Source organism: Aulonocara stuartgranti (genome assembly GCF_965226115.1).
Source record: "Aulonocara stuartgranti genome assembly, chromosome: 3".
In the NCBI taxonomy this organism is placed as follows: Eukaryota; Metazoa; Chordata; class Actinopteri; order Cichliformes; family Cichlidae; genus Aulonocara; species Aulonocara stuartgranti.
This window is the reverse complement of record NC_138941.1, coordinates 72,652,454-72,722,263: the sequence shown is the minus strand read 5'-3', so window position 1 is coordinate 72,722,263 and position 69,810 is coordinate 72,652,454. Positions and strand designations below refer to the sequence as shown.

At 43.6% G+C, this 69,810-nt stretch overlaps 1 protein-coding gene across 1 annotated transcript; it reads left to right on the top strand.

Moving 5' to 3' along the window:
- Nucleotides 1–28,835: 28,835 nt before the first annotated feature.
- LOC309703467 (NACHT, LRR and PYD domains-containing protein 3-like) lies at nucleotides 28,836–53,936 on the top strand. The gene is made up of 14 exons (XM_082528301.1): nucleotides 28,836–28,898; nucleotides 32,819–32,950; nucleotides 33,035–33,136; nucleotides 33,262–33,402; nucleotides 33,518–33,661; nucleotides 35,386–35,464; nucleotides 44,604–44,814; nucleotides 44,990–46,757; nucleotides 47,762–47,929; nucleotides 48,901–49,074; nucleotides 49,257–49,430; nucleotides 51,396–51,569; nucleotides 52,452–52,498; nucleotides 52,674–53,936. Exons 2-14 carry the CDS (start codon nucleotides 32,862–32,864, stop codon nucleotides 53,204–53,206), a joined length of 3,804 nt encoding a protein of 1,267 aa, XP_082384427.1. The 5' UTR covers nucleotides 28,836–28,898; nucleotides 32,819–32,861; the 3' UTR covers nucleotides 53,207–53,936.
- The last annotated feature ends 15,874 nt before the right edge of the window (nucleotides 53,937–69,810 follow it).

Sequence of the window (69,810 nt, the reverse complement as noted above, 5' to 3'; positions counted from 1 at the left end):
GTTGTTGTTTATTCTATTGCTCTCTTTTTCTTCTGCTTGTTTTCTTTTTTCTTTCTCAACAGGTGATCCAGGTGATTTATATATGTATTTTTTGTTTGCTTATTTTGTTGCTTTTTGTTTTTTTGCCCTTTATTACCATTACTGTTCCATAAGTGTATGTCTCCCAACTTTTTTCCAAAGTGGCTTTTTATCAATTCAAGTTGTATCCGCTTTTAATCAATATTTTATTTGAGTTTCCCAAGTTTAGATTAGAACTTATTTTAGCACTGTAATTTAATAATTGTTTGTTCTTTAGATTCTTCTTCTAATCCTGCTCTACTGCAACTGCCCTTCTTAACATGGAGCGAGAGAAACTTTTATTAAGGAGAAACTGGAGTGGCAAAAGATAAGAACTGAAGAACTGGAAGGAGAGAGAGATGTCCTCCGAAGTCAGCTATCATTCCTTACAAGTATGAAACTAGACTTGTTCCATACGCATTATTTTTTATTTTACAGTCTTCAAATAAACATTACATAATTTATAAATCCCAGTGGAATTCTCTTACTGCCATTGTGTTGATTAAAAGATTTTAGTCAGTTAACTTTAAGTGTTGTGACAGTTCATTCCTAAAGACATCTGGTTCCAAATTCAGTTCAGCCAGGTCTAACTTGATTGATTCATTTTCATAGTTCATAAGATTAAAGCTCCAACTAGAACTAGTTATCATTCATTTATCATAATCTTTCCAAAACAAAGTTAACAACATTTAGATTATGATGTCATTCACTAATTAGCATTAAGGTTATGCCATTACTTTGTGTCAATTTATATTCTTCTCTGTTGTCATTTCTCCCATAAACAATTTTATTATGGCTGAATTTTGTCATTCACATATTTTAGCCTCCTAAGACCCGAACTCTTTCATGGCATGCATTCCTTTGTTTTATGCCAGTGGTGAATTTAGGGATATGATTTGTTTCCTTTATATAGTTTTAGCTATCTTTAAAAGGCTTGTATGTAAGTTTAGCAATAATAAATAACTGTAGGTGCTTTCTACTTTTTATAGTAAGGCCCAGTTATACTTTTACAAATGTTTTTTTGGTCATAAATAAATGGTGACATGTTTCACACTTTACAACAAAGCTCCGATTGATATTGTGGACATTTATAATGCATTTATAAAGTACAATATCATATGTTAAAAATATAAAGCGGTAAAGTTACATATTAAACACAATTCTACTATAAAGCATAAGTGCAACATACGTATAACATAGTTTCCAAGACCGGTTTAACTATATGTTTCTCTGGAGTTTTCAGTCAGGTTTTTTTTCTTAGCCTTCCCGTTTCCACTACAGCTGTTCTTTCCTAGACTGAAGAAATCACATTCAGATTTTTACATTTTACATTTACAGTTGAATACCTCTGATTTTAACATGGACCTCAAACGTTCAAACAGAAGAAACAAAAAACTTCAGCGTCAAAGGTATTTGTGTTCATGGATCTGTAACAATGTTACCTGATTTATTACTCTGTGTAAAAACCCACAGAGGACTCAGTCATTAAGTATTACTTCGTGTATATCTGCCTACATGATCCATTGTTTTCTTTACCATTTGTGTAAGTCAGCAGAGGATGCTGTCAGAATGAAACGGAACTATGGATCCTAATAAACTGCACACAGACAAAGCCTGTACAGTGACTTATACAGAAGGACAGAGTCTAAAGTGTTGAAAGAGATGCTGCAAAAGAAAACAAGAGACTAGAGCCTATCAGGAAAACTAGTGAGTGGACCTCTGATTAAAGACTTTCTACCAAACTACAACTGCAGCTGAACAAATGAGCTGTTGGTGGAACTTTACACTCTGAAACATTGAAAGATTCAAAGGATGAGACAGCTCAGCACAGCATGTTATTAACTTCACACATGAAGTGGTTCAGTCCAGTCAGTCTTCAGTTTTGCAGCCACCGTCCACATCCTGCTTCTTTGACTGGTCATCACGGTAACTCTGGACTTTCCTCCAACGAATCCTGAAGTCTGTCAGTCCTTCTGACAGCATGAGGCCTGACAGCTGGACAAAATGTGCAGATGATGAAAAACATGAAGCATAGTTTGAACTTGTGTCAAGTTTGTGTTGGTGACTGAACTGCTGACCTGCTGTGAAACCTGCTGCTGGATCTCTGTGCTGTGCATGTCTGCCTCTGACTGAAGCTTCATTTTCACCACTGTTTGCTTTGTCACTGCTAAAAATGAACCACATATAACAACACAAACATTAGTGTTTTACATGATGACAGGATCTTACAGTGTTTGCATTCTGGACCTCACCTCTGAAACAGAAAAAAGAGAGTCTCAACCCATAGAAGCCATCACCCCATTCCCCTGACATTAAATTAAATGCTCCACAGTACTCAATTGAATTGAAGTTATCAGGTTGAGAGGACCACCAGTTAGTGAATGTGGAGGTTGTGTTGTCAGACCAGAAGGCCCAGGGATCCCTGTAGAGACCAATCCACACATACTGAACCCCTGATCCATTCAAAGCGAGCGTGATGTTGGATTTCTCCTCTTTGCTTCTTATACTGGTCAGGTCTGTGTGGTATGTCCTGCAGTACGACTGAGCCGCTGACCAGGAGCGGCTCTCCTTCACTAAGATATAACTTGTGTTTTTTGCTGTGAAAGATTAAAAAGGATGAATTTTCAAACACACATTATGAATCTCCTAAAATTGTAGGATAACTATGGCAACAAGTCATTTTTCCTACCATTGTAACACAGGAAAGGGTAAGAAGCTCCACAGGGTCTATCATCCATCTGTGTTTGTCCCTGAAGAGCCACACAGTATTCATTTGTATTTTCATTGTTTGGTTGGCCGTTAGCCCAGATCAAAAACTCATGTGTGCTGCCAACATAAAAAAGTTTTCCCTCCATGGACCACTTCCAGCTGTAAGGATCATCATAGAACCCTATCCAAGCAAAAGCACTGATCCTTGGCGACATTGAAGCAGTTGGTTGATGTTGCTGTTGTAGATGGTGACAAAGTCAGTGAAGTGTTCTCTGCAGTAACTCTGAGCTTCAGTCCAGGTCATCAGCTGGTTCACAAAGTGGTATTCTCTGGAGTGGGGAGGAAGAGTGGAAAGTCCTCCTGAGAGAAATGAAAAGGTTTTATTGTGGAAACTGAATCACTGAAAAAGACTGAAAACTTACAACCATTGAAATAGTCACATAGTGTTTTGTTTAGTATTCAACCTTATTGTCATTACACAGTGAAATACAGTTTGCAGCTAATCAGAAGTGCAAGTGCAATAAGAGAAGATCATATGCAGATAAGAAGAGAGCAAATATACAGATGTACTAAGGGCAAATGTATAGATATACTGATATATACAGATAAGGTTAGAATAATGGTATAGTTATGAACAGATTATGGGGCAGGGATAGCTCATTAGGTAGAGTGGTGGCCCCATGATCGGAAGGTCGGGGGTTCAACACCACTGAACAGCTACCCTGAGGTACCCTGAGCAAGGTACTGTCCCTACACGCTGCTCCCCGGGCGCTGCATTGGTGGCTGCCCACTGCTTCACTGGGTGAATGGGTTAAATGCAGAGGAACTATTTCCCTATGGGGACTAACACGCAAACTTTACACTTTACAGAGAGACGAATTATACAGATGAACTACAGAGTAATTAATGTACGGATGTGCAGCTGTATACAAATGTACAGATATACAGATATCTGTATAGCATAGAGATGTTCTATATTGCTATACAGATGGGCACATATACGGATGTTCTATGAACAAATATACACATGTGCTGCATATATACAGATGTACCATGTGTGTGTTAAACAGATCTACAAAGTCCTATGAATAAATCTTTTTTTTTTCTTTTTTTTTTTGTCCCGTTTGGATCTTGGAGTCCGCCACCGGCAGGGGAAGTGGTGGTGGGTGGAGATAGGCCCTCCAAGGTTTGGAGGCCTGAGATGTCCCCAGAGAGGTGGCATCTGATACCCAACCTGACATATAAACACAGACATACAGGCACACACAGACACAAACATCCATTCCCACCCTCATGCTCTCATATGCACTTACTCCACACTCAACCGACGTGGAGACAGACATAAAGAGACGCTGTATACACGATCACACTCCCCAAGCGTACTCTACCAACCGGGTCTAGGTACCCTTGCCCCTGGAGGGGGGAACTGCACCCAGACCCAGGTGGTGTTACCCTTTTCCCTGCGGTGGGGAGAGGCAGACCGCCCCGACTCCGCAGCAGCAGGGAAGCCCCACACCCCAGACTGCAGTCGGACGGCCAACTCCTCCTAGCCCCCCCGCTCCAGCAGGCCGCAGAGAATGGGGGTGAGAGAAGACTCCAAACCTCCCTCCACCCGCTCATTGTAGTGTTGATGCATGTGTGTTCTAAGGTGCAATTGAATATGAATAAAACTGCAGTAGTTGAAGTGAAACGCTCTGAACAGTGTACGCACTATAACAGACACTATGCTATGTCGGTATCCTAAAACCATAGAAATAACCAATGTGAGCATGAATGTTGAGAATGAATGGCAGTCATGATCACAGGCATTGGGAGGGATAAGGGGGAAGAGGAGTGTAGAAGTGCTAATGATCGTGGAAGGAAAGGCGGGAGACACAGGGGATACAGTTGGGTGACAGCTGTGGGGAAGACGCTGTTCCTAAATCTGCTGGCTTTAGTCAGTGGGGTCCTGCAGCGTCTTCCGGAGGAAAGGAGCTGGAAGAGTTTATTGTCAGGATGGGAGAAGTTCCTTAGAATGATGCATGCTCAGCGTAGATGTCTCTTCTTGTGGACATCCTCAATAGCAGGAAGTGGAGTCCCTGTGATGTGTTGGGTGGTTTTCACCACCCACTGCAGTGTCTTTCAATCAGCAACAGAGAAATTCCCATACTTGTAACACAGTTGGTCAGGATGCTCTCTGCACACAGCGGTAGAAGTTAGCAGAATGTCAGTATATAGGTGGCTCTTCTTCAGTGTCCTCAAGAAAAAGAGGCGCTGATGAGGCGCTGATGAGCCTTGACCAGGATAGGCTCTCAGATATGTGGATCTCCAAGAAGTTGAAGGTGGAGACCCATTCAACAGCTGTGCCCTTTACGTAGATGGAGACATGGGTGTCTCTCTTCTTTCTCCTGAAGTCCACAATGAGCTCTTTGGTTTTTCTGGTATTCAGGAGCAGGTCATTGTCAGCGCACCACATAGCTAATTGCTTTACCTTTTCCCTGTAGCCAGACTCATCATTGTCACTGATGAAACCAATCACTGTCATGTGATCTGCACAACTGATGAATGAGTTAGATCCATCCCTAGGTCTGCAGTCATGGGTCAAAAGGTGATAGAGGAATGAGCTCAGCACACAGCTCTGTGGAGTGCCAGTGTGATGGTGGTAGAGCAGTTATGGGCTGACCTAAGATGCACATAACTTAACACGACATTACAATTCAAAGTGTCCTGTTGTCAGTGATCCACAGTTGTAACTCATCCATTTTATTCACCAGGGGCTGCATGTTAGCAAGCAAAATGCTGGGTAGAGAAATGCGGCATGGTGTTAGCCTTAGCTTAGCTGTTAGCTGTCCGCATTTCCCCTGCCTTTGTTTATGATCCCTGTGCTGTCTTCGAGCACTTCCAGTCGACAGAGCAGCCTGCGAAGCATCTGGTGTTCTTCATATTTCAGGGATAAGCCAAAGGTTACTGATAAAACAGTTCAAGTTTTGTAGTCCTAATGCCACGGCTGGGCGGGGTGAGCCGTGTGGTGTAGGAGGAAAAGGACCCAAAATGCAGCCAAGCGACTGGTGATGAGAGAGCCTCTATCTATTGCCAGTAACTTAAACACTTTCTTTATTTCATCTGTTAAGGAGATCAGTCAGAGCTTTGACTCAGTCGTATGCTCTGATAATGTGAATGATGTTGTCAAAATTTGTTCACCATAACTTATATTTCAGACACTGAAGTTGCTAAACTAATTACAGGTTTAAAACAATCAAAAGCACTTGATGTATATGGTATTAACACAAACTTCCTAAAGGAACATATGGATTTGCTTGTACGTCCAACAACTCATGTTTTGAATATGTCTTTCAAACACTCCATTGTTCCAACAGATTGGAAAATTGCTGCAGTTACACCAATTTTCAAAGCAGGTGTGAAGACTGACATGGCTAATTATCGCCCCATAAGCATACTTCCCGGTCGTATCTAAAATAGCTGAGAAGTGGGTGGTTAAACTCCTCACTGCTCACCTAGAAAACACCCAACCCTCATTACATCCATTGCAGTTTGGCTTTCGGGCACATCACTCCACAGATACTGCCCTGTGTATGTTAGTGGAGAACTTGAAGAGCTTGCTGGACAAGAGTCCCTGTGTTGGAGCTATATTTTTAGATCTGAGGAAGGCTTTCGACTCTGTAAACCATAAGATATTGCTGTCCAGATTGACTCGGTTTAATATCTCCAGTTAGGCTCTTCAGTGGTTTGCCTCATATCTCTCACACAGGAAACAGTGTGTGGTGTTGGATGGGGTTAAATCTCCATATTTAGACTGTGATACAGGGGTTCCTCAAGGATCTGTTCTTGGGCCCTTATTATGCCATATTCAGAAGTTTGCAGATGACACGGCCATCATGGGGTGTATCTGGGATGATCAGGAAGAGGAGTACAGAAGTCTGGTGAGGAACTTTGTCGCATGGAGTCACACAAACCACCTGCAACTCAACACCTCAAAGACTAAGGAACTGGTTGTGGACTTCGGGAGGTCCAGAGAAGGTCCACTGCCGGTTCAGATAGAGGGGGAGGAGGTGGAGGTGGTCAACAAGTACAAGTACCTCGGGCTGTGGGTGGACAATAAACTGGACTGGTCATGCAACACAGAGCACCTGTATAAAAAAGCCCAAAGCCGACTGTACTTCCTCAGGAGGCTGAGGCCTTTTTACATCTGCAGGAAGCTCCTGAGGATGTTTTACCAGTCAGTGGTTGCTGAAGTACTTTTCTATGTTGTGGTGTGCTGGGGGAGCAGCACAGCAAAGAAGGACTCATCCAGGCTGGAGAAACTGATCAGGAAGGCTGGCTCTGTGGTCGGCATGAAGCTGGACACTCTGGTGACAGTGGCAGAGAAAAGGACCTTAAAGAAACTGCTGGACATTATGGACAATGCTGGGCATCCTCTGCACACGGCCATAAACAACCAGAAGAGTCTGTTCAGTGACAGGTTGCTTCTCCCCAAGACAAGAACTAACAGACTTAAAAACTCCTTTGTCCCACACGCCATCAGACTGTTTAACTCCTCTCTGGAGGGGAGAGGGAGGGGAAACAGGAAACAGGAGGACAAAGGAGGGGGGAACAACTAAGCTGTAGTGCCTCTTCACCTCACTGTACAATACCTTGTGCAATACTTTTTGTAAATAGTCAACAGTGCAATAGACTCAATACTTGAAATGTGCAATTCACTTGTATTTTTATTTTTTATTCCTATTTATTCTATTTATCCCCTTTGTATATTTTATTTATATTTGTCTCTGTATTTATATATATGTGTGTGTGTGTGTGTGTGTGTGTGTGTGTGTATATATATATATATATATATATATATAACAATTCTGTAACTGTAACTTCGGTCGTTGCTGTGCTTTTTTTTGGAAGTCGAATTTCCCAGAGGAACCCACCCAAGGGATTAATAAAGTTCTATCTTATCTTATCTTATCTTATCTTATTGTTCTCTCTTTTTATTAATAACTTACCTGAAGTCTGTCCAAATATATTTACTCAAATGTATGCAGATGATGCAGTTATATATACGCAAGCAAATAGTGTCCAGCAGGTGGCAAAAGATCTTACAGCTGCTTTAGCATTAATGCATAGCTGGCTGGAGGACTCATGCCTAATGTTGAACACCTCAAAAACTGTCTGTATGTATTTTTCAAAACGCCCCTTAAACTTGAAGCAGTCAAACATATTCCTGGATGGAGTAGAGCTTGAATTAGCTCCAGAATTTAAATATCTTGGGGTCATTCTAGACCCAACATTATCCTTCAAGAGTCAAATAAATAAAGTGTCCCAGGTACTTAAATTTAATAATCGAAATTTTAATCATATACGTAATAATTTAAATATGAATGTTGCAAAAACTTATTTTTACTCAATGATCATCTCTCATATGGACTATTGTTTGACGTCCTGGTCACTTGCTTGTCCAACAACACTTAAAACTATTGAAAACATTTATAAATGAAGTTTAAAACTACTTGACAAAAAACCGACTTCCCACCACCACTGTCATGTGTTAAAAAAACATAAATTACTGAACTTCAATAACTTAGTGAAACTTAAAAGAGTGAGTTTAATATATAAAGTCTTACACTCCCTTGCTCCACCACCACTAAAGCAGTTCATTAGGCATAAAGAAAGCTCAGACAGGACCACTCGAGCTTCAATCCGAGGAGACTTGTTTATACCCCACAGACGGAAAGCATTTGGGCAGAACGTCCTTTCTGTCCAGGGTGGCCATCTGTGGAACAGTCTTCCTCAACCCATAAGAGAATGCTCGACATTCAATTTGTTTAAGGCAAAGGTTAAAAACTGGTTATGGACAAATCAAGTGTGTGATCATGTATGAGTTGTATAGTTTTAATGTTTTATTTGGGAACACAATGGTGTGTATGTGTAAGTTTGGTGATGGAGTTTTTTTTTATGAATGAATGATGAATTTTTATGACTTATTATGTCTATTTTTATGCTTAAGGACAACAGATGGAAATTAGCCCTTGGCTATAATCTGGTATGTTTACATTCATGTAATTTCTTCTTTACATTTATGTTCATTAACATGCACTGTCCTAAATAAATAAATAAATATAAATATTTACAAAGTGACAGTGGCAGAAACAGGCAACGAAGCATGAGAAATTACTAATGGAAACCTAAACTGGGAAAAACTAAAGAGCAAACCTGAAATCATAACGGAGCAGAGAGACGCAGACTAAGGAACAGGATACCAATGAACGTAGACGAGCCAACAATGAACACAGACCGACATACACACACAAGGTAATCGGGTAATCACACACAGGAGGGAAGAACAGCTGAACCCAATACACATGAGGACTGGAGGAGACAAGCTGAACACAATGACAACAGATACAGACTTTCAGAACAAAACAGGAAATCTAGAACCCAAACCGGACACAAGGAGGGAGGACACAGAATAACTAGAACAGAGGAAAATAATCACAAAACACAAAACGCTGGGTCAATGACCCAGGACCATGACACCTAAATCCAAAAGCTCTTGTCAGGTGTAATATGTAAAAGTTCTGAATGAGCAGACACGAAATGAGCGGGAAAAACACAGCAAATTGGTACAATCTGAAGAGACGCTGGGCCTCACCTGATGTACATGTGGCCATCTTGGTGTAAGGCTAACCAGAGGCAGGAAGTAAAAGTAACTAAAAAAAGTAACAAAGTATAAGTAATTTGTTATTGTACTTAAGTAGAATTCAGGTATTTTGCTTTTACTCCTTACTGTTTTAGATAGATTTCTGCCCTTTTTGTTATAGCCTTTGATCTATCACATTTCTTTGTTCAACATATTTGGGGGAAGTTTGTATTTCACATCACGGCGCGCCTTCAGACATCAAGCTTCTTTGAGTCTAAATGGAGGGAAAATAACATAAAAAAGTCTCCTGGTGAGTGACCTATACTTTTAATTATATTTTAGTTCTATTTCTTTTTCTCTTCTCTGTAGTTAAACTGCAACAACTATGTGTAGTGCAACCATGTACAACTAATATAGTACAAATAATAATACAAGTATTACAGCATTTTTGGAACATAACTTAAAAGGATTGAGTCATTTTTTTGTTTAGCAAAACTCAATATTTCTTTTTCACTTTTGTATTTTTTTTTAATTACACAAAAATCAAAGATCTGGACATGAAAAAATTCAAGAAACATGTCAGAGAAAAGGTCAAAATTTTAAGGCAATCAATTGCTTCAGTACCCCACCAACCAATCTGTTCTGTTCAAAAATGTTTTGATTGAACAATCAGCTGAAAGGAGGAAAAATTGGGTCAAAATTCGTACTGGTAAGCTTATTTACAAGTACAAAATATTTATGACCACACTTTGAGCCCATAAGGTTGATCTGGCCAGCAACCCGACCTAAGGCTTCGCAGATGTCACGGCTGGATAGCCGGTGTGTTTAAGGTACGGACCCAAACAGCAGACACAGGACAACTGAACTGAAGTTAAACAAAAAGCGAGCCTTTATTGTGGCTGTTAAAATGAACATCAAAACTCAAACAAAAGTAAACAAGCGGAGAGCTTTTTTTTTTACAATGTTTATGTAATATTTCAAAAAAGAAAACCAATAAAAACAAAAACTAGAAGGTACTTGGGTGCAAAATAGTTGAAGTTGATCAAAAATAATAAGTTGAACTATCTCAAATGAAGGAAAATAGATGATCTTGAATATAATTACAACATTTTAATTAATTAAAACAATTTTATTCAGCAGCATTGTTTTTTAAATTAAGTTTACATCGTTAATTTATTTAATGCCAGTACCAATGTTTGTACCTTTATTGTCTGCAACACACCAGCCAGTTCTTTCCATTTACAGTCAAAGTCACTATATTCAAAATCCCTACTCTCACCATCATACTGCCTTTCCTTTACACACATTCACCTATCCTCCTCCTGTGCCAGCACCAAGCTCATCAACAGCACTGGTGTTGGCAAGTGTTAACTCGGGGTGCTAACAATCCAGTATGGAAATGTAATTATTCTATCTGGGCTTAGGACTGGCAAGAGGGATAAACTGGCTGTTGTTCATGACAGTAATTCACAGTAACTATTTGGTTCAATAGCTATCATAGAAATAGCTGTAAAAAAGTAAATAAATAAATAAAATACACCCAAATAAATAAATCAATAAATCCAATATTTATTTTTTTATATGTAACATAACTTAAAATGAATATAAGAATCATGGTATGGTGAGGCAAAGACTTTCTCTCTGTTCTTGTGGTTGATGTGTTAATGAATAGACGTTTTTTTTTTAACTCTACATGTAATCTGATTACCTAAATCACATCAGTGTTCTTTAGTGTGTTTAAAAGCTATATTTCAAATGTTGAAGATATTAATATTACTGACCTGAGAGCAGCAGGATGAACAGTGAACACCTTCCATCCATTCTTGGAATCTGTATAGCAGATATAGTCATAATTATTATTGTACCAACATTTTTATCACACATTTTTAACATTAAGGTTTCTTATCTCCAGTCTATTAAGTTTTTTAGTTAAGCTCACAGTAAAGCAGCTCATCTGATCATCTGCTGACTGGGGCTGACGTTTAACAAGGTGTTTATTTGATGTGCGGTGCTCTGAACGGATAATTGGAGGTGAGCTTCCCTCCCTCCAAGACATCTACAGGAAGCACTGCCTGAGGAAAGCGGGGAGGATCATCAAGGACTCCAGTCACCCCAGACTGCTTCCATCAGGAAGGAGGTTCTGCAGCATCCGGTCCCGTACCAGCAGACTGAGAGACAGCTTTTTCCATCAGGCCATCAGACTGCTGAACACGTCATAGACACCTCAGCTTCACTACTGGAACTTCAACATTATGCACTCCACACTGTATATAAATGCCACTTGTTTTGCACATATTCAACTCTGTATATTTTATATATTTTATTATTATTATTATTATTATTATTATTTTATTTTATTTTATTTTATTTTTTTACTATTTAATTTGTAAAAATGTGTATACACACACACACACACACACACACACACGTAGGAAAATATTTAGTATACACATCCAGAAATGCATACACTATTATATATTGTACATATATTTATTAGTTTCAGGTTGGCCATTCTTGTATTTTGCTCGTTTGTGTTGTTGTGTTTGCACATCTCTGTTGCTTGTGGGGCTCGCACACAAGAATTTCACTCGCATGTGCTGTGCCAGTGTGCCTGCACATGTGATGTGACAATAAAAGTGATTTGATTTGATTTGATTTGATCTCTTAATATATTTTACTGTCAAATGAGGACATCAGGAGGGAGTGAACTTTCTGTGGAAAGTGAAGACGTGTGGAGTTATGAAAATGGTATGGTAATAAAAATGTTTTAAGAAATGCTAATTAATAATATTATTGTATTTAGTGTAGATAAGCAAATGCTATAAACACTTTAATCTAAACTATTGCAGTATTATGTTTAGTGCATTTTCTGAACTTTGATCAAAGGCAAAACCAGTTTATTGATTATCACCTTACCTTTTCTAATTCTGGCCTATCTGTAATTTTTAAAAAGGTAATAAGTGGACTTGCAGATGTTCTATAAAGCCAACAGGTTTTTTATGTCATTAAATGTTTTCGCAGTGGCACCAAAGTAAACTTTAAGCTTTTATTTAATGCGTTTCTATGGTATATTGACCAATAAAGCATTCTATAATGCTCATGTTTCAAAGAGTTTTATTGACAATAAAACAACTACATGTAGTTGTGCTGCTCTGAAAACTAAATATAGTGGTATTATTGCCCATGTGTTCATACCTGTGCTTCTCCAAAAGAAAACATATCTGGAAATGACGCACCTCTGGGCTAAAAAGAAACACAAGCAAGGTTATCAAAGGTGAACCTACTTCACCAACATGCAAATCATTAGGGAAATCAAGCTGTTAAAGCAGGTAAAATCCTAAAAGCAAATAAGGTAGACGTGTTTCTAGGAACAGACAACATGGTGTGAGTAGCAAGAAGTGGGGAAGGATTATGGAGTCTGTGCTTGTCATTTGTCTTTATGATTCATGGCACTGTACAGTTTATTAGGGGGAATTCATTGTTTTCATCTTTATGTCTTGTTTTCAGCAGCAGCCAATGACTATGATTGTGCCAGAACACATTTGAATCAACACCTTGAGCATTTCAGATTTCACACAGGTGGTTAGTTGTTACACTCTGTAAATGGAATGAAGGTGAGTGTAATTGACCCTCTTTGTGCTGCATCTCCAAATCACATCACTGATTTGAGCTGACATAGCAACAAGCTGCAGCAGAGGACCCGAGTTTGAAGGATAAACCGCCCGCAGGGGCGTGCTGGGTGTTGTTTATATATATATAAAAACAACACCCAGCACGCCCCTGTGGGCGGTTTATCCTTCAAGCTCGGGTCCTCTACCAGAGGCCTGGGAGCTTGAGGGTCCTGCGCAGTATCTTAGCTGTTCCCAGGACTGCGCTCTTCTGGACAGAGATCTCCGATGTTGTTCCTGGGATCTGCTGAAGCCACTCGCCTAGCTTGGGAGTCACCGCACCTAGTGCTCCGATTACCACGGGGACCACCGTTACCTTCACCCTCCACATCCTCTCGAGCTCTTCTCTGAGCCCTTGGTATTTCTCCAGCTTCTCGTGTTCCTTCTTCCTGATATTGCTGTCATTCGGAACCGCTACATCGATCACTACGGCCGTCTTCTTCTGTTTGTCTACCACCACTATGTCCGGTTGGTTAGCCACCACCATTTTGTCCGTCTGTATCTGGAAGTCCCACAGGATCTTAGCTCGGTCATTCTCCACCACCCTTGGGGGCATCTCCCATTTTGACCTCGGGACTTCCAGGTTATACTCGGCACAGATGTTCCTGTACACTATGCCGGCCACTTGGTTATGGCGTTCCATGTATGCCTTGCCTGCTAGCATCTTGCACCCTGCTGTTATGTGCTGGATTGTCTCTGGGGCATCTTTACACAGCCTGCACCTGGGGTCTTGCCTGGTGTGATAGACCCCAGCCTCTAAGGATCTTGTGCTCAGAGCTTGTTCTTGTGCTGCCATGATTAGTGCGTCTGTGCTGTCTTTCAGTCCAGCTTTGTCCAGCCACTGGTAGGATTTCTGGATATCAGCCACCTCCTCTATCTGCTAGTGGTACATACCGTGCAGGGGCCTGTCCTTCCATGATGGTTCCTAGTCTCCCTCCTCTTTCTTGGGTTTCTGCTGCCTGAGGTATTCACTGAGCACTCGGTCAGTTGGGGCCATCTTCCCAATGTACAGGGAGTGCAGAATTATTAGGCAAATGAGTATTTTGTCCACATCATCCTCTTCATGCATGTTGTCTTACTCCAAGCTGTGTAGGCTCGAAAGCCTACTACCAATTAAGCATATTAGGTGATGTGCATCTCTGTAATGAGAAGGGGTGTGGTCTAATGACATCAACACCCTATATCAGGTGTGCATAATTATTAGGCAACTTCCTTTCCTTTGGCAAAATGGGTCAAAAGAAGGACTTGACAGGCTCAGAAAAGTCAAAAATAGTGAGATATCTTGCAGAGGGATGCAGCAGTCTCAAAATTGCAAAGCTTCTGAAGCGTGATCATCGAACAATCAAGCGTTTCATTCAAAATAGTCAACAGGGTCGCAAGAAGCGTGTGGAAAAACCAAGGCGCAAAATAACTGCCCATGAACTGAGAAAAGTCAAGCGTGCAGCTGCCAAGATGCCACTTGCCACCAGTTTGGCCATATTTCAGAGCTGCAACATCACTGGAGTGCCCAAAAGCACAAGGTGTGCAATACTCAGAGACATGGCCAAGGGAAGAAAGGCTGAAAGACGACCACCACTGAACAAGACACACAAGCTGAAACGTCAAGACTGGGCCAAGAAATATCTCAAGACTGATTTTTCTAAGGTTTTATGGACTGATGAAATGAAAGTGAGTCTTGATGGGCCAGATGGATGGGCCCGTGGCTGGATTGGTAAAGGGCAGAGAGCTCCAGTCCGACTCAGACGCCAGCAAGGTGGAGGTGGAGTACTGGTTTGGGCTGGTATCATCAAAGATGAGCTTGTGGGGCCTTTTCGGGTTGAGGATGGAGTCAAGTAGGACTCCCAGTCCTACTTCCAGTTTCTGGAAGACACCTTCTTCAAGCAGTGGTACAGGAAGAAGTCTGCATCCTTCAAGAAAAACATGATTTTCATGCAGGACAATGCTCCATCACACGCGTCCAAGTACTCCACAGCGTGGCTGGCAAGAAAGGGTATAAAAGAAGAAAAACTAATGACATGGCCTCCTTGTTCACCTGATCTGAACCCCACTGAGAACCTGTGGTCCATCATCAAATGTGAGATTTACAAGGAGGGAAAACAGTACACCTCTCTGAACAGTGTCTGGGAGGCTGTGGTTGCTGCTGCACGCAATGTTGATGGTGAACAGATCAAAACACTGACAGAATCCATGGATGGTAGGCTTTTGAGTGTCCTTGCAAAGAAAGGTGGCTATATTGGTCGCTGATTTGTTTTTGTTTTGTTTTTGAATGTCAGAAATGTATATTTGTGAATGTGGAGATGTTATATTGGTGTCACTGGTAAAAATAAATAATTGAAATGGGTATATATATATTTTTTGTTGAGTTGCCTAATAATTATGCACAGTAATAGTCACCTGCACACACAGATATCCCCCTAAAATAGCTAAAACTAAAAACAAACTAAGAACTACTTCCACAAACATTCAGCTTTGATATTAATGAGTTTTTTGGGTTCATTGAAAACATGGTTGTTGTTCAATAATAAAATTATTCCTCAAAAATACAACTTGCCTAAGAATTCTGCACTCCCTGTATTAGGGGTGCAACGATACACAAAATTCACATTTCGGATCGGTTCGACACTTTGGTGTCACGGTTAGATATTTTTAATAAATTTGTCATTTATTGAAATTATAAATATATATTTTAACTCAAAAGTACAGTTTTTAGATTTAATGTTGCTAAAACAACAAAGTAATAAAATAAATAAATCTATCTGATCGAGGAATCACTCATCTTTGGAAAAGAGGGTGAATGAATGAGGGTGGGGGAGGTTCAATTTGCCATGTTGCAATGAGAGCTTAACTTCATTCTCGCTAGCTTGCCCTGTGCTCAGTGAATCTGCGTTCGACTACTCCGCCTAGGCTGCACTGTCGAGCACAGATCCACTGAGCGCTCAACACAGACAGCACTGTATCGAACGGTTCAATATCGATACGAATATCGTTGCACCCCTAAAATATATATACAGTGGGGCAAAAAAGTATTTAGTCAGCCACCGATTGTGCAAGTTCCCCCACTTAAAATGATGACAGAGGTCAGTAATTTGCACCAGAGGTACACTTCAACTGTGAGAGACAGAATGTGAAAAAAAAATCCATGAATTCACATGGTAGGATTTGTAAAGAATTTATTCGTAAATCAGGGTGGAAGATAAGTATTTGGTCACCTCAAACATGGAAAATCTCTGGCTCTCACAGACCTGTGACGTCTTCTGTAAGACACTTTTCTGTCCCCCACTCGTTACCTGTATGAATGGCACCTGTTTGAACTCATCATCTGTATAAAAGACACCTGTCCACAGCCTCAAACAGTCAGACTCCAAACTCCGCCATGGCCAAGACCAAAGAGCTTTCGAAGGACACCAGGAAAAGTATTGTAGACCTGCACCAGACTGGGAAGAGTGAATCTACAATAGGCAAGCAGCTTGGTGTGAAAAAATCAACTGTGGGAGCAATCATCAGAAAATGGAAGACATACAAGACCACTGATAATCTCCCACGATCTGGGGCTCCACGCAAGATCTCATCCCGTGGGGTCAAAATGATCATGAGAACGGTTAGCAAAGATCCCAGAACCACACGGGGGGATCTGGTGAATGACCTGCAGAGAGCTGGGACCAAAGTAACAAAGGTCACCATCAGTAACACACTACAACAGCAGGGAATCAAATCCCGCAGTGCCAGACATGTTCAAAGTAGAACTTTTTGGTATAAACTCAACTCGTCGTGTTTGGAGGACGAAGAATACTGAGTTGCATCACAAGAACACCATACCTACTGTGAAGCATGGGGGTGGAAACATCATGCTATGGGGCTGTTTTTCTGCCAAGGGGACAGGACGACTGATCCGTGTTAAGGACAGAATGAATGGGGCCATGTATCGTGAGATTTTGAGCCAAAACCTCCTTCCATCATTGAGAACTTTGAAGATGAAACGAGGCTGGGTCTTCCAACATGACAATGATCCAAAACACACCGCCCGGGCAACAAAGGAGTGGCTCCGTAAGAAGCATTTGAAAGTCCTGGAGTGGCCTAGCCAGTCTCCAGACCTCAACCCCATAGACAATCTGTGGCGGGAGTTGAAAGTCCGTGTTGCTCGGCGACAGCCCCAAAACATCACTGCTCTCGAGAAGATCTGCATGGAGGAATGGGCCAAAATACCAGCTACTGTGTGTGCAAACCTGGTAAAGACCTATATTAAACGTTTGACCTCTGTTATTGCCAACAAAGGTTATGTTACAAAGTATTGAGTTGTATTTTTGTTATTGACCAAATACTTATTTGCCACCCTGATTTACGAATAAATTCTTTACAAATCCTACCATGTGAATTCATGGATTTTTTTTCACATTCTGTCTCTAACAGTTGAAGTGTACCTCTGGTGCAAATTACTGACCTCTGTCATCATTTTAGGTGGGGGAACTTGCACAATCGGTGGCTGACTAAATACTTTTTTTCCCCAAGTTGAACAGCCACAAGGGGCAGTACCCTCCATGGAGAAGGAGGCTAGAGGGCAAGATCAAAGTAGCATGGAGGGAGGTTAGCCAACTAACGGAGTTGCAGAAAGGTGCGACAAAGTAGGTGCATAAGAAATACAGCAAGCTGTCCATACCTGAGGCCTTGGAAACTGCCAAGCAAAGACTCACAGCCTTGGCCAGCCGCTTGAGGAGGTACACCAGAGAGATAGAAGGCAGGAGAATAAACCAGCTGTTCTTCACAGAATCAGCAAAGGTGTACTCTCAGTGGCAAGGGAACAATAATAAGAGAACAGCACCACCAAGGCTGGAGACGGAGCAATACTGGAAGAATATGGGAGAAGGACGCAACCCATAACGGCAATGCTCAGTGGCTAGTGGATCTGAGGGCAGACCACAGCGACCTCCCTGAACAGGGTCCAGTAACCATCACAGTGGCAGATGTCCAAGAAAGGGTCTCCAGTATGAAGAGTTGGACAGCACCAGGGCCCGACATGGTTCACGCCTACTGGCTAAAGAAGCTGACTGCACTCCACGAGCGTCTGGCAGCACAAATGAACCAGCTGCTAGTTAACGAGAGACACCCGGAATGGCTAACCGAAGGTCGGACGGTCCCGATCCCAAGAAGGGACCGGTCCCCTCCAACTACCGACCAATAACCTGCCTCAGTACCACATGGAAGCTCCTGTCAGGCATCATATCGGCTAAGATAAACAGGCACGTGGGTCAATACATGAGCGGGACACAGAAAGGAATTGGCAAAAATACCAGAGGCGCAAAACACCAGCTACTGGTAGACAGAACAGTCAGCCAAGACTGCAAGACCAGACTGACCAACCTGTGCACTGCCTGGATTGATTACAAGAAGGCCTATGACTCAATGCCCCACAGCTGGATACTGGAATGCCTAGAATTGTACAAGATCAATGGGACCCTAAGAGCCTTCATCAGGAACTCAATGGGGATGTGGCGTACAACACTAGAGGCCAACTCCAAGCCCATAACACAAGTCACCATCAAGTGCGGGATCTACCAAGGAGATGCTCTGTCCCCACTGCTGTTCTGCATAGGCCTGAACCCCCTCAGTGAGATCATTAACAAGACTGGCTACGGATACCGACTACGGAACGGAGCAGTTGTCAGCCACCTCCTGTACATGGATGACATCAAGCTGTATGCCAAGAGTGAACGAGACATCGATTCACTGATCCACACTACCAGGCTATACAGCAATGACATTGGAATGTCGTTCGGACTGGAGAAGTGTAGTCGGATGGTAACAAAGAGAGGGAAGGTAGTCAGAACTGAGGGGATTGAACTACCAGAAGGCAACATTGCAGACATAGAGGACAGTTACAAGTACCTGGGGATCCCGCAGGCAAATGGGAACCATGAAGAGGCCGCTAGAAAGGCTGCAACCACCAAGTACCTGCAGAGGGTCAGGCAAGTCCTGAGGAGTCAGCTGAATGGTAAGAACAAGATCCGGGCCATCAACACGTACGCCCTGCCCGTGATCAGGTACCCTGCTGGGGTAATAGGCTGGCCAAAGGAGGAGATAGAAGCCACTGACATAAAGACAAGAAAGCTCCTTACCATGCATGGAGGGTTTCACCCCAAGTCCAGCACCCTGAGGCTGTACGCTAAGCGGAAGGAAGGGGGCCGGGGACTGGTGAGTGTCAGCACCACAGTCCAGGATGAGACAACGAACATCCAAGAATACATTGGGAAGATGGCCCCAACTGACCGAGTGCTCAGTGAATACCTCAGGCAGCAGAAACCCAAGAAAGAGGAGGAAGACGAGGAACCATCATGGAAGGACAGGCCCCTGCACGGTATGTACCACCGGCAGATAGAGGAGGTGGCTGATATCCAGAAATCCTACCAGTGGCTGGACAAAGCTGGACTGAAAGACAGCACAGAGGCACTAATCATGGCAGCACAAGAACAAGCTCTGAATACAAGATCCATAAAGGCTGGGGTCTATCACACCAGGCAAGACCCCAGGTGCAGGCTGTGTAAAGATGCCCCAGAGACAATCCAGCACATAACAGCAGGGTGCAAGATGCTAGCAGGCAAGGCATACATGGAACGCCATAACCATAGTGTACAGGAACATCTGTGCCGAGTATAACCTGGAAGTCCCGAGGTCAAAGTGGGAGATGCCCCCAAGGGTGGTGGAGAATGACCGAGCTAAGATCCTGTGGGACTTCCAGATACAGACGGACAAAATGGTGGTGGCTAACCAACCGGACATAGTGGTGGTAGACAAACAGAAGAAGACGGCCGTAGTGATCGATGTAGCGGTTCCGAATGACAGCAATATCAGGAAGAAGGAACACGAGAAGCTGGAGAAATACCAAGGGCTCAGAGAAGAGCTCGAGAGGATGTGGAGGGTGAAGGTAATGGTGGTCCCCGTGGTAATCGGAGCACTAGGTGCGGTGACTCCCAAGCTAGGCGAGTGGCTCCAGCAGATCCCGGGAATAACATCGGAGATCTCTGTCCAGAAGAGCACAGTCCTGGGAACAGCTAAGATACTGCGCAGGACCCTCAAGCTCCCAGGCCTCTGGTAGAGGACCCGAGCTTGAAGGATAAACCGCCCGCAGGGGCGTGCTGGGTGTTTTTTTTTTTTTTTATATATATACATATGTATATATATGTATATATGGCAATACTTGGGTTGCTACCTTCTTATATATGTTCCCTTCTTGTAATGAAACATGCTGGTCGGTATTCTCTTCATCCACATGGTTACTTCTTGCTTTCTGTTTAATTTGCCTGAACTGAATTTGGTAAAAGACCTTTTGTTCATTTAGCACCCTTTGCTTGGAACAACCTGCATGAATGGAAAATGACTGAATTCATTTTATTAAGTGCTTTTAAATCTAAACTATGAATCCTTGAGCCAAGTCCATAACATGCAACCGTTTCAATTAGATTGATTGTCATTTTAACTGCTTTTTAATGTTTATTCGAATTTTACTGAGTTTTATTGAATTGTATTTTTATTTTATTTATTTATTTCATTTATTTTTTGCATGTGTGTTGTTGCAGCCTGTGTTTAATTGAGTAAGGTGTAAGGAGGTAGGAAGGAGGTGGCTCTCTATGAAAGCATGGCGAGGGCATTAAGACCAAGGTTATTATCGTTAACGAAAACTAGAAGTGAAAAAACATTTTCGTTAACGGAAATAAAAATAAAAACAAAAAAAGGAAAACTAACTAAAACTGTAATGAGTGTTCACAAAACTAACTAAAATTAACTGAATTTATAGCAAAAATGTGTTTAGTTTTCATTGATGTGTGCGTGTCATACAATAGTCAAGGGTGAAAATGAAGTTTAGTTTCCAGAGTTTTTTGTTGCTGTCTAATTATGCCAGCAGGTGGCAGTACGTTAGTCGAGTTGTCATGTCAGGAAAAGTCAGGAGAAAGTGCCATGGCCAATTTGGGATTACTTTGAATATGACTGTGTTTTGGATAAAGCAAGTGTCTTGTAGTGGAAAGAGACAAATTATGAGAGACATTTCTAAAGGGAAAAAAATCCCACAAACCTTAAAGTGCACTTTAAAAGCTCACACAAGAAGGCTAACCTAGCTTACCTTGAGAAGGTAAGGGAGCACACTTGTTAGAGGAAAAATGATTCTATGTTTCTTTACCTTCTTTTAAATGTACAAAGATGCCCTTTGTCTGTGTTTAGATTAGTTTAGAAGTGTCTTTTTAGAATTTCCCAGCAAGGACATATTGTTTCAGATTGTTTTATCTATCCCAGCTCTCTGCTGACGAGACTAGCACCATATATGGAGTTGTTTATTTTATCTGTTTATTATTTTCTTATCCTGTTCTCACTGTCTCTGTGATTTGTGCCTATAAAAATGCCAAGCCACTGTCCATGGGTGTGGGTTGTTTTCAGCAGCTCACCCGTGTACACGTTAAGCATAAAAAAGTAACTTTGTCTCATTGTGTCTTTATTCCTCCTGGGTTTATTTTGCAGGGTTTTCTCCCAACAACACTCAACCCTCATCCCCAGAAAACAGAAGCTAACCCCAGGCAAGGCAGCGTGATGCATCCCGAGACAACAGGACTGGGATATCGACATAACTGTGTGAGTCAATTGCCTTCAAAAAGTTTATCAATTCACTTGAACCAAAATTACGAACACCCGGTGCTGCGAGAGTTAATAGTCTCATTGGGGCCAAGATATACATTTTATAGTTGCCTGGTATCAATGGTTGTTCATCTGCCTTTATTTATTTATTTAAAGAACCCATAGGTGGGTGTTACGTCCCCTGGCTAGTCTAGGGGGTTGAAGGGATGAACATAAATGTGGATAGAGAAGGAGGAGCCAAGATGGTAATTTTAGAAGGTTTATTTAATACTGGTGATGGGATTTGGGTTCAGACCGAGGTATAACGTCAGGGAGAGCCAAGGCCAACATAACAAACAAAACATCCCTGACGTAGAAATAAAAGAAACTTACCTAACTCCAAAAGAAACAAAAATATACAACCTATAACCATAACCTACCTAACAACACATAAACAGGAGAAAACAGGGTGTCAAAACAAAAGGCAGCTCTCCCCTACAAGCAGTCTGAACATGAAGAAAACAACAATGCTCATACAAGATACAAAGGCCTACACAAGTATGGCAACCAAAATGGCCAGAGGGCCCAGAAACACAGCTCCACAGGCCTTAAATAGTGCTCTGCTGATTACCAATTAGCCGGACTCTGCGCAGCATCCAATCAGGACAGAGGAGGTGGAGCCTGGACAAAACAAAGGGTTAATAGGGAGGAGAGACATCCTCCTGGGGATGTAACAGTGGGAATGTGAGTTGTCTGTCTCTGCGTGTTAGCCCTGCGACAGACAGGCGACCTGTCCAGGGTGCAGGGTATGGTAGCTGGAATAGCAAAATATCCAAGGATAAGCAGAAGAGAATGACTGATATGATGAAACTGGGATTTTGTTACACTTAATTATTGCAAACACAGCAATTATTGCAAAAGCAGAAAGCTTTTGACGTGGTTCAGCACACACTTCTGGAGCTGAAATTGGTTCTCAATGCAGAAAAGACAAAGCTAATGCTGTTTTCAAACATGAAGAGATTTCCTCAAACTGTCCCTTTGGTGTCCACTCTTGAGGGAAACCTCATAGAAGTGGTGCATACGTATAAATATCTTGGCTTTTTAATTGATGAGTCTCTGACCTTTAAATCTCACATAGACAATCTTGTGAAAAAACTCTTTCGAAACAAATTTTGCTTTTTTTTTGAGACAAAAAAGCCTCTTGTAAATGCCACATTTTTATCTGTTTTAGATTATGGTGATCTGCTGTACATGAATGCTTCCGCCCAGTGTCTTCATAAGATCAGTATATCATGCCTCTTTATGGTTTATTACAAACTGCAGGGCCTTGACCCATTGTTGTGATCTGTACGCTCGAGTGGGATGGCCTTCGTTGTCCTCCAGGAGGTTTGTTCACTGGTGCATCTTTATTTATAAGGCCCTGCTTGGACAAATGCCCACCTACATTTGCGATCTGCTCACACGGAGAAGTACTGCTTCTTACAGCCTGCGTTCAAGCGATCTTTTTTTGCTCAATGTTCCATTTGTCAGAACTGAAATGGGAAAGAGGGCTTTTACTTATGCTGCCCCTTTCATATGGAACATGATGCAAAAAGACTGGAAGATAGCAGATCGTATTTCATTAAATACTTTTAAGTCCAGATTGAGAGAGCCAGAGAAAAATGTTTTTAAAATGTAATTGTTACTTATAATATGTATATAACTTTGTAATTTCAACATGTTGTCGCCTCTTGGCCAGGACTCCCTTGAAAAAGAGGTTTTTAATCTCAATGGGAGTTTTCCTGGTTAAATAAAGATTAATAATAAAAAAACACAACTAAAACTATAACTGAAACTAATCAAAACTAAACTGAAACAAAGGATTTTCAAAAAAATAAAAACTAAACTAAACTAGCAAACAATTGGTAAATACTAATTAAGACTGATATAAAATTGAAAATCTGAAGTCAAAACTAAATAAAAATAAAAACTAATGAAAATTGCAAAACTATTAAAATGAGCTTCAACAGGTGTCATTAGAGTGAAGATGAGGATGTTAAACAGTCCCTGTCTTAGAGGAAGTCTCCTGGAGGTGGTCCTTACTGAGGTCACATGACTTATTTTCGATGATGGGACTGGTTGGACTTGTTTCTTTGGAGAACACACAAAGACTTGTTTCATCTCCGACATCTTCTTAAAGTCACGGATCACTAACATCTCGTATGATTTCAGTTCCCCGCCTACCCTGTAGGTGGCCTCATTATGTTCCCACTGTTTCCAGTCACCTGATCCCTCCTCCATCAGCACACCTGTTCCCTGCTCCTCCTCCTGCATGTACAGGAAATCTAAACACTCTGTGGTAGTGATGGCCAAATGTAGCTTTCTGAAGCATTGAAACTTGTGTTAAAAACGGTTCATTACCCGAGGCTTTTTAATACAGTCCTCTCTGGTGACATCTGGTGACCAACACATGAATAACAGCTTGAATCTTCAAATAAAAGTGTACTGCTTCATTATGCCTGCCCACCCTACAGAGTAGAGTTCACAATTCTGTCTGATACTGGGTCACCTTGGTGTTGCTTTGAACATGTATTTTTTTGGGTGAAAAAATAATGTCTATTTGTTAAATAAATACATTTGATGAATAAACGTGCCATTGTGTGGTCTTTCTTTGCTTCTGACTTCTTGATATTGGTAAATACAATAGATGAAAATACATTATGGAGAATGCTTCTGAACAGAAAGCTGTCTGTTCTTGCAGAACAAAATCAACTCAAAATGCTCCCACATGTAAGAGCCTCCTCTCTTCCTCGCTGGCTCCATATCTCTCAATAAAGATCAAATACCATGAATAACCAACTTCCTTATAAACCATTCAACAGGTTACAGATGCAGTTATGTTCTACATGAAGCTTTGGATGTCACTGATCATGTAACTCTGGCCAAACAAATGAAGCCTCGGCACAGTGCTTCTGAAGCAGTGTGATGTTTTTTTGGACACGCACCGGAGCGTCCCTTCATCACTACTCCATAAAACTGAATGAAATGATCTCAATCGGATATTTAATGAAAACAGTTCAAAGTCAGGAGATCAAATTGTTCAAATTGTAAATTTCTCGTATTTTGAAAAAGTTCTTTTTTGAATTTTGATGTCAGTGATATGTTTAAAATATTTTGCTCAAGGCAAACAAAAGGCTGCATCCTCATTGGCCGACCTGCCCAGGAACCTTTAATGTAACCCGACACAACCAGATCCATATTTGGATATTTACATCATTTCATTCACACAACAACATCTTCAATAACAGAGTCTGAATGAAGGTCAGGTGTTGATGCTGCTTGCTGATTGAATGGTTGGTTTCAGCTCTCCTCTCAGTCTTTACTGCACAGGTGAAGGTAGAAAGTTTGACTGTCTCTGACTGGAAACAGAGAAACATGCTGAACATTTAAGCTTTGCAGTAGAAATGTTCATATTACAAATAAAGCAAACAGTTTGTCAGCAATGTGCTCACACTGGCAGCTAAAACGAGATTTCGTATCTTCACTGTGAATCACTGTGAATATTTGCAGTATAAAGATTTATGTTCCAAATAAAGTGAATAGTGTGGTTGTGTCAGAGCTGTGATCAGTGTGTTCAGCTACAACAGAGATTGATGTTTTCACACATCAGGGCCCTATTTCAAGAAGCCGGTTTAGAAAACTCAGAGTGAAAAACGATACGCAGGGTTGAGTAACCCCGAACTGTCCAACTCGGAATATTCGGTTTCAGAAAGGCTGATAACAATTAGTTCAATCAACGCGGAGTTGCTTTAACCCCAAGTTAAGTGCGCGCACGAGGATACATAAAGCCCTGATTAGTGGAGCACAGATTAAGCGAGTCACCATGGAGACGGAGGGAAAGAAGGCGCGGTCAATGTATTTTACAGCGCTTGAGGCCGAAATTCTGATGGCAGCATATGCCGATAACATGCAAATTTTGCAGAAAAAAGTAACACAGCCTCAGCTGCCAAAGAAAGGGAGCATGCATGGCAAAACATAGCCGACAGAGTCAATGCGTGAGTGTTAATTTAAACATTGATCTAGGGATTTCCACCCATTTAACACATTATTTTATTATATTTTATTTTTTATTTTATACATTTTATTTTGTGATGTGATGTGAGCGCAGGTGCAACCCAACAGGCCCCAAACGTTCCTGGCAGCAAGTAAAAATGAAATATAAAAATATAGTCCAAACAGGTAAGGTGTAATTGTATTATGAGCCATAGTGCTTGGTCTGTTTGTCCCATGTAAATCAATTGCAGTTAGAGGCTACATTAATTTTCTTTCTGTAAGCACTTATTGAAATTATCTGAGCACATTACAAGTACATATTTGCTTACTCTGTATGCTCAAATGTGGCCCGTTATAGCCAACAGAAAAAAAGCGGAGGCCCGAAAAACAGGTGGGGGTCCTCCACCACCACCACTCACAGAGGCTGAGCAGTTGGCCCTCAGCCAAAACAGTGGGCGTCCTGTGGCTGAAGGCATCTCTGCGGGGACATCCTCTGAGTCAATAACCCCGCAAGATACAAGTGCCTACATAAGAGGTAAATTCAAAATAATACATGATGTGCATACATCCTTTCTTCACAGTCACCTTTGCAGTGCTACTCATTCATTTGATAAACTCTTTACCATAATGAATTATTTTGTAGTGAAGTTATTTTCCTACTCTTTTGCCTTCCCTCAGTCTTGGTTGTCTTTGAGAGCATAATGACAATGAAGTGTAAGGTGATTGGTATGTTTGTTAATTGCCATTTGGTCCCTTGTAAGTTATAAGTGACCTGTATAAACCTCATATTCTATCAGTTGATGGTGATGGTGTACTGCATCTGGTGCAGCCTCCTGTTGAGCCAGACCAACATGCAGTTGTGAGTAATACTCCACAGATTATATGAGGTTACAGTAGAACAGCAATGTTGTTTATTTCTTTACTACAGGAAAATAATGAAGAAACATTGACAGCTGTTACAGAGGAGGAAGCAACAGAGACACTTTATGAGGTTTACATCTTACAACGGAAAATATAACAATTGAATAAAATGTGGTACTATAATAAAACCATGGACTTTCTATGTCTCTAACAGAGTGATGATGGAAATGAAGAGGAAGAGGGTCCAGCCACTTCTCCAACAAACCTTTCCTCAGTAAGATGTTCAGCACTGATTTACAACCAACCTAAGTAGGCATGTACTATGAATGCCAGTGCTATTTTCTGTGTTTCAATAACTCCCTGTAAAGCAGCTGTACAAGACCTATTTGATCAAGAAAATAAAAAAAAATGCGACTTGGATTTGGAACACTTCAAGCAGCAGATCCAAAAGACCAAGATTGAGATTTTACTGCTGGAACATCAGTTAAGGGTGGGTGAAGTGGTCAGAGATGGACGAATTATTTCAGTGTTTGAACAACATAATAATATACTTATTAATACTTTGTGTACAGGAAATACAGGCGACCAATAAAGCCAGTTGAACAAAAAATCTGTTTATTCTTCTTTCAACATGTTGAGGTGATGGGTCAAAGGAAATGATTGTGACACATGGTGTCTCTGACTGCTCTTCCATCTTGTATGTCCGTGGGAGGGTCAGGATGTTCATGGTTTGGATCACTGCTGATGTTTGGTTCAGAAGGACAGTGTTCTCCTCTAATTGTGGCAATGTTGTGAAGAATCACACATGCCACAATAATGTCACATGCCCTTTCTGGGGTGACCCTGAGTCTTTGAAGGCACTGGAACTGGGCCTTAAGCAATCCGATAGTCATTTCAACTCTGGCTCTTGTCCTGCAATGAGCCAGATTATATCGCTGCTGTGGGCCCGGTTCAGGGTCAGGGTAAGGGGTAAGCAAATAGGGTAAACATGGATACCCCCTATCACCAAGCAAGTAGCCAGTGAACTCTCCTAAGACAGAAGGATACACTTCAGTTCAAATGTCCCTGTAGCAATTGGTCTTTATATATTTTAAAGTATTTTCAACTCACCATGTCCAAATTTTGTGCTCAGTGTACATTCACGGAATATTTGTGAGTCATGGACAGAGCCTGGCCACTTGGCTTCCACATTTGTGATAATGTTGGCAGCATCACATATGATCTTCACAGTGCAGAGAACACAAATTAGCATCCATTACTATAATGAAATAATTTGTTAGTTTGAAATGCTACAGGGAACTATGTACCTGCACATTAATGCTGTGGAAAGACTTCCTGTTCACATAGTCTCCTTCATTTACTGAAGGAGCAATGATTGGAATGTGAGTGCCATCTGTACAGCCAATCACGCCTGGGAACCCTGAAAATAAATGTAAAATTTAAGTAATAGTTCAAGTATCACCACATGAATTAAGTTTTGTTCATCCTGCTACCTGCAATTTTGTGGAATCCCTCTTTGATGAATCTTGTGGGTCTATGACCGGGGAACACCACAGACGAGTACAGGAGACGTTTCAGTGCAACTGTAACATTCCTGACTGCCTGACAGACGGTAGCCTCGGAAACGTGCTCAGCGTCACCAATATTATACAGAAAGCTCCCGTTTGCAAAAAACTGAAGTGCAATACAAATAATATGTACAGAACTCAGAGGATGTCCGCGATGTGTCACATGAGCAATATTAGGCCTGAGGATGTTATTCAAATGAATTATAGATTGTGCTGAAAAACGGTAACGTTCACACAGGAAATCATCAGGAAATGATAAAATGTCCAAACACGCTCTAATCACTCTCTCCCGGCGGAGAGCTCTGCGGAGAATTTGGGCTTCAACATCTACTGGCTCTTCAAGGAAGGGGCACGCCATGTCTGACACTTCCTACAGTCAGGTTTCCGACAAAGCGGCGGAGAAAGTCAGGGTTAGTTGAAGTAAACCTGCTAGGGGGCAGGTTAGCTTCACGGAGTGTGTCGTCATAGTAACTCACTCAGAATTAATCTAAACTCGCTTTGTGAAACCGAAAACCCAGAGTTTTCGTTAACTCAGGGTATACTTACTCAGAGTTTGCACTAAACCGGCTTCCTGAAACAGGGCCCAGCTTGTGAACTTTACTCTGACTTAGACTCACTCTGAGCAGTCAGGCAACATATTTATAAATCAGCACATGGAGGTGTGGCCCTCTCACACTCTTCAGGTTTAGTTCCGCCTCCTTCCAGGAAGCAGCTCACCTGTGTGTCTGTGTTTATTGTCCAAGTGTGGATTGGAGCTTGTTGTTCGAGTATCTGTTTGAAGAAACTGTAAGTTTGCTTTGTGTCGTCCTTTAACAGTTTGTCTTTAGGAACTTTACTGTTTGTTTCTGCTCTGTAATATTAGGACCAGATGTTTAGCTCTTATTTCAGGACAAACTTTGGATCACTCTTGTACTTGAAGATAAATCCACATGATTATAGATTATTGATTGAGTGGAATCCATACTGGTTAACTCTGCACTGAAACATTTGTTACTGTGATAAAGAGTTTAAATGAATCTGTTTGACACTGATCATCACTCATGGGACGTTTTTCCTTCTTTAACTGGAAACAATCAGATATAATCATTCTGTTCTTAGAAGTCGACTTTCAGGTTTTACTGAAGTGACATTGAAAAACAGAAAGTGAATCATCTCCAGCTCAGGTCAGGTTTACTGCAAACAAAGTTAATGAAAATGAAATCTAGAAGTTTACAAACAACATGAACAATTACTGCATTTTTTTTAAATGAACTTTATAATATCTGCATGTGGAGGCTGGGATATTGTGCAGGAAAGTATTTGGATTTGTTTTTGCGTTGTGTCGCTGTCATGTTCACTTTGTACTTTGTGTTTTAATCAGTGGATTTGAGTTTTCGTCTTCTAGTGTTTGAAGTTTTTAGTCATTAATCGTTGGTCAGAGTGTGGTCTCTTGTGTTTTCCTGTTTGTTGCCCTCTTTTATAGTCGTTGGATTTTTTGATAAACATTTTGAATTTTGTTCCTCGTGAACAGTTTTAAGTCTGAATGAACGTGTGCTGTAAGTTATTTGAGCCAGTTGTCCTGGATTTGGCTTCAAAACTCTGCCGGCTAATGAAAATAGTATTTTGTTACATTTATAGAGTCACTCAGTGGTACGTTTTCATGAAATAAATAACTGAACAGATACATGTTAAAATTATGTCAGTTGTATTAAAATAAACACAAATAACTGTTGATAGATGATTTTTGGTGGTTTTGTGTCCCTTTGTGAATTTTATTTCTTAGATAAGACCAGAGGCCCACTGACTCTTTGCACCTCTAGTCTGGTCTCAGTAGTCAGTTCATTATTCTGTAAAAGACTGTTGTTGTTTAAGAGCAGGTAGTCATGTAAAGGTTAACATCGTCACACAGGATGCAATCAGAAGCTCAAGTAATGAAAAATAAGCATCACTCAGTACTGATTATCTGATATCAGAGTCATTATACATCAGACACTTGGTGAACTCGGTAACATCACACAAAACATTTTAATTCCTCATGTATATCATGGAAGCCAGTGAGGGAACTAATGCTGACTTAAATGAACAGCTCAGGATCCACTTCTACTCTTCTTTTCTATTGTAAACAATATTATGGGGATTGTATGTAAATATTGTAAGGATCTTTCTAATGTTTTATACCTTAAAGGTTTTTGAAACATCTCTTTATGCCTGTGTCTGTGAAAGAACTGATGTCTGCACATGGATTATTTTTCTATCAGTAAAGACTATTAATTCTGATGATATTATAGCTACTCTTCGTCAATCTTTCTGTCAGCTTTATATTTAGCTACCACCACCCTCAGCCAGTTAATGTTGCTAAAGGCAATATTTCCAATCAAGGATGGTGGAATAGAACACAGCCAAAACTCGGTCTCCTCCTCTCTGATGTGTTCAAAGGTGCTCGTCAATCATCTGTAATTCTTCTGTGCCTTTAAAAAAACAAAAAACAAAACAAAACAAAAAAACAACAACATAGATTTAACAATAGAGAAAAACTTTTGTTCATTTGACTGAATATCCACCAAAGTGGGTGGACGAGATGGCGTCTTCAAGCACCAGATTCTATTTTAAACCAACAATCAGAAGAACGTTGGATTAGAGACAAGGAGGGGAACTGAACTGGCATCCAGACAACTGGTGAACTGGATTAGAATAAAGACAGAAAATAAATTATTATTTTGAACTTATAATCACATAAATTTATTCTAATCACTAAATTCACAAAAAGTATACACTAAAATATAAACCCCAGTTACAAAAGAAAAATCAAACAATAACAGAAGTCCGTATTTTCACAAAAAAAGCAAAGCTTTTTTGCTCAGGTAGAGCAAGTGAGAACAGGAAAAAAGATATTGCAATATTATGCAGCTCTTACATAAAAGGCTGCATAATAACAGAAACATCTTTTCTTTTAAGCCCAAATATGTACTTACTCCAGTGAGTAACTAAGTAATGTTCTGCATTACTTTTAAGAAAAGAAACCAGTAATGTGTAATATTTTATTTAACTTTTTGAGTGACCACCCTAACAAAGCATGTGAACTTTACTCTGACTTAAGTCTGAGTAGTCAGACAGCATTTTTCTGGAGTGAACACACACACACACGCACACACACACACACACACACACGCACACACACACGCACACACGCACACACACACACACACACACACACACTTTATTCTGGGCTGATAGACTATGAGGTCTTTTATTTATTATTCATTGCTGTTGAACAGCAGTGTGGACAGAGCCTCTTCTTGGTGGGTCCCACACTTGATGGGGACTTGTGCCATTAGCTTGAAGTTGACCTCTACTGTTGTTCACCACATTCACATTGAGTTCCTGGTGAAGAGTCTTGGGTTCCTGTTGTACAGTTTTAGGCATTCCAAGCTCCAAGTGTGGGGCATCGAGTCAGGCCTTGTAATAAATCCAGGCAGTGCACAGGTTGGTCAGTCTGGCCTTGCAGTTTCGGGCAACGGCTCTGTCTACCAGGAGCTGGTGTTTTGTTCCTCTGGTAATCCTACAATTCTATTTTTGTGCCTCGCTCATGTATTAACTGTAAATGTTGAAAAAAGTATATTAGTTGAGCAGCTCTTGGAGCTTTTTTTTTTTCAACAGTTTTCTGAATTCTCATCCTGATCACCAGCTTCATGCAGTTCTGTCTGGTGTTCATGGGCTTACAACAACATAATAAATCGATTATTTTTCAGGGTTAGTAATTATCAGTTTATTGAAAGATACAAACTCATTATGTTATTTTAATAATAACCAAAACTGCTTGGTGAATAATTGAATTAAATGATACAAGTTGAATTCTACTTTAAATCTGACCACATAAAGGCATATTTTCAGTAACTCATCTGAAAATCTGCCTCCTCCAACCTGTCCTACTTCAGGTAGAGTCCCTCCTCCTTCCATGAAACAGCTCACCCGTGTGTCTGTGTGTGTCTGTCTACAGCTCTTTTAATAACCTTTTGTTGCTGTTAATGCTTCAAAAAGATTGTGCGTGCTGCAAACTGAAACTATGCTGCATGCAGTTTCTAGTTTTTCTAGTTTAAACATGTGAGGAATGTTTCCCTAGATGCAAACATCGATAATCAGCTTTAATGTCTGCATGTGATTCCTACTCTTTAAACTAGAGTTTGTGAACTCTGCAGATTGGGACAGTTTTGCTTTTCTCTGTTAAAATCCCAGAACCAGAAATGTGTGAGGCTCTGCTCTGAGATCCAGAACCAGATCACATCTGGGTAGATTTTGGCATAGAAAAAGTGTTCATGTGAATTTGTGAGTGCCCTGATGTACTCATTTCTAATTTACTCACTCGGCCTCTCTCAGTGAAAATCCTAGTACAGTGAGCTGTCACTAAATGTTTCCTTCAGTCTAAATTAAAGCTACACAGTCAGAAAACACCAGTCTGGCATGAACTGAATTCAAGACCAGTTCTCTTACTTTGAAGCTCTGGCTCCTCCTCTCTCTGACTGGCTGTTCACATTAACCCTGAACTGAAGATTCGTATTACCAGTGAATCAGTGTGTCTACAGCTCTCTGCAAACTCAGCAGGAATAGTTAGTCTGAAGCTTTTAGCTCTAATGACCCTAAAGGTTTTTTTCATGGATCGGCAGAAATGTTTGAAAATGTTTTTCAAAATGTTGTTATGTGCACATGAATGATTTGTGTTTCCTCTGCAGGTGAAGGTAGAAAGTGTGTGTGAGCTGATGTGAATTGAGCCGCATGGATCAGTGTGAAGACAGAGAGGAGGGAGCCCCTCCCTCTAAAACCACTCTGTGTGGGGAACATGAGAGCCAGACCAAAGCGCAGAGGTGAGATGACCATCTCTAACTGTCCATGACTCTTTTCCATGTCGCAGCTCAGCACTCGCATCACTGCTCCATCATTATTCACAGGAACCAACCTGGACCTCCACCCAGCTCTGTGTCCTTAATGAGTGACCACTCAAAACGAGACCCCATTGAATTTAAACACCAGCACGTGTCTGCTCCAGAGGGGTGAGCAGTTATTAACATGAACTATTTGAATGTCAGCCAGGTGTCTGATTTAAATGGTGATGCTCGTTGTATTTTGTTTTATTTTTTTATTAATCTTTCATGGTTTCATAAATGCATCTCTGTAGGAGACCACTGGCTAAAAGGACATACACAAAAAAACGAGGAACTAAATGTAAACATGAGCCTGAACTCAGCTGTATGTCCTTAAGGAGTAAACAGTCAAAACGTGACCCCATTGAATTTCAACAGCCGCCTGCTGCAGAGAGGTGAGCTGTTAGTAACACTCTTTCATGTTAGTACAGTGTCTGATTTAAATGATGATGCTTATTTTATTTTTTATTTTTATAAATCCTTCATGGTTTCAAAAATTTATCTCTGTAGGAGACCATTGACTCAAACAACATCCAGGAGAAAACGAGGAACTAAACGTATAAATGAACCTGGACCCAGCTGTATGTCCTTAAGGAGTAAACAGTCAAAACGTGACCCCATTGAATTTAAACATCATGGGTCTGCAGCATACAGGTGAGCTGTTAGTAACATGAAGTCTTTGAGAGGTATCCTGATGCATACTTAGTCATCCATTTAAGTTAATCCCAAAAAGATGATTCTGTTCATTTGGACGTTGTGTTTTCAGTGGTAGAAACATGTTGTCACTCATCCAAGTGACACTTTTTGGATTTACTTTCTTTACTTTCTTGGATTATTGACCATGAATCAAGACATTTTAACCCACTTTGTCAAGTACTGGCTTAAGCTAATATGACTATGAGCAAACAGCACATAAGATAGTTGATTGCCTGAACCACCTGTTGTTCAGCCTCAGATGCAGACAAAACAGGATTACTCCTAGAAGTCTGCAGATGAGCTCTTCAGTTAAGGGCCTTGGAGCAACAAGAAATCTTTAGGAAGACGCAGAACTAGCTCCTCAATGAATGTTTCAAAGAAACAAATTTTATCATTAATGTGCTAAAATCTGAAGAGGAGTGGATGCCACAGAGACTTACAATGCTTCTAGATGAGAATACTCCTCAAAGGGTGTTTGAATTCAGTAAGACAATCCAACTAGCACAGCATGAAAAGTCCAAGACTAACAAAGAAAGTTTTACTTAATTGTTGTTTACCAGAAACCACAACAAATTGAGTATTGAGAGACTTCCTGATCAATGGTTCTTGGTCAATGGTCATGACATTTTGCATATAAATGATCAAGTAACTGACCTCACAGCCCATTGTTCATTCTGTGGAGATTTCAGTCATTGTACAAAGGTATTGTTTATAAGGCTTAGGAAACCTGCAGTCAGCTGAGAATGAAGTATGAGTGACGAAATGTTTCTTCCATTGAAAATGCTACATCCAGATGAACAAAATCAACTTTTTGGGATCTTTGAGAGGTAAATAACTACCTGATGTTGTTGAAAAGAAGACTGTAACTGGGTGTAAATTTACACAAATGTGAGAGTTCTAAAAAAAAAACAGTAATACATTTAACTATGTCTCTTAAGCTGGATGTAAACAAAAAATAAATGTTCAAAGTTTTAGAACATGTTTAGTGCCATCTTTGAACATTTGAGCCTGCAGCCAATAGACTTACATTACATTATTTCCTGACTAGTTACAGAATCAACAACAATAAAACTAAATATCAAGTTCAATGCCGAGTTGCTGAAACAATGAATTTATGTTCATAACAAGGATATACTCTCCACTTTCACTTGTTTTTCACTGCGATATCAGTTTTGTCAGTAGTTAGCTAACATTATGTTTTGTAAATCTATTGGCAGCAACCTACATGGTGACATCTTCTGTAACAGCAAAAGATGGCGCTAAATACTTCTAAATCTAGTGTTTCAAACTATTTAAATCTAGGACAGTATTTAGAGCAGGGCTCTGACAAAAAAAAGTAGAGACGAAAAGCCCTGAGGAACTAAACATGAAAGAAATTAACTCCACAGAAAAATAAGCTTAATCATGGGCAAAACAAACTCAACAGGCACACAGGAATCACACAGGAGCTTATATTCAAAATATCAGCTGGATACACTACAAGCTCTAATTTGCTTTGCTCTTGGAATATAAGCCAGCAGATTGGCTACTTTTTTCCTGGACTGGATGAACAGCTAAATATTGTTCAAGAGTTAAATTATATTGATGAGATGAACATCACTAGAAGCACCTGTGTCTTTTCCTTTCCTTGTCTCTCTGGAGACAGATTTCATGGGGACTAACTCTTCATGATTCCTCCACAGAGTGGATCAGGAGAGCTCAGAGGTTCCGAGGGGTCAGTCTGCCCAGCAGCATCAAACACAGCTGGACTTCATATTTATGGTCTGTACATGTACAAAACTTTCGTCTGTGAAAGTTCTCAGTCATCCAGGTCATCGTAGTCAAAGGAGCTTGCAAAGAAAAGCGTCTGGACTTCTTTAAGTTGCTTGAAGACGTTTCACCTCTCATCCGAGAAGCTTCTTCAGTTCTAAGGTCAAATGGTGGGGAGTCCCAGATTTAAACTTAGTGGGAGAATATCCCCCCAAAGAGGGAAAAATGGACCCCCTGATGATCCTCTAATCGCCTGAGCCAAGGTGTGAAAATGGGTCCCAATCAGCCAGGGTTTCGGGTGAGCTCATTGTGAAACCGGGCCCCACCTTATCATGCGAATTCCTGAGGTCAGATGGCCCAGGATGTGAGTGGGTGTTAAGGCGTCTGGGGAGGGAACTTAAAACTGGATTATAGATGGCAGACAGTTGGTGTCGTAAACCACCGCCTCTGTTCAAAGATGGTCGCTCACAGTGGACATAGATGGCTTCTTTCACTCCTCTTTCAAACCATCTGTCCTCTCTGTCCAAAATGTGAACATTGGTATCCTCAAAAGAGTGACCTTTGACCTTTAGATGCAGATGGACTGCTAAGATGAGATGATGAGATAGCCTTTATTTGTCAGTTGCAGGTCTTTTGCCCACAACCGAGATGACAGACCTTGCCGACCGTATATACCTGACCTGTCCTGGTCGTTGTGTCCTTGGGCAAGACACTTTATCCTACTGCCTACTGGTGTTGGCCAGAGGGGCCGATGGCGCGATATGACAGCCTCGCTTCTGTCAGTCTGCCCCAGGGCAGCTGTGGCTACAATCGTAGCTTGCCTCCACCAGTGTGTGAATGTGAGAGTGAATGAATAGTGGCATTGTAAAGCGCTTTGGGTGCCTTGAAAAGCGCTATATAAATCCAATCCATTATTATTATTATTATACAATACACAAACATCACATTGGGGAGACAGGTCAGGCTAGGTAGTGAGGAAAAAAAACATCGAAATGTGTAACACAAAAGGATGATACAGGAATGCACAGATATCAACACACCATAGCACAATAAACACAGACAAGCAACATGGGAAAGAGTTCCAGTGTGTACATCCGATCTGGGATCACTGCAATCTTTCGACTGCGCCTCCAACTGACCCGATGTCCACATCAGAGGGGAGGTAAGCGTTGGAGGTGGCGTTGGATCCGGGGTAGGGAGGGCGATGCGTCGGTGAGTGCTTATCAGTATCAGTATACCGTATTTTCACAACCATAAGGCACACTTAAAAGTCTTAGATTTTCTTCAAAAAGTACGGCGCGCCCTATAGCGCAGTGTGCCCTGTGTGTTGTAATGAGGACGTAGTAGAGAACACCACGAGAACGCTAAAGGGTGAAGTGTGTGCGTTGACTTTATCGCACATACCTGTATAAAAGAACAGGTATGTGCGTTATGCAGGACATCGTTGTTTTAACAACCCTGAAAATGGCAAAGAGACACGCTTACGAAGCACAGTTTAAACTGAAGGCCATCAGCTAAGCGGAGGAACATGGAAATCGAGCAGCGGCGAGAGAATTTAAGATTAACGAATCGATGGTTCGCAAATGGAGGAAGCTAGAAAACAAGCTCCGGCAGGTCAAGAAAACGCAGCTGAGTTTCCGCGGACATAAGGCGAGGTGGCCCGAGTTGGAGGAAAGACTCGAGCGGTGGATCATCGAGCAAAGAACGAGCGGGAGAAGCGTTTCGACGGTCACCATTCGGCTAAAAGCACTTTCACTTTTTATGAAACGGTGCCATTTTTCCATCCGCACCAGGACTACGGTAGCGCAGCAACTTCCAGTGGATTATAAGAAAAAGCTGGCCATCTTCCGCTCCTACTGCAGCAAACACATCGGCGACAAAAACATCCAGCCCAGCCACATCACAAACATGGACGAGGTCCCGCTCACTTTTGACATCCCAGTGAGTCACACTGCGGAGAAGAAGGGGACCAGCACGCTAGCGATACGCACAACAGGGTATGAAAAGTCTTCTTTTACTGTTGTGCTTGGCTGCCATGCTAATGGACAGAAACTGCCGCCTATGGTGATTTTTAAGCGAAAGACTTTGCCTAAAGAGAAGTTTCCAGCAGGAATCATCATTAAGGCAAATGAAAAGGGCTGGATGGATGAGGAAATGATGAAAGAGTGGCTGAGGGAGGTGTATGTAAGGAGACCAGGTGGTTTTTTCCACGCATCACCATTGCACTTAATCTGTGACTCTATGCGTGCCCATCTCACAGCCGATGTGAAAAAACTAGTGAAACAAATGAACTGTGAGCTTGCTGTCATTCCGGGAGGCCTGATAAAGGAACTCCAACCGCTGGACATCGGTGTGAACCGCCCGTTCAAAGTAAGGCTGCGAGCGGCCTGGGAGCGATGGATGACCGATGGAGACCACAGTTTCACTAAGAGTGGAAGGCAGCGCCGGGCGAGTTACGCCACAATTTGCCAATGGATTGTAGATGCTTGGGCTAACATGTCTGCTGGCACTGTTGTTCGAGCTTTCACAAAAGCCGGCATCATTTCCGAGGAGCCGCACGGCACGGAAAGTGACTCTGACAGTGAAGAAAGTGAACCTGGCATGTTTGATGGAGATTTAGCGCAGCTGTTCAATTCAGACACAGAGGATGAGGACTTCGATGGGTTTGATTGATGATAAAAATGTGAGTACCAAACTTTGTTTTGCTCCTGCTTTATTTTTAAATACGCACACTTGTATGCTTGTGTGTTGTTGATGATGATGATTACTGGTAATAAAAATGTGAGTAAGGTACCGAACTCAGGTTTGCTCCCGCTTTATTTTTAAATACGCATACGGTACTTGTATGCGCCCTATGATCCAGTGCGCCTTATGTGTGTGTTAAATACAGTAATGGCACACATAACTGAGACTGCGCCTTTTAGTACAGTGCGTCTTATGGTCGTGAAAATACGGTATGTATGTGTGTGCGTGTCCAGAGTTCAGCTGAGACAGTGTCCTTCACCCTGCCAGGCTAAGTAAACAGTCTTCCAGCCAACCCAGGTGGCCTTGCATGGAATGGGAAGGAACAGACTAAACACAGTCGTTATCAGGGTGTTTTGTTCAGCTCCGGCCTTGCAGCTGGCGCCGAAGGGGTATCCGCATAAGTGATGTTATTTTTTACTTTAGTGCGAACAGCTCATATGAATTTCAAAGCAGTTCTACAGTCCAACACTGGTCTCTCAATCTCCCGTTGGAGAGCCGCGAGCTTCGCCATACTTGACTTCTGTGATGTTGTCATTTCTTGTGCTCAAGGAGCTGACTTCTGAGAACTCACAGCAGTGTGCCTCCCCGAGATGTCATCCAATTTTGCGCCCAGAGATGTTATTCCGGGCTAGCCCTTCCGAGATGTATCCAGTCTGCAGTCAAAGATCTTATTCTGAGTATTCACAGCAGCCGTAGCCTCTCCAAGATCTTATCCGTGCTGACTCAATGAGCCTATTTTGAGAAACTCACGCCTCTCCCATTATTCCAATCCCAGCGGGCAACCTTGTGGGAGTTTGAACAGCCGGTTCCGCTTTCCTAATTCTTCGATAAGTCAGGGCCAAGCCAGCTCTGATCAGCCAGAACCCTGTTACCATGGTTCCGAATAGGTAGATATCTTCAGCACTCAGGCTCACCCAAGCCCAAACTGTCATGATTCGGCTGTGTGGCAGGCAGGATGAGAACCCAAATTGCAAACTCACAGACACGGGGGATAAACTCAAAATGCAGCTTTATTGCTGACAGGTGATAAACAATAACGATGATACAAAAGCAATGCAAAACTACACTAAACTGGGAAAAGCTAAAGTAACATATACCGGAAGACACGGGGAGAACCACACACGGCATGAGGGAGAACGCGACGCCGAACAGAGGGAGACGCAGACAGAAATACACACAGGGTAAACGAGGAAAGTTTGAACACACGGGGAACACAGGTGACGCTGATAATCATAACGAGACAGGGCGGGGTGAACTGAACATGACATGTACAGGCGTGAGAGTCACAAAGTAAACAGGAAGTGCACAGAGGTTCAGACAGGAGGAGAGAGAGCACGGGGAAAACACAGACATAACGGGCTGGGGAAACATGGAATAAAACATAAGGAGAGACGAGGGCTCAGATACACAGAGGGGCACACAGGGGGTGAGAGTCACAACGGGAAAACACACAAGGAACAACGTAACAGATCAACCCAGGAAGCATGGCCTAAATAAAGAACAAAATACAAAAATACATGAAAACTAAGAATACTGGGCCCACATGGCCCAGGACCATGACATCACCCCCCCCTAAAGGGCTGGCTCCCGACAGCCCAAACCCGAGAAACAAAACTAAAACAGAAAACAACCCACCCAGGGCGGGAGGCGGGGGACCAGGACGGAGGGACCAGAACGGGAAACAAAACAAACAACAGAAAACACAGGAGCACATGACCGTAGTCCAAATAAGGTTCAGGGGGCCGACCCAGAGCCCACAGGCACAAGAGTTCACGGGTCACACGGTCGGGGGGCCGACCAGGCGGGTGGCACAGGTGGCAGAGCTGGTCCGGAGGCCGGCCGTGCGGAAGGCAATGGCGGCGGCGACGAAGGAGACGACGGAGCAGTTCAGGAGGCCGGCCGCGCGGAAGGCAGTGGCGGCGGCGAGGGAGACGACGGAGCAGTTCAGGAGGCCGGCCGCGCGGAAGGCAGCGGCGGCGACGAAGGAGACGACGGAGCAGTTCAGGGGGCCGGCCACGCGGAAGGCAGCGGCGGCGACGAAGGAGACGACGGAGCAGTTCAGGGGGCCGGCCGCGCGGAAGGCAGCGGCGGCGCATCAGTGTCAGGCGCACTGGCTGAGGCCCGGTGGACACAGGACCAGACGAGGCTGAAGACTCTGATGAGGCCGGACCAGACGAGGCTGAAGACTCGGAGGCTGGACCAGGCGAGGCTGAAGCCGGGCCAGGCGAGGCTGAAGCCGGGCCAGGCGAAGATGAAGCCGGGCCAGGCGAAGATGAAGCCGGGCCAGGCGAAGATGAAGACGCTAGAGCTGCAGCGAACGTGGACGAGGCTGCCGGTGGAGCAGCTGGTGGCTGAACGGGCCCCTCGGACCCTCCAGCGGAGACAGGAGGCTGAACGGGCCCCTCGGACCCTCCAGCGGAGACAGGAGGCTGAACGGGCCCCTCGGACCCTCCAGCGGATGAGGTAGATGGCGGCGTGGGAGCCGCGGAGTCCTGGATGAGCTCATCCGGGCTCCCAGCAGGAGCTGATGCAGAGCCAGGGAGATTTGGGACCCCTGGCTGAATGTTAAGCTGACCAGCGGACCATACTGCTATCGGGGACTGGGCTACAGGAGCTACTGGGGCCTGCGCTACAGGCGGCACTGGAGCTACTGGGGCCTGCGCTACAGGCGGCACTGGAGCTACTGGGGCCTGCGCTACAGGCGGCACTGGAGACTGAACTGAGGGGGACACTGGAGACTGAGCTGAGGGGGACACTGGAGACTGAGCTGAGGGGGACAATGGAGACTGAGCTGAGGGGGACACTGGAGACTGAGCTGAGGGTGGCTGCGAGGGAGCTAACTGAACTGAGGGTGGCTGCGAGGGAGCTAACTGAACTGAGGGTGGCTGCGAGGGAGCTAACTGAGCCGGGAGTAGCTGCGGGGGAGCTAACTGAGCCGGGAGTAGCTGCGGGGGAGCTAACTGAGCCGGGAGTAGCTGCGGGGGAGCTAACTGAGCTGAGTGTGTCTGCGGGGCGGCTAACTGGGCTGCTGGTGGCTGCACCGGCGATAAGCAGCTCGCGTCGACATCCGCCACACAAAACACAGCCCCTGAGCGAACAGTCACTATGTCTGGAAAAGACACAGAGTCCTCACTCACCACAGCAGGTGAATTGGAAGTCCGAGTGTCCGGCTGTGGGGTGGTGCGTCGCTGTACAGTGTCTCCGGAGTCCAAACAAAAGGGGACAGAATTATCCGAGTCCGGTGTTAAAAAAACAGAGCCACTCACAGTTGTGCACGGGTTAAGAAGTCCGGGATCCGAAGGCTCGGGGTGAGAGTGTGACACACGGTCACTCTCTCCCAGGGGTGAAAACTGCTCCGCTGCTCGGGAACGGCGACGACGTGAACGCCGTTTTCTCCGGGAAGGGGGAGGAGACGAGCCGGGCCGCGAATCCGTCAGCGGGCCGGGCTGAACATCCTCCGGCTCTTCGTACAGGAGCGACCGCTCCGGGAGGACGCCTACAGTGGAGACGAGGAAGTCCTGGATGTGGGGGTGGAGCGCGCCGAATAGCCACGGGAGTCCGGACACCATCCGCTGTAGGCGGACGGCTACGGTCTCCCGGTACTCACCCTCGGGCAGCACCACCCACTCCTGACAGTGATACTCCACTGTATAAATCAGATCCTCCCGGAGGTCAGCGGAGGGGTTGTGAATTGCTGGGTCCATATCGTGGTCGCGTTCTTCTGTCATGATTCGGCCGTGTGGCAGGCAGGATGAGGACCCAAATTGCAAACTCACAGACACGGGGGATAAACTCAAAATGCAGCTTTATTGCTGACAGGTGATAAACAATAACGATGATACAAAAGCAATGCAAAACTACACTAAACTGGGAAAAGCTAAAGTAACATATACCGGAAGACACGGGGAGAACCACACACGGCATGAGGGAGAACGCGACGCCGAACAGAGGGAGACGCAGACAGAAATACACACAGGGTAAACGAGGAAAGTTTGAACACACGGGGAACACAGGTGACGCTGATAATCATAACGAGACAGGGCGGGGTGAACTGAACATGACATGTACAGGCGTGAGAGTCACAAAGTAAACAGGAAGTGCACAGAGGTTCAGACAGGAGGAGAGAGAGCACGGGGAAAACACAGACATAACGGGCTGGGGAAACATGGAATAAAACATAAGGAGAGACGAGGGCTCAGATACACAGAGGGGCACACAGGGGGTGAGAGTCACAACGGGAAAACACATAAGGAACAACGTAACAGATCAACCCAGGAAGCATGGCCTAAATAAAGAACAAAATACAAAAATACATGAAAACTAAGAATACTGGGCCCACATGGCCCAGGACCATGACACAAACTTCTCGTTGAGAAAGGGGTGTCTATTGCATTTAGGGACCAGTTGATCCAATCCATAATTCCTCTTTTAGGTTTTAGAGAACAGACTGTGAGAGAATGTTCCAGGGAAAAAAAACAAAAAAAAACACGAGACTAGACAAGGACATAAGCAGGGAAGATAAGGGAGAGGAGAAAAAGTGTGTCCGCCTCCTCCGAGAGCCAAAGAAGAGAGTCATGTCCTGTGGAGGTGGCTCTTCTGTGTTGTGCCATGCGCTTGTGAATCGGCTGTTTGGTCTCTCCAATCTAGAGGTCTGGGCATTCCTCGCTGCACTGTACAGCATACACCACATTGTTAAGTTTGTGTTTAGGAGTTTTGTCTTTCAGGTGAACCAATTTTGGTCTGAGTGTGTTGCTGGGTCTGAAATGCACCGGGATGTCATGCTTGGAGAAAACTCTCCTGAGTTTACATAGGGGATGACAATTTTGTTGCGTCCTCCCTTGCTGGTGTCTGGTCTATCTTCTTTTCTGTGCCTCTTTGCTGACATTATGAACGCCTAGTTAGGATAACCGCATGTTTTGAGTGCTTCCTTTAAAGTCTAAGCCACCCTCTCCAGTGCCAAAGTCCCTCCATCCAACCTCACAATACAAGAAAAGAAGGCCGTCGCTTCCCTGAGCAAAGACTACAACATCACTGTTTTACCAGCTGATAAGGGAAGATGCACCGTGGTCCTAAACACTACAGATTACCACACAAAGATCACTACTCTCCTCAGTGACAACAATACCTACGAAGCCTTAAAGCAAGACCCCACAAGCCCCTACAAAAAGAAAGTTATAGGTTGCCTTCAGGACCTTGAAAAGGACAAAATCATTGACCGCCTTACATATCACCGCCTTTATCGAGAGATTGCCATACCCTGCATTTACGGACTTCCTAAAATCCACAAGGAAGATGTCCCACTCATAGTAAGTAGCAAAAACTCAGCCACTTATAACATTGCAAAACACTTTGCTACCATCCTTGCACCTCTTGTGGGGAACACCCACATCAAAAACTCCACCGACTTCACCGAAAGGTCCAGAAACTTACCCTGGATCCAGATGAAACCATGGTGTCCTTTGATTTAGTCTCTCTTAACTTGCATACCCACCACAGAGGCCGTGGAAACGGTCAGAAAACGACTACAAGACGACAGCTCCTTGGAAGACAGGACCAACTTCACACCCGATCAGATCTGCACACTGTTAGACCTCTGCCTTACCACAACATAGTTCAAATACAACGAAGGCTTCTACAGACAAAAACATGGCTGCGCCATGGGCTCCCCCATGTCACCTATTTTAGCCCAGACCTCTACATTGGAGAGACCAAACAGCCACTTCACAAGCAAATGGCACAACATAGAAGAGCCACCTCCACAGGACAAGACTCACCAGTCCATCTGCATCTTAAGGATAAAGGTCACTCTTTCAAGGATACCAATGTTCACATTTTGGACAGAGAGGACAGATGGTTTGAAAGAGTGAAAGAAGCCATCTATGTCCACTGTGAGCGACCATCTTTGAACAGTGTCGGTGGTTTACGACACCAACTGTCTGCCATCTATAATCCAGTTTTGAGTGCCCTCCCCAGATCGCTTAACGCCCACTCACATCCTGGGCCATCTTACCTCAGGAATTCACACGATAAGGTGGGGCCAGGTTTCACAATAAGCTCACCCAAAACCCTGGCTGATTGGGACCCATTCCCACACCAGTTTTCACACCTTGGTTCAGGCGATGAGAGGATCATAAGGGGGTCCTTTTGTCCCTCTTTGGGGGGATATTCTCCCACTAGGTTTAAATCTGGGACTCCCCACCATTTGACCTTAGAACTGAAGTAGCTTCTCGGATGAGAGGTGAAACATCTTCAAGCAACTTAAAGAAGTCCAAACGCTTTTCTTTGCAAGCACCTTTGAACACTTACTTTTACAACTTCATGCTGCTCTTTATGCAACAGTGGATAATCTGTATTTGGCTCCATGATTTCAGTATAATTGGGTCATTCATGAAGTATTCTATTCCAGCTGCTGGAGGACAACATCATCAGCTTTGTGAAGAAAGAGCTGAAGAAGATCCAGAAGGTTCTGAGTCCAGATTACCCAGAATGCTTAGAGAGTCAGAGGGAGGAGGAAGAGGAAGAGCAGAGGAGGAGCAGCAGAGAGGCATTTGTGAAAATCACCCTGGACTTCATGAGAACAATGAAGTTTGATGAGCTGGCTGACCGTCTGCAGATAAGTAAGTCGATTTCCCTAAAGATTTAAGTTGCTGGTGTAAAGAATTTACTAATTTCAAAATAAGTAGAACAACACATAACAATGATGATATATGGAATTTAAATTGTCTATACATTTTTTTTAAACAGTACCTTATGTTGTACTTTTTTTGTTGTTTTTTCTCTGAAAACGTCTAGATGCCATTTGTCCTCACAAACTTAAATCTACACTAAAGGAGAGGTTCCAGTGTGTGTTTGAAGGGATCGCTAAAGCAGGAAATCCAACCCTTCTGAATCATATCTACACAGAGCTCTACATCACAGAGGGAGGGACTGCAGAGGTCAATGAAGAACATGAGGTCAGACAGATTGAAAAGGTATGCAGGAAACGAGACAGACCAGAAACATCAATCAGAGAAGAAGACATCTTTAAAGCCTCACCTGGACGACTTGAACCAATCAGAACGGTGCTGACAAAGGGAGTGACTGGTATTGGAAAAACAGTCTTAACTCAGAAATACATTCTCGACTGGGCTGAAGACAAAGCCAACCAGGACATCCAGTTCATATTTCCATTCACTTTCAGAGAGCTGAATGTGCTGAAAGACAAAAAGTTCAGCTTGGTGGAACTTGTTCATCACTTCTTTACTGAAACCAAAGAAGCAGGAATCTGCAGCTTTGAAGACTTCCAGGTTGTGTTCATCTTTGATGGTCTGGATGAGTGTCGACCTCCTCTGGACTTCCACAAAACTACAATTCTAACTGACCCTAGAAAGTCCACCTCAGTGGATGTGCTGCTGATAAACCTCATCAGGGGCAAACTGCTTCCATCTGCTCACCTCTGGATAACCACGCGACCTGCAGCAGCCAATCAGATCCCACCTGACTGTGTTCACAGGGTGACAGAGGTCAGAGGGTTCACTGACTCACAGAAAGAAGAGTATTTCAGGAAGAGATTCAGAGATGAGGAGCAGGCCAGAAGAATCCTTTCTCACGTCAAGACATCACGAAGCCTCCACATCATGTGCCACATCCCAGTCTTCTGCTGGATGACAGCTACAGTTTTGGAGAATGTGCTGAAAACCAGAGAGGGAGGGCGGCTACCCAAGAACCTGACTGAGATGTACATCCACTTCCTGGTGGTTCAGGCCAAAGTGAAGAAGGTCAAGTTTGATCAAGGAGCCCAAACAGATTCACACTGGAGTCCAGAGAGCAGGATGATGATTGAGTCTCTGGGAAAACTGGCTTTTGATCATCTGCAGAAAGGAAACCTGATCTTCTATGAATCAGACCTGAAAGAGTGTGGCATCGACATCAGAGCAGCCACAGTGTTTGCAGGAGTGTTCACACAGATCTTTAAAGAGGAGAGAGGACTGTACCAGGACAAGGTGTTCTGCTTCATCCATCTGAGTGTTCAGGAGTTTCTGGCTGCTCTTCATGTCCATCTGACCTTCATCAACTCCGGAGTCAATCTGCTGGAAGAGCAACAAACCACCTCCCAGAAGCCTGAAACAACAGCATCTCACTTCTACCAGAGTGCTGTGGACAAGGCCTTACAGAGTCCAAACGGACACCTGGATCTGTTCCTCCGCTTCCTCCTGGGTTTTTCACTGCAGACAAGTCAGACTCTCCTACAAGGTTTGCAGACACAGACAGGAAATACTTCACAGACCAATCAGGAAACCGTCCAGTACATCAAGAAGAAGCTCAGCGAGAATCTGTCAGGAGAGAAAAGCATAAATCTGTTTCACTGTCTGAATGAACTGAATGATCGTTCTCTAGTGGAGGAGGTCCAGCGGTACATGAGTTTAGGACGTTTCTCCATACGTAATTATTCCCCTGCTCAGTGGTCAGCTCTGGTCTTAATCTTAGTCTCGTCAAAAAAAGATGTAGACCCAAAGACATTTTCTTCAGATGACGTTCTTCTGGAGCTGCTGCCAAAGGTCAATGCCTCTAATAAATCTCTGTAAGTAAATATGTGCTGATGCCTTTATTTGGTAAATGGTTATTCTAGTTAACATAAAGCAGTTTGAAAACAGCTGTAATGGTTCAGGGTTTTTTAAAAATATATAAAACATTTACATTATCATCAGTACTCAATCCAACTGTTAATGCATATGTAGCGGCAACGATTGTCAGCATTTCTGACAAAAAAACTAGTAATGTAAGAAAGTAATGTCCAGACCCACCCTGTAGTGAATACACAAGTGCTAAACATAAACTCTTCAAAAACATTTTGTTCATACCAAAACCACATGGAAAAAAACAGTGTTCTGTTACTGCACTGTTCTCTCTTCAGTTCTACCTCATTTCCAAAATACTGCTCTGCTACATTCGGCCTTACTTGTACAATCACCCAAATTTCACCAGCTGCTGGTGAACTGAATCATTTTCCTCATGTTGCTTGTAGTTCATGTTGCCAGTTCTAAGAAAAAAGTCTTTATTTTCTACAACTTTGTCTCATTTCCCTCACCCTTGATTCCTCTATGCTGGTTAGTTCTGTCCTCCCTTTCAGTCTTTGTGGTGTTTTTGTATTCAGTTGGATATTTAATTTCTTACTGACTTCTATCAGTCAAAGAATTGCTTGCTTTTTTTTAGTCCACATGTCCTCTGCATCCTGCACTTTGGGTCAGTCCTGTTCCACAAACTGTGCGATTCTTGACAGATTGTGACAGAATGCCATGACCAGTATGGACCTGTGAAAAGGTACCATTAACGCTTTGGAAAATAAGGCATTAGACTGCTGAATTTAGGTGTCAAAAACTGTGGTAGAGCACTACAAAGGATGCCTTATTGTGAGGCTAAAAAAAAAAACATTTTCCTTGTTGCTTTACTTTTGGTTTTACCCGAGAACAATAATTTTCCTCTTAAGCTGATATTTTAGCTAATTTTCTTTTTGGACACATTTTAATCGGGACACTGTTTATATAAATTTGTTTAGTTTAATCCCAAACTGCATTACTTTTTCAGACTGAGTCTCTGTAACCTGTCAGAGACAAACTGTGAAGCTCTGTCCTCAGTTCTCAGCTCCCAGACCTCCAATCTCAGAGAGCTGGGCCTGAGTAACAGCATCCTGCAGGATTCAGGAGAGGAGCCTCTGTCTGACGGACTGAAGAGTCCACAGTGTAAAACTCTCAGGTCAGATCAAATGAAATATATATACACTCAACAAAAATATAAACGCAACACCTCTGCCCTGAACAATGTGAACCATGATTCATCCGTGAAGCGCACACCTCTCCAACGTGCCAGACGCCATCGAATGTGAGCATTTGCCCACACAAGTCTGTTACGGCGACGAGCTGGAGTCAGGTCAAGACCCCGATGAGGACGACGGGCATGCAGTTGAGCGTCCCTGAGACGGTTTCTGACAGTTTGTGCAGAAATTGTTTGGTTGTGCAAACCAATTGTTCCAGCAGCTGTCTGGGTGGCTGGTCTCAGACGATCTTGGAGGTGAACCTGCTGGATGTGGAGGTCCTGGGCTGGTGTGGTTACACGAGGTCTGCGGTTGTGAGGCCGGTTGGATATGCTGCCATATTCTCTGAAACGCCTGTGGAGATGGCTTATGGTTGAGAAATGAACATTCAATGCACGGGCGACAGATCTGGTTGACATTCCTGCTGTCAGCATGCCAGTTGGACGCTCCCTCATTGCTTGTGGCATCTGTGGCATTTTGCTGTGAGACAAAACTGCACATTCCAGGGTGGCCTTTTGTTGTGGGCAGTCTGAGGTACACCTGTGCACTACTCATGATGTCAGATCAGCATCCTGATGTGGCACACCTGTGAGGTGGGATGGATTATCTCAATATAGCAGATGTGCCCACTACCACACATTTGGACTGATTTGTGACCACTGTTTGGGAGGGATGGTTATATTGTGTATCTGGAATGAATTTTAGGTCTCTACGTCCATCCCATGGGGAATGGGAGCAGCAACAAAGGTGTTGCGTTTATATTTTTGTTGAGTGTATACATATATATATGTATATATATGAATTGTCAAAAATGAATTAAAGATCAAGGTAAAAAATACAATTATTATTGCCAAATGTTTTAGTCCTTTAGTCCTGATTACTCTTTAGCAGTTTTGTTTGGTTTGTTTTTCAGAGTGATGGGCTGTAACCTCTCAGAGAGAAGCTGTGAAGCTTTGTCCTCGGTTCTTAGTTCTCAGTCCTCTAGTTTAGGAGAGCTGGACCTGAGTAACTCCAACCTGCTGGATTCAGGAATGAGGCTTCTTTGTGATGGACTGAAGAGTCCGGACTGTAAACTGAATACACTTAGGTCAGACCAAGCTATATATATTTTTTTCATCTGATGAAAGAATTAATAAATTAAATGTTTTGGCTAAAGGAATTACAGGGTCCAGAGAAAAAAAAGTATTAGATATTGCTAAAATAATAATTCAAAATTTCACTTTAAAAACAAATTATTTTTTCAATGGTTACTAATCTGTTATCTTTCAGACTGAGTCACTGTAGCCTTTCAGAGAGAGATTGTGAAGCTCTGTCCTCAGTTCTCAGCTCCCAGTCCTGCAGTTTGAAAGAGCTGGACCTGAGTAACTCTGACCTGCAGGACTCAGGAGTGAAGCTTCTGTCTGTTGGATTAAAGAGTGCAAACTTTAAACTGGAAACTCTCAGGTCAGGTTTCAAACTGTTCTACTGATTATCATCTAAAATCTACATTCAATTGTTGTATAAAAGTGAACCTTTAAAGAATTTTATTAGACTTTGAATTATTGTTTGAGATTTTTCATAATCACATTTCTTTTGTGATGTATTCAAAGAAAATTATGTTACACTAGTAAAGTTAGAGATTTGGGGCAATTTGTCCATATTATATTCTATTAAATTCTGTTCTTTGCATACTTTTGGAGGCAAAGAAAAACTCAAAGCTCAAAGTTTTCTAACTCATGATCTTTATTTCCATTCCTGAGAATGGGAAGCTGTTAGGCGCTCTCATGCACCCACAGCTCTGAAAAAAAATCACAAGATGAATCTGTATGTGTCTAGTTTGGCTATGTCACACACACATAGGGGCGGATCTAGAGAAATATTCTTGGGGTGGCAAAGAAATCAAATGGGGTGGCTCTGTCTCGCTGCCATTACCATCACTCCCAAAACTTTTCCCTCTTCCTAAACAATCAAATCCCACATGTTGACTTTTTTTTAAAATTGGTCGACATGGTACATTTTTCCACCGACAGGAAAGCGGTGGCTTTTTTTCCTTTCTTTACTTTTTTTTCGCGCTGTCCTTAGAAAACGCTTAAAAAACACACACACACACACAAAAGCGTTTTTAGAAAAAAGCGTGGCTTATATATATTATCATAACTCTGGATTTACTGGCCTGTAATTAAAATTTAAAAACTTTGAAGTCCGAACTTTCAATACGGGCTGAAATAGAGACTAGAGCACGACTGCAGCTTATATCAGCTTACATCAGTCATGTGATTTGGAGGTGCAGCGTGTCCGTGGACCACAGAGGGTTAATAACACTCACCTTCCTTCCATTTCCAGAGTGTAACATCCAACCACCTGTGTAAAATCCGAAACTCCCATGGTGTTGTTCAAAATGTGCTCTGGCCGGTCCTGCTTTGGGCTGAACCATTTGTTAATGGTGGAGGGGGGGGACACTATCCAATATATTCAGTTTTAGTATTTATATTCACTGTTGACTGTAACTACGCTCAAACTGTTAATGCTATCTTATTTTAATAAACAACAGTGTCATATGAAAAACTGGGGTGGCACTTGGGGTGGCAAGAGATCATTTTAGCGTGGCACTTGCCAACCCATGCCACCCTTCTAGATCCGCCCCTGCACACACACCCTCAGTTTACTCAGTTCTTCTTTCTTTGTGTCAGATTTCTGGTGCAGCTCTGCGCTAAACTTCCTCTTTTCTTCACTTCTTCTTTCTAAAGTCTATTGCCAGGGCAACTTCTCACCCTTTGACTTAGTTCTTTGTCACCTCTGGGCCTGGTTTATAAAGGCCTATACATAAAACAATATAATCAGAAAATAAGCATTAAGAATATATATTTAAATCCCAACAGACCCCCTTTTTAACTAATTTTCTTAGTTAACCTAATTAACTGACTCCCTCAATAACTAGTGTGAACTAAAAACAGATATAATTAACTTTTTCTGGTAAAAAATTCCTACATTACTTTTGTCACTCTTTGGAAACAGCCTCTATAGAGTTAACCCGTTTCCTCTTTAAAAATTTACTCCTGTTTTTCACTCCCTTTAACGGGTAGCACATATCCGGCCTTAACACTATTTTTGGGCAAGTTACATAACATAGAAATCCTACCAACTATCACTGTCCTTAGTTTAAGGTCTTTACTTTTAGTTTAGGTCCTTAGTTTGTATTTTGTTTATTGTTTTTTTTTTTTCATCTCTCTGAGATCATCCCTTCTTCTTGCCCTCACTCTGCCACCAGTAATGGTAGATGGTCCTTTTGAAGACTGTTTTCATTGGAAATATCTTTGTGTATAAATAAATAAAAAATAAATACTACACAAAGATATTGAATAATGTTATTGTATCTGAAATACAGAAAATCATTGTTCACAGATGGATTGTTGTTTTGTGTGTCTGCAGTCTGTCAGGCTGTCTGATCACAAAGGAAGGCTTTACTTCTCTGGCCTCAGCTCTGCGCTCCAACCCCTCCCATCTGAGAGAGCTGGACCTGAGCTACAATCATCCAGGTCACTCAGGAATGAAGCTGCTGTTGGCTGGACTAAAGGATCCAAGCTGGGCACTGGACACTCTCAGGTATGGAGGGAATGTCTGATAGAGACCTGGAAACATTTCCTGTGGCCTTCGCTCACTTCCTGTTTGTTTCATACACATGTCACATGAAACAATCCATAAAGGATAGGAGGTCTCCAGGGAGACCAACATATCTCAGTATTATTAACAGTTCAGATTAAGGAAATATTTATCCCAGAACACAACAACCACTGGAACCAGGGGGAACTGTTGGGCTTGCTTTATCAAAAGAATAAAATCACTATTCTTTTTTACGGCTGTGGTAGAAACTGAGAACTACATGGAGATGTTCTCTGTAGGCTTAAAGAAAAGCAGCCCTGCAGTAAGGGATTTATGTGTTTCTAGTGCTTTTCATAGACAAAAGTAGCAATGTGATTTTAAAAGCCAATACACAATATACAATAATGAAACTGGAAACAGTCCAATGTCTTGACACATAGTGAATCATCCAGGTAAGTAAATCCCCAAAATATGATTCCACTGATCAATGGCCTTGAGTAGCATTCACAAAGAGTTGGGGAATGGCTGCAATCACAGCATTGTAAGATGGTGACAGATTAGGCCATTAGCATTCACAGAGAGCCATTCCTCACAGAGAGAGGAATGGCTGCAATCACAGCATTGATCCAGCTAAACAGAAGAGTAATATAAAGATGATGAAGGTCACAGTTTGAATCAGTCATATTTCTTTCAACACAGTGGTGTACTGACAGATCCAGGATCAGTCAAAATCATCATCAGTTTGATCAACATATGGATTGAAGAGAATTTGTAAAAATGTTGGACTGTTCCTTAATCAGTGTCTAACAATATGTGTATGAGAGCCATGTAAATGTCCATGTGTGCATGCTGACTGTGCTGGTCTGACCCTCCTCCTCCTTTCAGGGTGGAGCCTGCTGGAGTCCGATGGTTGAGACCAGGTCTGAGGAAGTGTAAGTGTGTTTTTAATGTGATTCATGAAAACAAATCAGCACTCATTCAACCATCATCAAACTTTCACATCACTCATTCACATCTCTGATGTCAGGAGTTATCATCAAAGTATTAATCAATGAACAGATGATGGATCAATAACTGCAGCTGGATTGTGTTTGTTCTCTCCATCAGATTCCTGTCAACTCACAATCGACACAAACACAGTGAACAGACACATTAAACTGTCTGACAACAACAGGAAGATGACACATGTGGAGGAGGTTCAGTCATATCCTGATCATCCAGACAGATTTGATTATTTTTATCAGCTGATGTGTAGTACTGGTCTGACTGGTTGCTGTTACTGGGAGGTCGAGTGGAAAGAAACGGTTGAGATATCAGTGAGTTACAGAAGAATCAGAAGAAAAGGAGACAGTTATGACTGCGTGTATGGATGGAACGATCATTCCTGGAGTCTGATCTGCTCTGAAGATGATCCTCATTATGTCACGTACAATAACAGAGTGACATTCATCTCCTCCTCCTCCCCCTCCCCTGTCTCTAACAGAGTAGCAGTGTATGTGGACTGTCCTGCTGGCACTCTGTCCTTCTACAGAGTCTCCTCTGACACTCTGATCCACCTCCACACCTTCAACACAACATTCACTGAAACTCTTTATCCTGGGTTTGGGTTCAATCCTGGTTGCTCGGTGCATCTGTGCTGAGTTGAGTGTAAAGAGTGTCCTCCTGTTAGAGAGAAACACCGACTGCTGAACAGTTCAGTCTGTACATGTCTGTCTGGTTCACTCAGAAACAGGTTTTCAGATTCATGGATTCAATCAGTTGATGTTTTAAACTGTTCTAAATGATTCCTTGTAAACTTCTTCCTCTTCAGTCCTTTAGCAAACAAATGTTAACATGTAGATACTAGATTAAGATGAATCATTTCATCTGAATTCAGTGAATGTGATCTTTGATTTTTACGAAATTAACATAATTCCTTTCGTCATTTTATAATATTAAAATATTTAAAATCAATCCAATGTATTTGAAATGTCAGATATAAAATCAAGCACTTCGCTCTCGCTCTGCAGGCCTACTTGTTGTTCCTAGAGTATTTAAAGGTAGAATGAGAGGCAGAGCCTTCAGTTTCCAGGCCCCTCTTCTGTGGAACCAGCTTCCAGTTTGGATTCAGGAAACAGACACTATCTCTACTTTTAAGATCAGGCTTCAAACTTTCCTTTTTGCTAAAGCATATAGTTAGGGCTGGACCAGCTGACCCTGAATCCTCCCTCAGTTATGCTGCAATAGGTGTAGACTGCTGGGTACTGAGTGTTTCTTCTTCATTCACCACGTGTGTATACAAGCCGTATGCCTTTAATGAGTTACTGTATTATTGTATTTACCTTACAATAGAAGATGTAAATATAAAGCACCTTTAGCTGACTGCTGTGCTATATGAATAAAATTTGACTGAAGGTAACACTGTAATGTGTGTCTGTAATGTGTGTGTGTGTGTGTGTGTGTGTGTGTGTGTGTGTGTGTGTGTGTCCTGGAACTACCTCTGGTACTGTAAGACAAATATGGACCAGTTCTAGGTTGGTCAATCAACCTGAGTCTCCTAGTCTTCTTAAAAACACAACACAATGCAGCGCAAAGGAGCCTGTTTGGGACGAACTGTTACAGCAGGGTGAAGCAGATGGTTACAAAAACTTGGATAATAAGTAGAAAACAACAGACCGAGAATTGCTAGATAATATTAATGTAGCAAGGTTAGAGATGGAAATCTCATTCAAGGGGAAGGAGCAGATGCAGACGAGGTCAGACATGGATGAAGTGCAGAAGAAGATCCAGTCAGGAGATGGCAGGACTGGTTGCATGTTTCCCAGAAAAGAGTCATAATAGTATTTGTTTTTGTTGTGGTATTATACTGTATTGCCCACTTACAGGGTCATCCTGTTTGTGAAGCAGATCGCTGATTCACATTGAGGTCCAGCATGCTGGAACTTCAATGTGAATTTCAACTGCTGAAATGAATTAAATCTTTTAAAAGGTAGTCATTCTCCTGTACTTCCCAAGAGAAAGAAAAAACAAAGAACACTAACAGAGGTCAGGTTGCCCAGGTGTTTGGCCTGGTCTATCAGCGCTCCTGAGGGCAGCTGTGGGTCATCCAGCAGGGGGCAGCCTTGTAGCTATTGGAATATGAATGTGAGTGAATGTTAGATAACCAGCATTTATATAGAAATAAAAGCTTAGAAAAAGTGCGTGTGTGAATAATAAGGCAAGTTGTCCAGGTGTCTTCCCTGCTCACCCTGATACGAAGAAACCTGAGTAGTCTCGCGGGTCAAATCGTATCAGTCACACCTACTATGGCAGCTCCCCTGTTGATCATGGCACTTGGTTTTTTATCTGACTTGGTTTCAGAGTCTGGACAGCAGGCCCCAAAGATAGATATTACTTGGAAACGCTAAAGCAACCTATTTGGATTAATATAGATTAATATTCATATTCATACATATAATGTTTCATAAAAGGTTAAAAAAGGAATGTTCATTATTTAGGCTTTTTTGTTTAGAAGATTGTATTAAAGCAACTTAGAGAAAAACAAAAGCAAAAATGATTTTAGAAAAGTAATATATATATATATATATATATATATATATATATATATATATATATACACATATATATATATAATCACATCACATTGGAGGGAGAGAGATTGGTGGTGATATGGAAGAAAATGTTTTCCACCTCAGTGCTCTGTGGAAATAATCTGGAAAGCAGGATTCCTTGATAGATCGCACATCTTCTCAAACTTCTACTTTTGCTTTTCCACAGGGAAAACCTTCAAAATATCCCCTCTGGATTGTGACAAATTAATGTTCAGATTTTTACCCTTACTATTTCATAAATGGTTGAGAGAAAATAAGAATTTTTTTTTCACAAATGAAATTTTAATTGCAGCAATTTTTTTAAAGCAATGTAGCAGGACAAAAGCAAAAGAAGAATGAAACGATAATAAAAGTCAAATAATAATCAAATCACATCAATTACAATTGTCTAACTAATCTACTCTGAGCTAATGCTGACTCTGTTCTTATCTTTAAGAGGTGAGAGGTTGGAGAGGAGACGGGCACATCAGCCCTGAAGATCTGTTTATGGCAGTGCTCTAATGAAAATAATCCATTATTAAAGCAATAGATTCCTTCTGAAATAATCCATCATATCTGAGACTGTAATAGTCGCATTTATATGATTAACAAACAGTCAGAGCAAAAACAGTACATAAACAGCACGATGTTTTGTTCAGAAAATGTTTTCGCTTAACATCTCCTCACCTTTTTTCATTGCCCTTTTTTTAAGTTAGCAGTTAGTTACTGTCACAATCAAAAACTATGGGTCCTAATAAACTGCTTCCACAAAACGCCAGGACAGTGTCTATAGTTTTTAAAGGGATGCATTCAAGAAACTACAATGTATGAAAACTTAAAGATGAACACTTCAGGGACCTCTAATTAAAAGAATTCCTGAAAAACTACAACCGCAGCTGAACAAAAGAGTTATTGGTGGAACTTTTGTAATCACTATATTCTGAAATAAAAGATGAGACAGCTCAGCACAGCATGTTATTAACTTCGCACATGAAGCGGTTCAGTCCAGTCAGTCTTCAGTTTTGCAGCCACCATCCACATCCTGCTTCTTCGGCTGGTCGTCACGGTAACTCTGGACTTTCCTCCAACGAATCCTGAAGTCTGTCAGTCCTTCTGACAGCATGAGGCCTGACAGCTGGACAAAATGTGCAGATGATGAAAAACATGAAGCATAGTTTGAACTTGTGTCAAGTTTGTGTTGGTGACTGAACTGCTGACCTGCTGTGAAACCTGCTGCTGGATCTCTGTGCTGTGCATGTCTGCCTCTGACTGAAGCTTCATTTTCACCACTGTTTGCTTTGTCACTGCTAAAAATGAACCACATATAACAACACAAACATTAGTGTTTTACATGATGACAGGATCTTACAGTGTTTGCATTCTGGACCTCACCTGTGAAACAGAAAAGAAAGTGTCTGCTGGTACAGGAGCCATCAGCCCATTTCCTTGACATTAAATCAAATGCTCCACAGTACTCAAGTGAAATGTAGTTATTGGGCTCAGAAGGCTTCCAGTCAGTGAATGTGGAGGTTGTGTTGTCAGACCAGGAGGACCAGGGATCCCTGTAGAGGCCAATCCACACATACTGAACCCCTGATCCATTCAAAGTGAGCGTGATGTTGGATTTCTCCTCTTTGCTTCTTATACTGGTCAGGTCTGTGTGGTATGTCCTGCAGTACGACTGAGCCGCTGACCAGGAGCGGCTCTCCATCACTAAGATGTAACTTGTACTGCTGGCTGTAAAAGATTCAACAAAGGATTCATTTTGAGACACACACATTATGAATCTCATAAAATTGTAGGTATAATTAGGGCAACAAATCTTTTTTCCTACCATTGTAACACAGGAAAGGGTAAGAATCTCCACAGGGTCTATCATTCATCTGTGTTTGTCCCTGAAGAGCCACACAGTATTCCTTTGCATTTACACAGTCTGGTTGGCCGTTAGCCCAGATCATAAATTCATGTGTACTGCCAACATAGAAAAGTTTTCCCTCCATGGACCACTTCCAGCTGTAACGGTCATTATAGAGCCCTATCCAAGCCCAGTTATCAATGTTTTGTGCCATTGAGAGAAGCAGTTGGTTGATGTCACTGTTGTAGATGGTGACCAAGTCAGTGAAGTGTTCTCTGCAGTAACTCTGAGCTTCAGTCCAGGTCATCGGCTGGTTCACAAAGTGGTATTCTCTGGAGTGGGGAGGAAGAGTGGAAAGTCCTCCTGAGAGAAAGGAGGCATTATTTTAATTGGTGAAATTGGATTTGTAGACAATTCATGGATGTTAAGTCCCCTGGCTAGTCTAGGGGGGAAGGGGGGGGTGAAAGGACGAACATAAAGGTAAATAGTGAAGAAAGAGCCAAGATGGTAACTTTAAAAGGTTTATTTAAAGCTAGTTATGAACTTTTGGTACAGACTGAGAGTTAACTTCAGGGAGAGCCAAGGCCAACATAACAAACAAAACATCCCTGATGTAAAAATAAAGTAAACTTACCTAACTCCAAAGAAAACAAAATATACAACCTATAACCATAACCTACCTAACAACACATAAACAGGAGAAAACAGGGTGTCAAAACAAAAGGCATCTCTCCCCTAGAGGCAGTCTGAACATGAAAACAAAAATGCACATACAAGTCACAAAGGCATGCAAGCCTGTAAGGTATGCCAACCAAAATGGCCAGAGGGCACAGAAACACAGCTCCACAGGCCTTAAGTAAATGGTCTGTATTTGTATAGTGCTTTACTTGGTCCTTATGGAACGCCAGGACTGCCATAATGAATTAATTAAATACACCATTAAATAATTAATTAAATGTGGCAATAATTAATTAAAATTGGAATTAATTAATTAAATAAATAGTTATGATATATGTAATTAATTAATTATTGACACATTTAATTAATTATTTATGTATTTCACGTTTTAATTAATTATTGACACATTTAATTAATTAATTATTGACATATTTAATTAATTATTTATGTATTTCACATTTTAATTAATTATTGACACATTTAATTAATTATTGACACATTTAATTAATTATTTAATGATATATTTATTTATTTCATTTTGGCAGTCCTGACGCCTGGCTCTCATCATGAAATAATTTTATCTGTCAGCCTCACCCATCAAACTCAGGGGGCGGGGTTAACGCTGATCGAGTCAAAACCATTGCTTTGGCCTGGTGGCCATTGTTTCTAGCACACAACAACCGGCATGTGGAAGCTAACAGAACTGAGCTTTGAAAAACCCTGTTTGTGTGTTACCAAATACCGTTTTAATATTTTTTTAGCCGAGAATGTAGTGGTTTAATCTTCATGTGTCTGGTCGGTTTGTCAAGATACAGCCTCTTTGCAAAAGTGTTTCGATGATTTCGGAGATGTCGTCCCAGTCTCACGGCAAAGCGTGGGATAGACCCGCTCGCCTTGCAAGCAATCCCACCGACAAAGCGCAGGCCCCGGTACACAGCTGTAGTAACCCCCGCTGACTTCTTTTACTGAGGTTATATTTATCGGTGTTTTATTTCCTGATGTTCTTATGTGTCCTACGTGTTTCAGTCGCCAATTCTGAATTATAACTAACATTAAAAACATGTTTAAGGAGGAGAGAGAGCAAATAAATCTGTTTAACATCTGATCTTTGGGTTTTTGTTCAGTAATCAGCGTGACCTGTGTATAAACACATAAAAGAGATAACGTTGGTGTTTCCGTCATGTAGTAACTGCTGGCTTTAACTGTACAAAGGTTGTTCGACACTATGAAACACATACAGACTTCATGATGTTCGGCTAATATTTTTATTGTGAATATTAATCATGCTGACCTCGCTCTGTACACCACGCAGCGAGGTCAGCATATCCACGATATCCTCAGCTCCATGAGTTAACACAAAGTTTCCCAGCTGACTATCTAACTGCCAACTATTCCAGAGACGTGAAAATATACAGCATAAAGAAAAGTGTAAGAGACTCAGCAGCAGATTAGAATAACAGTTTGTGGCGTGAATAAGACACGGCGGGACCACGGAGCAACGTTCAGAGTCATCTTTATTTACATCTCACCACACCACAACACCCCCAAACCCCTCAGTCCCCGTGTTTTTAACTAGGCGGGCGTGATTAAGGATGCCGTGCAGGTGCGTCCGCCCTCCCTGCACGGCACCGCAGACCACGCCCCACCACATACCCCCATCGCCCGATTGAGGCCGGGGAGCCATCCGGCCGAACCTACTCCCCCACCGCCAGTGGGAGAGGGAATCAGCCCGGACAGCTGGCACCCCCAGGCCCCGGCCAAGCGACGGGGAGGTGCGAGTTCAGGCGGCCGCCCGCGAATCCAGCGGCGCAGGCAAAGCTGGTTCGGAAGTCGGACACGTGACAGGTGCACCCGGCGCGGCCGGCACAAGCGTGAGCCCCAGCTCACAGGTGGCTGGGCAGAGGTGTGGCGTGTACAGGCCTCTGGTGGTGGTGAGGCCGGTCTGGCGAGCACGGCGATCTCAAGCGTGGCGCCCGCCTCGCTCGCCAGTTCCACTCGAGCAAGCTCCCCTGGCACTGGGACCTCCAGCTCCTTGCGCGGCCCCTCCGTCACCGCTGTCGCTCCCTGCTGGAGCAGCCCATAGCGCGACTCCTCCGTCACTACTGCTCCCTCCGCCGCCACTCCCGGCTCGAGCAGCCCCTCGTGCAGCTCCTCTTTCTCCAACCGGCGCAGACCCTCGCGCACCTCGTCTGCCGCCTCCGGTTGGAGCGGCTCATCCACCACTCCCGGCAGGAGCAGCCCTTCACCTGGCTGTTCCCCCTCCTCCGGCAGGCGCAGATCCCCGCGCGCCTCGTCTGCCACCTCCGGCTGCTGAGGTGCCTCACGCGGCTCCTCCACCGCTTCACTGTCCTCGGGACACACCTGTGGGGGTGGCGCCCAGGCCCAGAGCAGCGCCGCCAGCTCCCCAATCCTTTCCAGGTGCCGCTCGGACTGGTCCTGCAGCTCTTCCTGCTGGCGACGCACCTCCGCCGCCTGCTCCCGCTGGGCGGCCGCCATTTCGGCCACCCTCTGGGCCAGCTCCTCCATTCCCTGGCTCCGATATGGACCCGCCGTGCTGCCTCCTGGGTTTCGGCACCAATGTGGCGTGAATAAGACACGGCGGGACCACGGAGCAACGTTCAGAGTCATCTTTATTTACATCTCACCACACCACAACACCCCCAAACCCCTCAGTCCCCGTGTTTTTAACTAGGCGGGCGTGATTAAGGATGCCGTGCAGGTGCGTCCGCCCTCCCTGCACGGCACCGCAGACCACGCCCCACCACACAGTTATACATTTAATAAATCACCAAATGAATCCAAGAAACGAGCAAACCTGTTCCGACAATTTGAATTTGTATTCCCTCAGCTGCAGACTCGCTGCTGTTTAAATGTTTGAAAAGGAAGATTAGATATAAACAAACGTCAAACATAGACTCAGTCTGCCTTCACATTTGATATGAGGCCAGCACGTATAGTGGCCTCAGCAGGCTATTACTGAAATACACGTGCTATATCATAAACTATGATATAAACAGGGAGGTCCTATTAACATGTTTAGTTTTAAAGGACACCTTCCTGCCTTTAGTCTCATTCATGAGCAGTATTCGTTTTCTTCTAACATCCAGAAGTCTGCACAATGTGTTTCATAGTTTGTAACAAGCCTTTGACAGGTAAACATAACATGACCGAAAAAGCAAAAAAAAAAAAAAAAAAAAAAAAAAAAGAGAGAGAGAGAGAGAGAGAGAGAGAGAGAGAGAGAGAGAGAGAGTGTTGACATAAGAAGAGAAAATGCTCTCAATTATGGAGACAGGCAAATGGTTCATTTATGTTTGATGTGTGTTTATTCCTCCCTAAATATCGTCGGTGAAGTTTGCCATGCATGTCAGATTTTCCTGCGCATTTTTATACCTCTGCCAACAGAGAGAGAAAAAAAATCACATTCTAACAGACAGCTGGTGCTTAGAATACAGTTGAATAACTATTAAAAAACAGATGATATTTAGATGATAGTTCAGTCTAACACATGTGCCAGTGAACCATTAAACGTCTGTGAAACTATGCAGTTATGAAACGTAACTTTAACCTCAGCCAAACCGATTTGCTCAGTTGTAAATAAAACAGCGAAGTAAACGTGACCCGACAGACAGAACCTGAGTGAATGAAGTCCAGCGTTTAACCACTGAGAGCTAAAACTCAGCTGAGGTTTGAAAGCTGTGTGCTGGTGATTGGACATCAGCCGCTGATGAAGCTGTTCGCCTATAAAGTGCTCTGTAAGGAAACAAGCTCCAGCAGCTCTGCGCTCGGGGAAAATACTATATTTACTTATCTTGTGCAGTTAAACTGTGACTATCACCAGGTAACTAGGCGTGTTTCTTGAATTAGCAGCAGGTGTTAAACAGCTGACAGATGAGGAGGAGGATGCATGCAGGTAAACTGAGGGTCTGCTGAGCTGATCGCTGGTTTCGTGAGAAAAATGTCAGCTCGTTCTTTATGTTACAGAAGCACAGAGACACAAGACCAGGCGGAAAGAGACGATCGTTCGGTGAAAATGAGAATCTGCGAATGCAACATGTGGAACACGGAGAGTGGAATATGTAAACAAACCGGTTAATGTAACCCCCTCGGTGCGCTCTGCATGCTAACTGTTAGCAGAGCTAGTGAAATCTCTGAAAACATCTGAGCACTTTTGCAAACATGTTCTATGTTGACAACCTGACCAGACATACGTCGCGACATTCGCGGCTAAAACACTGTTAAAAGTGTAGCTGGTGACAGAAAAACGGCCTGTGATTTGATCTGCATTCTGGGATAACTGGCTGCCCCAAGTCTACACAAGCAATCGATTATCTAGGATCGACCTGTTTTGACTTACTTTGCACGGCAACCAATCAAATGTTAGAGAAGCTGCATGGGCAGCGTTAACCCCGCCCCCTGAGTTTGATGGGTGAGGCTGACAGATAAAATTATTTCATGACGAGAGCCAGGCGTCAGGACTGCCAAAATGAAATAAATAAATATATCATTAAATAATTAATTAAATGTGTCAATAATTAATTAATTAAATGTGTCAATAATTAATTAAAATGTGAAATACATAAATAATTAATTAAATGTGTCAATAATTAATTAATTACATGTGTCATAACTATTTATTTAATTAATTAATTCCAATTTTAATTAATTATTGCCACATTTAATTAATTATTTAATGGTGTATTTAATTAATTCATTATGGCAGTCCTGGCGTTCCATAGGTCCTAAGTACCCCAAAGCGCTTAACATTATACACAATCATCCACACATTCACACACTGGTGATAGCAAGCTACAGTGTAGCCACAGCCGCCCTGGGGCGCACTGACAGAGGCGAGGCTGCCGGACACTGGCGCCACCGGGCCCTCTGACCGCCACCAGTAGGCAACGGGTGAAGTGTCTTGCCCAAGGACACAACGACCGAGACTGTCGGAGCCGGGGCTTGAACTGGCAACCTTCCAATTACAAGACGAACACCCAACTCTTGAGCCACGATCGCCCCAGTGCTCCGCTGATTAACAATTAGCTGGACTCTGAGCAGCATCCAATCAGGACAGAGGAGGTGGAGCCTAGACAAAACAAAGAGTTAGTAGGGAGAAGAGACATCCTCCTGGGGGATGTAACAATGGAAAAAGGTCAATTTACAAAAGTAAAAATTACAACAATCTCAGTAGTCATACAGTAAGAAGCCAGGTTTTGGAAGAAGCAGCCTAAGCAGAGAAGCCCAGACCTCACTCTACCCAGCTACCTCTTTCAGTATATCTTGGAATACACCGAAGTACTCCCTGGCCAGTTGAGAGGCATAATCTCTCTGGCGTGTTCCAGGTCTTGCCAGGGGACTCCACCTTGTGGTATATGCCTTGAAGAGCTCCATCCAGGTCAAGGTAGGTGCTCTACCTTGACCTGCCTGGCAGCTCCATCTTCATCATCTCACCACATGTCTAAACCACCTCGGCATCACCTCTATAACTTTGTTTTCAAACTCTTTATTCCCATTTTAGTCTTGTCAATCCTGGTCACTCCTAATGAACATCCGAACACCTTCAGCGCTGCCTTTTGCCGTTTTGTTAGTGCAGCTGTCTCTAAACCATACATCATCGCGGATCTCACTACTATCTTGTAAACCGATAGAAACACGTCTACACATCTAAGAAGTCTAGGTTAGTGGAAGATGAGTGTTGTGTGTATAAAATAATACAATAATACAAATAAACAGCAATGGGGTACAGGTGTATCACTGAGGTGTATGGGAGCTATTCCTTCTCTGTCCCCTTCTGGCCACCTGTGCCTCAATTTTATTCTACAACCTAGACATCCACATTACTTACACTCTCAGAACACATAGGGCCATGGGGGTAGGCACGCTTTTGGGGGGCTAGAGGACGGTCTGTCAATTTTAAATGCATGTAGACATTGAGAGGTCTCAGGAGGGTCCATGCTGACATTTGCTGCTTTCTGGCAGAAAGCACCATGCCCCTCCCATGTTTTAAATGCACTTTAGAACAGCATGTAGCAACACCACATATGAGCAGGCAGAGAGAGGCATGGGGTCTTCACACCCCTGTTCTCTGGAGGAGGAGTTGGCGATCAGATCTGGGTCTGGGATGCTAGACCTCCCTGCTACTGCAGGACCGGGGGCGGACTGCTTGTCTCCACCCCAGGGAAGAGGGCAACATCTCCTGAGTCTTGGGTCCCCTCTGGGGACAATAGTTCTGGACATGGGGTATAGAGTATATTTGGGGAGTGTGATTGTGTTTGTTAATTTCTGTTTGTCTCCACATTGGTCCACTCTGGTGCAGCTGGCAGCTGGCAGAGCCCGCAGGCACGTCGCTGTAGCCCCCTGTGGTTTCTGCACTCTGTGGCTGCTGGGTGACTCCTCATCTGGGGCTCTCCTCAGCTCTTTTCTCAGGAGGGTGGCGCGGCTGCCCCTCTAGTGGTCCTCTCTTGCTCTGAGAGGCCTCTATATGTCACATGGGTGCTCACAGACACACTATATCTTCCTTTGCTGCTGCTGCTTTATAGCATACTGTGTGCTGTTGGTCTTGCGTGCTGCTCAGTAACATTCAGTATTTATCATTTACTGTTACTTATACTTATCTAGACTGTTGCTGTGGAGTTTTGTGGTCTTTTCACACTAGACTTTTCCCCTCAGCTTTTCTTTCTTTTCCTGTCTTTCTTTCTACTTTCATTGTCCGGCCGAGTCTGAGTAACTTTCCACAGCGTCAGCTCTCCTATATCTATATATATCTGGCAGCGCACACAATGAGTCTTTGCCAGATTGTCTGCTAACCTCTGTTAGTTCACAGCCTCATGTTTCTGTGTATCTCTCAGTGTGCATTACTAACCTCTCTCTTCCTGTCTCCTAGTCGGCACCTGGACTCATCATCCAAACCCTGCCATAGCCACGCTTCCGGATTCTGGTCAGCTTAATCCTTTTCATGCAAACTGCCATTCACACCTGCCTGCCTCCCTGCGCACCCGTAAAGGACTCAGTACTCGCCCGGACCTCGCCTCACCTCCACCTCCAGCTTATCCCTGCCTGTGAACACGTAATCCATCTCAGCTTATAAAACTGGGAAACTCTCCCAACTCCTTGGACCGTTCTGATTATCCTCTCCTTCGTTTCAGTGCCCCTGGTCTGCCATAGTTTCCACCTGCCCCACCCACTCCAGCCCTCAGCAGTTTTTGTGACCCGACAGTTTCATGCCTAGCCTAAGCCCAGCACTTCATAGGCACCACGTTTGTGCACAAAATTAAATCTTGTTTTTGTCTTGATTATCTAAGTTAGGAATTCTTGTAAATAAAAATGTTGTTTTTGCAAATCACGTCAAGCCCCCGGTCTTTTGGTTCTGTGCATGAGTCCATTCCACTTCACGGGCCTCTGAGCCATGACATCTACCTTTCCTATCCCCCAGTCATGTCACGGCTGAGGAGGCGAGCCGTGTGGTGTGGAGGAAGGAGGACCCAAGATGCAAGCAGTGGATGAAAATGCTAGTGAAGTTTATTTACAAGGTGATTTACGAGCAGTGGGGCATGACAAAATAACTCAAGACACCTAAACTGGGAGAACTAAAATAACGGCCCTGGGAGGATATGAGGAGCAGAACGCAAAGGAACCAGCAACAGGCAGGAGAACACACAGGGCTTAAATACACACACTAGTAATCAGGGGATGAGAGACAGGAGGGCAACACAGCTGGGAGGAATCAGGGCTGACGGGACAGGGGGAGCACAAAGCTGAACGCACTGACATAGGACACAGACCTACAAAATAAAACAGGAAGCACGTGCCAGACAGAGACACAGACTCGTAAACAGGCATAATGACGTCATGGACAGACAGAGGGACATACGGGCAGAGAAGACTAAGCACAGGCGACCTAAACCAAACATGAGGGCAAGATAACAAAACCTAAACCAGAAATAATCATCGTCATCATCATCAACAGATAGCTAAAGAATCTGAATATAATTATAATCAAAACAGTATCACCAGAGAATAAGAACTAATCCATAATGCAAAAATAAACCAGAACATAAGAAACTCAAAATGCTGGGTCGAACCGACCCAGGACCATGACAAGTCATGTCTGTCCTGTTTGTATTAAATTAAATTAAATTAAATTAAATTAAATTAAATTAAATTAAATTAAATTAAATTAAATTAAATTAAATTAAATTAAATTAGCGATTCCTCCTTGAATCGCTACCTTATCGTGGTGGAGGGGTTTGTGTGTCACAGGGATCCCAGGGGCTATGTTGTCTGGGGGCTTTTGCCCCCTGGTAGGGTCTCCCATGGCAAACTGGCCCTGGGTGAGGGACCAGACAAAGAGCGATGCCTTATGAAAAGGACACTGAGGGAACAGTTTACCCTGCCCGGGATAGGGTTACCGGGGCCCCGCCCTGGAGCCAGGCCCGGGGAGGGTGCCCGAGGGCGAGCGTCTGGTGGCCGGGCCTTAGTCCGGGGCCCGGCCGGGCACAGCCCGAAGAGGAGACATGGGCCCATCCTCCCACAGGCCCACCACCCGCAGGAGGCGCCATAGGGGTCGGGTGCATTGTGTGCCGGGTGGCGGCCAGGAGCGGAGGCCCTGGCGGACTGACCCCCGGCTGCCAAGACTTGCAATAGGGACATGGAATGTCACCTCTCTGGTGGGGAAGGAGCCTGAGTTAGTGCGTGAGGTTGAGAGGTACCGGCTAGATATAGTCGGGCTCACCTCTACGCATGGCTTGGGCTCTGGAACCAGTCTCCTGGAGATGGGCTGGACTCTGTCTCAGTCTGGAGTTGCCCTTGGTGAGAGGCGGCGGGCTGGGGTGGGTATCCTAATATCCCCTCGGCTTGCTGCCGGTACGTTGGGGTTTTTCCCGGTGGACGAGAGGGTTTGTTCCCTGCGCCTTAGGGTCGGGGAACGGGTCCTGACTGTCATCTGCGCTTATGCGCCGAGTGGCAGTTCAGCGTACCCAGCCTTCTTAGAGTCCCTGGGGGGGGGGGGGGGGGGGGGGGGGTGCTGGAGGGTGCTCCTGCTGGGAGACTTCAATGCTCACATGGGTAACGACAGCGAGACCTGGAGGGGCGTGATTGGGAGGAACGGCCTCCCTGATCTGAACCCGAGCGGTGCTCTGTTATTGGACTTCTGTGCTAATCACAGTTTGGCCTCCACCTCCAGCTTATCCCTGCCTGTGAACACGTAATCCATCTCAGCTTATAAAACTGGGAAACTCTCCCAACTCCTTGGACCGTTCTGATTATCCTCTCCTTCGTTTCAGTGCCCCTGGTCTGCCATGGTTTCCACCTGCCCCACCCACTCCAGCCCTCAGCAGTTTTTGTGACCCGACAGTTTCATGCCTAGCCTAAGCCCAGCACTTCATAGGCACCACGTTTGTGCACAAAATTAAATCTTGTTTTTGTCTTGATTATCTAAGTTAGGAATTCTTGTAAATAAAAATGTTGTTTTTGCAAATCACGTCAAGCCCCCGGTCTTTTGGTTCTGTGCATGAGTCCATTCCACTTCACGGGCCTCTGAGCCATGACATCTACCTTTCCTATCCCCCAGTCATGTCACGGCTGAGGAGGCGAGCCGTGTGGTGTGGAGGAAGGAGGACCCAAGATGCAAGCAGTGGATGAAAATGCTAGTGAAGTTTATTTACAAGGTGATTTACGAGCAGTGGGGCATGACAAAATAACTCAAGACACCTAAACTGGGAGAACTAAAATAACGGCCCTGGGAGGATATGAGGAGCAGAACGCAAAGGAACCAGCAACAGGCAGGAGAACACACAGGGCTTAAATACACACACTAGTAATCAGGGGATGAGAGACAGGAGGGCAACACAGCTGGGAGGAATCAGGGCTGACGGGACAGGGGGAGCACAAAGCTGAACGCACTGACATAGGACACAGACCTACAAAATAAAACAGGAAGCACGCGCCAGACAGAGACACAGACTCGTAAACAGGCATAATGATGTCATGGACAGACAGAGGGACATACGGGCAGAGAAGACTAAGCACAGGCGACCTAAACCAAACATGAGGGCAAGATAACAAAACCTAAACCAGAAATAATCATCGTCATCATCATCAACAGATAGCTAAAGAATCTGAATATAATTATAATCAAAACAGTATCACCAGAGAATAAGAACTAATCCATAATGCAAAAATAAACCAGAACATAAGAAACTCAAAATGCTGGGTCGAACCGACCCAGGACCATGACAAGTCATGTCTGTCCTGTTTGTAATAACTTAAATTAAATTAAATTAAGGGAGGGTGCATGTGTCATAACCCCCCCCCCCCCCCCCCCCCCCCATGTGCATAACGAACACCCTGTTCGAACATAAGAGTGTCCATAAGTGCACGTGGCACCAGGACGCTCTAGGCCGTAGGTCGATGATCGATTTTGTAATCGTATCAGCAGACCTGCGACCATATGTTCTGGACACTCGGGTAAAGAGAGGGGCTGAGCTGTCAACTGATCACCACCTGGTGGTGAGTTGGATCAGGTGGCGGGGGAAGACGCTGGACAGACCTGGTGCACCTAAACGCGTAGTGAGGGTGTGCTGGGAACGTCTAGCAGAGGCCCCAGTCCGCGAGATCTTCAACGCACACCTCCGGCAGAGCTTCAACAGCATTCCGAGGGAGACTGGGGACATTGAGTCCGAATGGACCATGTTCAGCGTCTCCATTGCCGAAGCTGCTGCATTGAGCTGCGGCCGCAAGGTGGTTGGTGCCTGCCGTGGTGGTAACCCCGAACCAAATGGTGGACACCAGAGGTGAAGGGAGCCACTAGGCTGAAGAAGGAGTCCTATCTGGCTTGGTTAGCCTGTGGGACTCCGGAGGCAGCCGACAGGTATCGACAGGCCAAGCGGAATGCGGCTCGGGCAGTGGCTGAAGCAAAAACTCGGGTGTGGGAGGAGTTCGGAGAGGCCATGGAAAAACACTTTCGGACTGCCTCGAAGAGATTCTGGCAAACCGTCAGACGTCTCAGGAGGGGAAAGCGGTGCTCTACCTGCACTGTGTATAGTGCTGGCGGAGCGCTGCTGACGTCGACTGAGAAAATTGTCAGGCGGTGGAAGGAATACTTCGAGGACCTCCTTAATCCCACTGACACGTCTTCCGAGGAGGAAGCAGAGTCTGGGGATGAGGGGAATGACCCGCCAATTTCCGGGGGCGAGGTCACTGAGGCAGTTAAACAACTCCTTGGTGGCAGAGCCCCTGGTGTTGATGAGATCCGCCCCGAGTTCCTGAAGGCTCTGGACGTTGTAGGGCTGTCCTGGTCGACACGCCTCTGCAATGTTGCGTGGAGATCAGGGGCAGTACCTGTGGACTGGCAGACCGGGGTGGTGGTCCCCATCTTTAAGAAAGGGGACCGGAGGATGTGTTCCAACTACAGGGGGATCACACTCCTCGGCCTCCCTGGGAAAGTCTATGCCAGGGTGCTGGAAAGGAGAGTTCGTCCGTTAGTCGAACCTCGGATACAGGAGGAACAATGCGGTTTTCGTCCTGGTCGCGGAACACTGGACCAGCTCTTTATCCTCTCCAGGATACTTGAGGGTGCATGGGAGTTTGCCCAACCAGTCTACATGTGTTTTGTGGACTTGGAGAAGGCATTCGACCGTGTCCCTCGGGGTGTCCTGTGGGAGGTGTTGCGGGAGTATGGGGTGTCTGGCCCATTGCTACGGGCCATTCGATCCCTATACAACCGTTGCAAGAGCTTGGTTCGCATTGCCGGCAATAAGTCGGACTCGTTCCCGGTGGGTGATGGGCTCCGCCAGGGCTGCCCTTTGTCTCCGGTTCTGTTCATAATTTTTATGGACAGGATTTCTAGGCGCAGCCAAGTGGCGGAGGGCTTTCACTTTGGTGGCCTCAGAATCTCATCTCTGATTTTTGCAGATGATGTGGTTCTGTTGGCTTCATCGGGTGAGGGCCTCCAGCTCGCACTGGAATGGTTCGCAGCCGAGTGTGAAGCAGCGGGTATGAGGATCAGCACCTCCAAATCTGAGGCCATGGTTCTCAGCCGGAAAAGGGTGGAGTGCCCACTCCGGGTCGGGGATGAGTTCCTGCCCCAAGTGGAGGAGTTCAAGTATCTCGGGGTCTTGTTCGCGAGTGATGGGAGAAGGGAGCCGGA

What these genes read in the sequence shown, in the direction of transcription:
- LOC309703467 (XM_082528301.1), top strand. Translation starts at nt 32,862, where the DNA reads ATGGATCAGTGTGAAGACAGAGAGGAGGGAGCCCCTCCCTCTAAAACC. An exon ending in CACGTGTCTGCTCCAGAGGG is followed by an intron (nt 33,137 to 33,261) that starts GTGAGCAGTTAT and finishes GCATCTCTGTAG; the next exon opens with GAGACCACTGGCTAAAAGGA. An exon ending in TGTAAACTGAATACACTTAG is followed by an intron (nt 49,075 to 49,256) that starts GTCAGACCAAGC and finishes GTTATCTTTCAG; the next exon opens with ACTGAGTCACTGTAGCCTTT.